At 42.4% G+C, this 72,089-nt stretch overlaps 2 long non-coding RNA genes across 2 annotated transcripts; one reads left to right on the top strand and one right to left on the bottom strand.

Annotated features, from left to right (window-relative positions):
- Positions 1 to 32,137: 32,137 nt before the first annotated feature.
- Positions 32,138 to 69,405, bottom strand: LOC120398021. Its single transcript, XR_005594139.1, has 5 exons — positions 69,348 to 69,405; positions 54,810 to 55,019; positions 36,101 to 36,232; positions 33,751 to 33,935; positions 32,138 to 32,298 (listed from the first exon to the last, which is right to left on the bottom strand). It is a non-coding gene; the product is annotated as an uncharacterized LOC120398021 (long non-coding RNA).
- Positions 56,108 to 71,833, top strand: LOC120398022. Its single transcript, XR_005594140.1, has 3 exons — positions 56,108 to 56,594; positions 57,910 to 57,960; positions 71,668 to 71,833. It is a non-coding gene; the product is annotated as an uncharacterized LOC120398022 (long non-coding RNA).
- The last annotated feature ends 256 nt before the right edge of the window (positions 71,834 to 72,089 follow it).

Below are 72,089 nucleotides of genomic sequence, written 5' to 3'. Positions count from 1 at the left end.
CTGCTGAGTTTAGTTCCTTAAGTCTAGAGAATCCAAGACTGTGGACCCACTTGAGCAGTAGCCTGAGGAACTTCCTTGTATTGCATGGGCCACAGCAAGTGAAAAACTTCATGTTCCCCAAAGACAATGAAAACAGAAGTTTCCATCCAACACATTACTGACGTGAAATCCCCAATGGTGACAAAGTGGAAAGGTCATGGCTTATGCACTCAAAAACCCAGAATGCTGTGTACTTCTTTTTGTTGCAAACTCTTCCAGTCTAATGTTTCAGCCACATTGGGTTCTACAGGAACAAAGGACTGGAAAAATCTGGCTAGAAATCTGTCATGCCATGAGAAGGCAGCAAATCACCAGAGAGCATTCCATAGGTGGAAAGAGCTTGAGATGAGACTAAGGTTAAAGGTCACCATAGATGATCAGCATCAAGAGAAGATTGCATCAGCATCTGTTTACTAGCAAAATGTTCTGAAAAGACTCATTGCCATTGTGAGAATGCTTGCCACCCAAAACCTAGCACTGCGTGGCACTTCAGATCAGCAGTATGTGCCAAACAATGGAAACTTCCTTAAAATTGTGGAGATGATGGCTGAGTTTGATGCCGTACTCCAGGAGCATCTAGGAAGAGTCACCACCCAAGAAATGTGCACACACCACGACCTTGGAAAAACAATTCAAAATGAGATCATACAGTTACTGGCAACAAAAGTCAAACAGAAAATTGTGGGAGATCTGAAGTCAGCAAAATATTACTCTGTTATTCTGGACTGCACACCTGACATCAGCCATACGGAACAAATGACTTTAATGGTGCGTTTTATAACAACAACAGAACCTAGTGAAAATGTCCCTGCAATGGTGACTGTCAGAGAGCATTTTCTAGAATGTATTGACATTGATGATGCTACAGGAACTGGTATGACAAATGTGCTTCTTAAAAAGCTGGAAGATACGGGAATTGCGATAGCTGACATGAGAAGTCAGGGCTACAATAATGGTGCCAAAATGAGAGGAAAGAACAGAGGAGTGCAAACGTGGATCCGAGACTTAAACCATCGATCTTTTTTTGTTCCATGCAGTTCTCATTCATTGAACCTGGTGGTCAGTGATGCAGCATCAGCTTCTAGCAAGGCTGCTGAATTTTTTAATGTCATTCAAAGCATCTATGTATTTTTCTCTGCATCAACTCATCGATGGCAAATTTTGAAGCAACATCTGGGAACATCCTCTCTGACACTGAAACCATTGAGTGCCACACGATGGGAAAGTCAAGTGGAGGCGATAAAGCCTATCAAACACCATATTGGGAAGATAGATGATGCCATAGTTGCCATTATGGAGGATAATGCTATGACAGGAACTGTTTGTGGGAGAACAGCGGCAGAGGGAAATGGAATCACCAGAAACATACATAACTTTAAATTTCTGTGTGGCTTAGTGTTGTGGCATGACGTACTGTTTGAAATAAATGTTGTAAGCAAGAGACTCCAAAGTGTTGACCTTGATATATCTGGAGCAATGGAACAACTGGACAAAGCAAAGTCATACTTACAGTCTTACCAGTCAGATGAGAGATTTCAAAACGTTCTGAAGAGTGCACAGAAGTTGGCAGAGGAACTTCACACTGAAGCTATTTTCCCACCCATTCAAGAATACAAGAGTCACCGAAGAAGAAGACATTTTGATTACGAGGCACGGGATAATCCCATAAGAGACCCCAAACAACAATTCAAAGTTGAATTCTTTAACCAGGTGCTAGATTGTGCAATACAGTCAGTTGAAGAACGTTTCATGCAGCTTAAGGAACACAGCAGTATATTTGGGATGTTGTATGATATTCCCAAACTCCTCATTATACCTGAAGAAGACCTACACCAGTGCCCTGCATTGACACATGATGACAGTGCGACACATGATGACATGCGCGATATTGATGTGAGTGATTTAGGTGATGGACTGAAAGACCTTTCAAGATACATTTCAGCAGGATCAACTCCAAAGGCTATTCTGGAATATATGTGCATGAAAAAGATGACCACCTTCTTTCCAAATGCTTTTGCTGCTCTGCGCATACTTCTAATGCTTCCTGTAACAGTTGCCAGTGGAGAACGCAGCTTCTCCAAGCTGAAGTTAATAAAAACACATCTACACTCCACAGTGACACAGGAGAAGCTGGTCGGCCTTGCAACCATCTCAATAGAGCTGGCCCAGACTGTGGACCTTCAGCAGGAAGCAGTTCAAATCTTTGCAACCAAGAAGGCACAGAAAGCACCACTTTGATTATTCAAACAGATATAAATGCCAGTGTTTACTATGCAGACAAGAAAAGTGACATTTGTTGTTCAGGTGTTTGAAAGTTAAGTGTTACTTAAAAAAATTTGAACAAGGCATTTTAAGTTGTTAGTTCTCCTTTATTGGGGTAGGTAGCAGAGCAGTACCATGAGAGGAGTAGAACAGGAAGAAGGCAGAATTGAGACCTTTCAAAGTTTTGGCCCAAGCAAAGGGAAATGGGGGCATCTCAGGTGCCAAAATGTTGTGGGCTGGCCCTGGTAGGGAGACTGTATCAGAAGCAGGGCTTCTGGACAGTGGCAGAATCAGGACTCCTGGGTCTGAACCAAATTGGATATATTTGCTGCTGGTGGATTTTACTGATTACAGTTCAGTACTAGGAAGGTATTTGGACACTACAGCAAAGAGAACTACGTAAGTACTTAGATCAGTTAATACCAGTTTGTTACTTATTGTACATAGGGGGTTAGTGATTAGGGATCTTAAACAACATGTTATATTTACTTTATTTTACAATAGAGCATTTCAGTTCCCCTTTAAGCAAATCTTAGACAAGTGATTTTACCAGCCCTCCTTCTGTACACATCTGACTAGATGTATGTTTGTGTGAATCTGCATGGAACGCAGATGACTCATTTTTCAGGGTCCTCCAGATTAGCTTTGATAATAGCATATAAATACAGGTGTGCGACAAATGAAGAGGACTAAGGAGGTCAAAAATAAGTACTTTTGATTGGCATGTGCTTGCATTTGTGTATCCCAATCTGGATGCAGAATGGGATGAGCGTATATCATCACATGGAATTCACTGAGAGAGATTCTGTCACAGTCACAGAGCTAGCTGCACCTCTGTCACCTTCCTGGCATTTCCCACACCCCTTCAGGTGTCAGGCCTCTTGTGCCTTTTTCTCTCCTGGGGTAGAATTCCACTATTTTCCTACTCTTAGGCTGGGCCTGGGTCTACAGTACTTTGTGCTTACCCAGCAGGTGTGATTGTGTTTAGCACAGCATGGGCGCTGACTTTCAGCTTTCCATAGGAGTTCCCCACCTACACTCCACCCCTTCTCCCAAGGTCCCACCCTCACTTCACCTCTTCCTGCTCCCGCTCCTCCTTTCACTTCCTGCTTGTTTTTCCTTATAGCCCCCTATTAAACTAAACCAATATATTCATACAGTATTCATAAATTATTGCAGAGCTTCTCCAGTTCCCTCACGGTCTCAGCTAGAACATTCATGTGTACCTGGCAAGTTTTATTCAAACAAACATGGAATGGCATCTACAAAAATGAAGAAAGAGTTAGAAAGGAAGTGAAAGCAACCCACGGAAATTGAGTGTAGAAGTATTGAAAACTGAAAGTGAGGGCTAGAGCCTGAGTTTAGTTGTACTCACTGAAGTAAGTGGGGTTACTCTAGCTTAATACAGATATATCAGAGAGCAGAATCTCAGCTACACTTTGTTTTTAATAGGAACTTCCATTAATTAAAGAATAAAGTTTTATTCATAACACTGTCTTACATGAAGGCTTCTGAGTATTAGAGAAAAGCCTGAATTGAAAAAAATGGATCCAGAGTTGAACTCCCAAAATTTAGGATGGTTTATAATCCTGGGGTTTATTTTAGCACCTTTCAGAAATAGGGGACCTACAAAATTCAGACCAGGAGCTGGCTTTAAATGTTAAAATCTGGTGATATTTAGATCTGGGTTTTTGGTCAGGCCCATTACTAATGAACAAACAAACAAGTGTAATGAATAATAAAAGCATAATGAATATCATGTCAGAAAAGTAGCACAAGGCCCCAACCAAACAGATTCTGGAACTGCTGCAACAAATCACCATCACTTGAAACTCCTGTTGTGTTGGTTAGTTACCTTTGGTATCCAGTATTCCTGATTCTTATGATTTTTATGATCCTTTGGATGAAAGTTGGTGTTTTTCTTACAGACCCAAATCCTGGAGGCAAGCGATTATGTGAGAATCTCAGGGTACTTTTTTTTTAATAATGAAAGTTTTCAGACTTTGAGTTTGGAAAAAGGCTTAAAACATGACTTAAGTGCACTCTAAAGGTGCAGATGTCAAAACAAACCAAAAGAATAGGGGAAGGAAGGAGCCTGCTGGCCAGGCTGTCAGTGAGCTGAGTGCCCTGACCAGGGGCTGGTTCTTCACCCAGTGCTGGGAGCAGGATGCACCTGGACAGCGGGGAGGGATATGGAGGAGCAGCGGGGGTGAGCGGGGTGGGGGCAGCACAAAGAGGCAAAGCAGGGAGAGGACAGTGAGATGGGGAGCACGTAAAGGGCCAATGGGTGGCAGGAGAGGTGACACATAACCAGCCGCTGCCTGGCACCTGCCCAAACTCACCAGCCACCGCAGCTCACAGTGCTCAACCAATGCTGTCTGGAAATGGGACAGGGGGCCGAGAGCCGGCATGCAGTGGGGGCTGCACAGACAGACCACCGGGGGAACGACTGACCCCGTGCACTCCATCTTTGTCCCGCCACCACCCCTTGCAAACCCAAACCCATCAACGGCCACTGGACCCCCCACTCACCACTGGTGGGCAGGTGGCTGGCGAGCAGGGATCCAGCCAGTATCAGGAACCTCCAGTATTGATGGGGGGTGGGACACACAAAATACGGGACAATTTGCCCGTTTTTAAGAAAAAGTAGGGACACCTGCAGAAGGGCTTAAATACGGGACTGTCCCTTTAAAAATGGGAGCTCTGGTCACCCTAATAAAAATAGTTTAATGTCATATTACCAGCAGGAGCCTGAAAATTGTGCATCAGCAAACTTCAATGGCTGCAAGAAAAACTCCTGGAGATTAGAGTAAGAAAATCAGTGATAAACTAGTTGTGCCTAGAGATCCCTATTCAACAATGGTAGCCAGTATGGATATATAAAGATGACTCTGCTCAACAGAAGAGTGAATTTGACAAGGATATAGAACACACATAAACAAATATGGAACAGATAGATGCTGAATATATATCCTGGTAGAATCCTAAAAAGGATTCTCTTCAAGACTTTTACTTTGAAAATGCATGTGCAAAGGATTACTTGGAGAATGCAGCAAACGGTAGGGAAAGGTGGCTGGAAAAGAGAAAATAAAGATTAGCTTCCAAAGGAACAAAGGAGGAAAAAATTAATGGGACACCCTAGATTAAAGGGATGAAATATAACATACACTGTAAAATAACTGACACAATTAACTCCTTTGAATAGGATGATGAATAATGCAATACAGAGGTGCTGGCTTTCAAATGTGCTGGTGGGTGCTCGACCCCCCACTCCACCCCAGCCCCGCCCTCACTCCACTCCTTTCCCCAAGGCCCCACCTTCACCCTGCCTCTGCCCGCCCCATTCCACCTCCTCCCTTGAGTGCACCCTGCCTTCACTCCTCCCCCTCAGCGCCTCCTACACACCGCTAAACGGCTGATCACTGGCGCAAGGTGCTGGTGGGGAGGGAGAGGAGCTGAGCAGGGGCACTGCCAGGGGCACTGCCACCATTTTTTTTCTGTGGGCACTCCAGCCCTGAAGCACGCACAGAGTCGGTGCCTATGATGCAATAAACCTCCCGGTAGCGGGGCAGTAACACCGCTCCTGCCCTGAAGGGCTTAAAACAGCCCTGGGAGAGGGCTGTGGAAGGGGAAAACCTGGGCTGGTTGGGGAAGTAGCCACAGCTGGGCCACGCCCCAATCAGGCTGCAGCTGGCCCTTATAAGAGTCAGTCTCTCTCTGCTGGGAAGCTTAGGGTACCTAGAGTGAGGCAGCGCTGGGGAAAGGCCGGAGGAGCAGGGGAGCTCCAGGCTGGCAACTCCCCAGGCTGCAGGGCCTTGTCCAAGGCCCCATAGAGGTACTGGGTTGCAGAGAAAGGCAGCAGGTCCACAACCCCCTTGCCTGTGATGAGTGGCTTATACTGCAGTCTGCCCCAGGGAGTGGGGGCGAGTTGGTGACTGGCAGTAGCCTACGACTGAGGCAAGGTGGGGATAGCGGTGGGGGTTCCCTGGGGAGGGGAGACCCCGAGACTGAGGGGTTACTGCCAGGGGGCAGCACCCCAGATAAGGGGGCACCAGAGTCCAGGGAGGGATGTGGGAGCCCAGCAGCAGTGGGACACCGGCCTGCAGAAGGCGCTCCAAGGCTGGAAAACAAGCTAATTCCCAGGACACCAGCAGGAGGCGCCACAGGGGTGAGTCCCACATCGCTACACTCCCCCGTTAGAAATTGTATAGATTATTATTATGTATGTAGTACTATTAATTTAGACCACACAAAAGTATTGTTACAGATAAGGGATGGTCCTTTCCCCAAAGAATTTTCCCATTACGTTGTACCTGCTAAACTGTGCAAGGCACTGTACAAAACATAAAATACACTGTTCCTGCCCTGAAGAGTTTCCAGTCTAACCTTAGGTGCAAAATTTCCCTGAAGATATAATTCAAGACATAACATTAGGCACAGCATTTAGACATACTATTATAACGAGCTGGGAAGAGTAAGAAACAACGGAGGAGGAGCTGGTGTTGGGAAGGGGGAGGGTTGGGGGCCATAAAAAGGGTAAATATTGGAAGAGGGTGATGAGAAGTAGAGGTGGATAAGGGTGATGCTACAAAGTCAAAGCACATGTAACAGGGTGCTTACCCTGCTCCTGTCCTGAAGGGCTTAAAACAGCCCTGGGGGAAGGTTGTGGCTGGGAGCTACTAAGCTGGTCTGATTGGGAAGTGGCTGCAGCTGGGCCATGCCCCAATCAGGCCACAGCTGGCCTGTATAAAGAGGCTGGGAGCTAGGCGCTCAGGAGTCTCTCTCTAGCTGTAGAGGGAGAAGGGCCTGGCTGCAGGGAGCTGGACACAGGGTACCTGAGTGGAGCAGGGCTGGGGAAAGATTGAAGAGCTGGGGAGCTCCAGCCTGGAAAGCCCCAGGCTGCGGCCTAGCATTGGGCCAACAGGTATTGTGGGTTGCAGGGGGCAGCCCAGGGGTAGGCCAAGGCAGCAGGTCCAAACCCTCCTTGCCAGTGATGAGTTGGCTGATACTGCAGTCTGCCCCAGGGCATGGGGCTAGACAATGACTGGCAGTAGCCTGATACTGAGGCAAGGTGGGGATAGAGGGTGGGGGTTTCCCAGGGAGGGGAGACCCTGAGAGAAAGGGGTTACTGCCAGGGGGCAGCACCCCCATGTAAAAGGGCACTGGGTCCAGGGAGGGACACGGGGGGCCAGAGGACAGGTGGCTCACTGGCCTGCAGAGGGCGCTCCAGAGCTGACTCGAGCTAATTCCTGGAAGACACCAGCAGGAGGCTCCGCAGGGGTGAGTCCGCTCGTCTACAGCACACAAGCAAAATTTGCAGATGACACTAAACTACTCAAGATAGTTCAGTCCAAAGCACACTGTGAAGAGTTACAAAGAGATCTTACTAACATGGGTGACTGGGCAACAAAATGGCAAATGAAATTCAATGTTGATAAATGCAAAGTAATGCATATTGGAAACCATAATCCCAAGTATACATATAAAATTATAGGGTCTAAATTAGCTGTTACCGCTCAAGAAAGAAATTCTGGAGTCATTGTGGATAGTTCTCTGAAAACATCTACTCAATATGTAGCGACACTCAAAAAAAGCTAACAGAATGTTGGGAATCATTAAGAAAGGGATAGATAATAAGACAGAAAATATCATATTGCCTTTATATAAATCCATGATACACCCACATCTTGAATACTGTGTGCAGATCTGGCCACCACATCTCAAAAGAAGATATATTGGAATCGGAAAAGGTACAGAAAGGGGCAAAAATGATTAGGGGTATGGAACAGCTTCCATATGAGGAGAGATTAATAAAACTGGAACTTTTCAGCTTGGAAAACAGACGACTAAGGTGGGGGATATGATTGAGGTCTATAAAATCATGACTGGCGTGGAGAAAGTAAATAAGGAAGTGTAATTTACTCCTCATTACATGAGAACTAGGGGCCACCAAATGAAATTAATAGGCAGCAGGTTCAAAACAAACAAAAGGAAGTATTTCTTCACACAACGCACAGTCAGACTGTGAAACTCTTTGCCAGAGGATGTTGTGAAGGCCAAGACTATAACAGGGTTCAAAAAGATCTTGATAAATTCATGGAGCATAGATCCATTAATGACTATTAGCCAAGATGGGCAGGAAGGGATGGTGTCCCTAGCCTCCGTTTGCCAGCAGCTGGGAATGGGCGACAGGGGATGGATCACTTGATGATTACCTGTTCTATTCATTCCCTCTGGGACACCTGGCATTGGCCACTGTCGGAAGACAGGACACTGGGCTAGATGGACCTTTGGTCTAACCCAGCACGTCTGTTCTTATGTATGATTAACACAGCCACCTCAAACTCATGCATATAAAACCTTTAAGCGCACCACACAGACAGAGACAGACAGCGTCCTGGAAGACCCAACATTAGGAAGAAGGGGAAAATCCTCCCACACTTTAAAGAAGAGCTTTACTTTCCTTCCCCTCCTCCAGGTTGCTATTGTGCTCTTGGCAGCCGCCCATAAATAATGTGAGCCCCAGGGGAACCCTCATGGGATTCCACAACAGTTCTCTGCTTTGTCATCTTGTTAAGATAAAAGAATGAGATCCTGGAGTGAGGATAATGTGGCATTTTTCTAACAAGTAAAAGCATCTGAAAAAAAAACAACCAACGAACCAAAGGTGGGGTAACAATGTTGAGTTTCGAACCAACAATAATTCAGTTTTTGCCCAGTTGCCAAGGTCTCTCGCAGGACTGTGTTATGAAAATATTTTTGCCACAACATTAAATGGCCAGATGCATTTCCCCTGATATTTTTGCGGTTAGAATTTGGACAGTGGGTAGGTATCTGCTCAGAATCTTAGTGGGATTTTTCCTGCTTATTATATAATGGGCTCTTTCAGTGTCAGCTGTTAGGAGAAAGGTTTATGCAGTCAGATCCTTTGTCTGCCTAACTCCCATTGCAGTGCATTAGGTTTTTGCCCATCCAGTTCCCATCTGCTTATCATACTGTCGATTCTTACGTCCACAATTGCATTACCTAGCTGCTTCCAGGAGGGATTTTATCCTCTGGGATAAAATGCAGCCTCATATAGCATTGGAGGTATGCAAAGCCTACAGCTGCCAACAGTAGGAGGCTCTTGTGGCCTACATAAGCATCAGGCCGGGGTGTATTTAAAATAATAATAAAAATAAGTAAAATTAGGATTAAAAAGTGAGTTAATTGACTTTTAAAATTTAGTTCTGTGTTATTGGTTTTTTTTTATTTTCTTCCTGTTTTAGAGTCTTAATTTTTTTAATGGCAGTTTTGTGCTTGTTTCTTTAATAAGTTTCCTAATTGTTAGTAGAATTTCAGATTTCATCGATTCATCAATTATAAATCCAGAAGGGACCATTCTGATCTAGTCTGACCTCCTGTATAACACACACTCTAGCATGTCCCCAAAATAATTCCTAGAGCATATCTTATAGAAAAACATCCAATTTTGGTTTAAAAATTGTTGGTGATGGAAAATCCACCAGAACCCTTAATAAGTTGTTCCCATGGTTAACTATCCTGATGTCTTTTGGAATTTCCCCAGTATTCCAAGATTTATTAAAAATTAATGTCAGTGAGCCAGAGACTTCCTCAACTTGCATTCCAGACTCCTGAAAGAATTGGCTATCTGGGCCTGCTGATTTTAAAATGTTTTATCTCTAATAGATGCTGTTTAACATCCTCTTTGGTTACTAATGGACTGGAAAGTATTTCATCATCCTCATGTGATACACATCTATTATACTGCTCTTTTCCAAATACAGAACAGAACTATTTATTGAACACTTCTGCCATTTCTACGTTAAAATTTTTATAATCCCCATCTAGCAACTGGCCAGAGGTGCCTCAGCCAGGGCAAAGATGTAGGGCTGATGTAATAGAAAAAACATCTCTGCGAAGTTTCACACTTCAAATTGCACATCTGTACTGAAATAGAAAAGCCCAAGGCCTTATTAAAATCTTTATCATGAGAACAACACAAACTCAAAAACTAAATTGATAGCAAATAACCCAGGCTATATTTGCAACCTACACCACGTTCCCCATGCATTGAGCCAAGAATACTGAAGTGCTCCAACCAGGCTATACTGCTCCATCAGGCTTTGAAGTCAGTGGGATTTGTGCCCATAAGTCATGTAGGTGCCTAAATTTAGTCTTACTTTAGGTTCCTATTTTTGAAAATGTTGACCTATGTGTATTAAAAAATGTTCACAATAACTTTGTCACTTCAAAACAAAACTGCTTCAGTGTAAACAATGAAAAGCTATTTAGACTTTCACCACATAAATATTTTGTCTCTAAAAGAATGGTTTTTAGTGGAAAAACAACGTTAGCCCCTGATGCTATAAACATTTATGCTGCAAAAACATGCTTAACTTTAAGCACCAGTAGGCCCATTGGAATCAATTAATACAAGTAAAATTACATATCTGCTTAAATGTTTACAGGATCATGACGCTGGCTCTGTCCCTCCGAAGCTTCTGTAGGACTCTGTGCACGAGCGGGAACGGAGGGACTTCGCCGTGGGATCGACTCCGCCACCGCCGTTTGCGGTGGTGGAGTTCCGGAGTCGACGGGAGCGCGTTCGGAGTTCAATATATCGCGTCTAGATGAGATGCGATATATCGAACTCCGAGAAGTCGATCGCTACCCGCAGACCCGGGCGGGTAGTATGGACGTACCCTAAGGTGACACAAGTACTCCTGTTCTTTTTGCGGATACAGACTAACAGGGCTGCTACTCTGAAAACTGCTGAATACAAGATTTGAACAGATTGTTTAGCATAAAGTAGTTAACACGTATTTCAAGGGATCATTCAAGATTAAGTGACCTGGTAACACCCCACCAGTCATAGGAGGAAAGGAAGGGTGGGAGAAGCAGCTGGTGGGATTGTTAGTGGAGACACTGCATTTATAGCTTATTGTGAGTCTGTAACCCACTAACAACTCCCCCCTCCTCTTTCCCTCCTATGACTAGAGGAGTGTTAATGAGCCACTTCACCTTGAACCCTCCCTTGAAATATGTGTTAACTACTTATGCTAAACTATCTGTTCAACTCTTGTATTTAGCAATGACACTTTGAGGATACGTCTAAAGATGGGGCTACCCCATGCCAGCCGACTTGAGCTCACAGGGTTTTGGCTGTGGGGCAGGGTCCTAGAGCAGGGGTTCTCAAACTGGGGGTCGGGACCCCTCAGGGGGTCGCGAGGTTATTACATGGGGGATCACGAGCTGTCAGCCTCCACCCCAAACCCCGCTTTGCCTCCAGAATTTATAACGGTGTTAAATATATAAAAAATTGTTACTAATTTATTGGGGGGGGTCGGGTCATACTCAGAGGCTTGCTATGTGAAAGGGGTCACCTGTATAAAAGTTTGAGAGCCACTGTCCTAGAGCCTTGGCTCCAGCCCAAGCCTGGAAATCGACATGTCAGTGAAACAGCCTTGCAGCTCAAGCCCCGGGCCGGGAACCCAAGTCAGCTGGCATGGACTAGCCACAGGAGCCTAGTTTCAGTGTAGACATACCCTGAGTTAGTTTCCCAGACCTGAAGAAGAGCTCTGTGTAAGCTTGAAAGCTTGTCTCGCTCACCAACAGAAGTTGGTCCAATAAAAGATATTACCTCGCCCACCATGTCACCTTACCAGTAGTGACCTTTAAAAAAAAAAAAGCATGTATAATTTTGTTCATTAACAAGATTTAAAATTGCAATAGCACAAATGTTCAAATTAGGTTAACTGAGACGCAAACTGATTTTTTTTTAAATCAAGTTATTTAAATCAACTATTCAAATTGCCTTGATTGAAATCACTCCACCCTTCATCAGGTCCATCTGGTGCATTTATGTGGTCCTCTGTGCTTACTTAAATTGTGCAGCTTCCCAGCTTTCATTTAAAACCAAAGTTTCAAGCCCTCATGGTTACAAAGAAAATCTTCCAAGGGTGAACCAAATGTAAACAAATGCAGTGTTGTCCTCCAAGTCTACAGACAGCCTGACTCAATAGCTCCAAGAGGTGTGAACTCCCCTAGCCTCCACTAATTGGGGTGTAACTCTGCAGCCCGGTGGGGGGCCACTTTAAATGTCAGTGTTAACTATTTGATTGCTGATTGTATTGGCTGTAATGAGGTAGGAGGATGGCAGTGATGCCCATGCAGAGTGCAAATAGGGAGCTGCTAAAGGAAAGGAAATGCAGAAGGGAAGAAAGGAGAAGAAACACAAAGATGGGAACAGGGAGAGAAGAAGAAGGGAGGAAATAGCAGAAATAATCAAAGAAATATCGAATCATAGAAATGTAAGGCTGGAAGGGAATGGTGGTTCTAAAGAGGAACAACAGTGGATGTTTCAAAGAGGCACATAAACAACAAACTGTTTTAATAACTAAAAGTTTAGTTACTACAAAAAGGCCACATACTACCCACAATCTTTGTGCAAACCTCCCAGGGACCCCAATCAGAGGTTTGCTGTGGACTCAGAGCAGTGCAGTACGTGCTTCTACACTGGACCATTATTGAAAATGGCATTCAGCTCTCCTTCCATACAGGAGGAGTTTGATTCCCCAGGCCTAAAGAACTCCGAGAGAGCAAGAGAGAGGAAGAATCCTCAGTGGCAGTCCCTGGCTGGCTCACAAAAAATAGTGTTTTGCAGAGAGCATCCATGCCTTCCCATCATACACATGCATTGTGAGTGAAATTTACTTCTCTACAAAGGAACCACAGGAGGTTTGCTGGTGTGCTGCACAAAGGTGAATTTCACTCTGATGATATTAACAAAGCTAGTATCTTCATTTTGTCATTGGTTGATCTCCCCAGTCTGGAAATCAGGATTTTTAACACCCCTCTGTGCACTCACTCAATTTAAGACTGTGTGAACAGATTGTATTCAATGGTATGGTAGCTGTGTTAGTCCCAGGATATTAGAGAGACAAGGTGGGTGAAGTAATATTTCTGATTGGACCAAGTTCTGTTGGTCAGAAAGACAAGCATTCGAGCTTCTCTCTCACCAACAGAAGTTGGTCCAATAAAATATATTACCTCATCCATCTTGTCTCTGTGAATAGATTGGCATTTAATAATAATAATAATCAATAATAATACCTAGCTCTTCAGCTGCTGTGGTGTCAGGAGCTGGGCAGCTGGAAAGCGGTGGCTGCTGGCCAGGCGCCCAGCTCTGGGAGAGGGGTGGCTACGTGGGAGGGGGGACTTAAGACATTTTGAGGTGGTTATAGCCCCTCCTGTGCCACTCCTCTTTGTAAAATTATAATGTGGCATGAAACTGTCCTCCCCCCAGCCCCCATCCTCCCTAAATGGTGCCCCTGAGAGGCAGTAGCTGGGTTGATGGAAGAATTCATCCAATGACCTAGCCACATCTACGCTGGGGGTTAGGTCAACCTAACTAGAGTGCTCATGGGTGTACATTTTTCACACCCCTGAGCAACATAGTTAGGCCGATCTAATTTTTCCATGTAGACCAGGCCAAAGGAGGTCAGTAACATTATCTCTGTTTTACAAATGGGGATTCTGAGGCATGTCATGTTGAAGTGACTTCCCCAAGGTCAGTTCAGTGCTCTGTCTGGTATACCACACAGAAAATAATGTCTAGAGGAGAAATAGGAAATAGGTAATAGGAAACTATTGAGGGAGGGAGTTTGGGGCAGGGGGAGGGGAATAAAACCTGCTTTGACTGAGCCAGTGTTAATGTTGACCTTCTTCTCAAGACAATCAGCCTGTGAAAGAGACGGTTACTCACCGTAGTAACTGTTGTTCTTCGAGATGTGTTGCTCCTATCCATTCCAGTCAGGTGTGCGTGCCGCGCGTGCACGGCTCTTCGGAACATTTTTACCCTAGCAACTCCGGCGGGCCGGCTGGCGCCCCCTGGAGTGGCGCCGCTATGGCGCCTGTTATATACCCCAGCCGGCCCGTCCGCTCCTCAGTTCCTTCTTGCCGGCTACTCCGACAGTGGGGAAGGAGGGCGGGTCTGGAATGGATAGGAGCAACACATCTCGAAGAACAACAGTTACTACGGTGAGTAACCGTCTCTTCTTCGAGTGATTGCTCCTATGCATTCCAGTCAGGTGATTCCCAAGCCTTACCTAGGCGGTGGGGTCGGAGTGAGACGTGGCGGAGTGTAATACCGCGGAGCCGAAGGCTGCGTCGTCTCGAGACTGCTGCACCAACGCGTAGTGGGAGGCGAAGGTGTGGACAGAAGACCAGGTGCCGGTCTACAGATGTCCTGGATGGGAACATGGGCCAGGAAGGCGGCAGACGAGGCCTGTGCTCTCGTCGAGTGAGCGGTGAGGCGGCATGCAGGCACGCGAGCAAGCTCGTAGCATGTCCGGATACATGCCGTCACCCAGGAGGAAATCCTTTGTGAGGAGACCGGCTTGCCCTTCATGCGGTCGGCGACTGCGATAAACAGCTGGGTCGATCGTCGGAAGGGTTTAGTCCGCTCGGTGTAAAAGGCAAGCGCCCTGAGGACGTCCAGGGTGTGCAGCTGTTGCTCACGAAGTGAGGCATGCGGCTTCGGGAAGAAAACCGGGAGGAAAATGTCCTGGTTGAGGTGGAAGGCCGACACCACCTTAGGGAGGAAGGCCGGATGTGGTCAAAACTGCACCTTGTCTTGATGGAAGACGGTGTATGGTGGACCAACCGTTAGAGCACGGAGCTCAGAGACTCGTCTCGCTGATGTAATTGCGACGAGGAAGGCTGTCTTCCAGGAGAGGTAGAGCAGAGAGCACGTGGCCAGAGGCTCAAAGGGCGGACCCATAAGCTTGGCCAGGACGAGGTTCAAATCCCAGGCCGGGGCAGGACGCCGCACTGGCGGGTACAAGCGGTCCAGGCCTTTAAGGAAGCGGGAAACCATCTGGTTGGAGAAGATGGACCGACTGTCCACAGATAGACGAAAGGCGGACACTGCTGCCAGGTGTACCCTCAGGGAGGAGACCGCAAGACCTTGCTCCTTAAGGTACCAGAGGTAGTCCAGGATGGTAGGGACAGGGACTACGAATGGATTGAGTCCTCGTTGGTCACACCAGAGCGCAATCGCTTCCATTTTGCAAGGTAGGTGGAGCGAGTGGAAGGCTTTCTGCTCTCTAGCAGGACGTGCTGTACTGCCGCCGAACAGCCCCGCTCTGCGTGGGTCAACCACGCAGGTACCAGGCGGTAAGATGGAGGGACTGCAGGTTCGGATGGCGGAGTCTGCCGAAGTCCTGTGTGATGAGGTCCGGCCATAACGGAAGGGGGATGGGATCCCGAACGGAGAGCTCGAGCAGCAGGGTGTACCAATGCTGCCTCGGCCAGGCCGGAGCCACGAGTATGACGCTGGTTCTGTCCCTCCGAAGCTTCTGTAGTACTCTGTGCACGAACGGGAACGGAGGGAAGGCGTAGAGGAGGCGATCCGTCCAGGGGTAAAGGAAGGTGTCCGACAGGGAGCCTGGCGAGCGACCCTGGTACGAGCAAAACAGGTGGCACTTCCTGTTCTCCCTGGAGGCGAATAGGTCTATCTGGGGAAACCCCCACCTCCGGAAGATTGTGTGGACGACATCCGGACGGAGGGACCACTCGTGGGAGAGGAACGACCTGCTGAGATGGTCGGCCAGCGTGTTCTGCACTCCCGGAAGAAAGGATGCTTCTAGGTGAATCGAGTGGGTCACGCAGAAGTCCCACAGGAGCATCGCTTCCTTGCAGAGGAGGGTGGAGCGGGCCCCGCCCTGCTTGTTCACGTAGAACATTGCCGTTGTGTTGTCCGTGAACACTGTCACGCAGCGGCCTTGCAGGCGGGTGTGGAAGGTGTGGCACGCCAAACGGATTGCTCGCAGCTCGCGGACATTGATGTGGATAGCGAGCTCTTGGGGTGACCAAAGGCCTTGAGTGTGAAGGTCGCTGAGGTGAGCTCCCCAACTGAGCGCTGAGGCATCCATGGTCAGAGTGGCGGATGGGCGAGGAGGGTGGAACGGGACTCCCGCACACACGACCTCCGGGTCGAGCCACCAGCGGAGGGACTCGAGGGTCGGCTTGGTGACCGTGACCACCATGTCGATGGGATCTCGATGCGGCCGGTACACCGACGCGAGCCAAGACTGGAACGGGCGGAGGTGGAGCCGCGCGTACACGGTGACATACGTGCATGATGCCATGTGGCCCAGGAGGCGGAGGCAGGAGCGCACCGTCGTGGTCGGGAAGGTGACGAGGTCCCGGATGATGGAGACCATCGTCTGGTGCCGAGATTGCGGTAGGCAGGCTCGAGTCGAGGACCGCTCCAATGAACTCCACCCGCTGTGATGGAATCAAGGTGGACTTCTCGGCATTGATGAGAAGACCGAGTCGCTGAAAGAGGGACAGGATTTCTGTCATCTGGCCCATTACCAGCTGTCGAGACTGTCCGCGAACCAGCCAGTCGTCGAGATACGGGTAGACATGTATATGACGACGGCGGAGGGCTGCGGCAACCACTGCCATGCATTTGGTAAACACCCTCGGTGCGGTGGAGAGCCCGAATGGTAACACGGCGAACTGGTAGTGGGCGTTGTTGACCTCAAAACGGAGGTAACGTCGATGAGGAGGGTAGATCGCGACATGGAAGTAGGCGTCCTTCATGTCGAGGGCAGCAAACCAGTCTCCCGGATCCAGAGAGGGAATGATGGTCCCCAGGGTGACCATGCGAAACTTGGGCTTGAGCAGGTATTTGTTCAGCTCGCGAAGGTCCAGGATAGGACGTAGCCCTCCTTTCGCTTTGGGGATGAGAAAGTATCGTGAATAGAATCCCCTGCCCCGCCTGTCTTGAGGCACTGCCTCTATGGCACCCACGCACAACAGAGTCTGGACCTCTTGTAAGAGGAATTGCTCGTGAGAGGGGTCCCTGAAGAGGGACAGGGAGGGTGGGTGGGAAGGTGGGGGGCGAAACAAATTGGAGGCGGTATCCCGACTGGACGGTTTGAAGCACCCAGTTGTCCGTTGTTATTTGGGACCACGCCGAAAAGAAATGGGAGAGGCGGTTGTAAAAGAGATGGGCAGGATCCGGTAGGGAGAGTAATGGGCCGTCCTTGGGCGTCCCATCAAAAGGCCTGCTTGGAGCCTTGCGGGGCCTTAGAAGGGGCCTGGGTCTGGTTGCGCCTGTTTCCGGATGGACGACGGCGATTTTGGCCCGGTTGCCTGCTGTTGTAAGGGCGATACCGCTGCTGAGAGAAAGGCCGTGAGGGTTGCTGCCGGAAGGACCTGCACTGCGGTGCCGGTGTGTGCATGCCGAGGGTGCGGATGGCAATGCGACCGTCCTTCAGGGTCTGGATCCTGGAATCAGTTTTCTTGGAGAAAAGACCCTGGGTGTCAAAGGGCAGGTCCTGCAATGTATATTGCACCTCCGGTGGCAGGGTGGAGGACTGCAGCCAGGAGATGCGCCGCATCGTCACCCCTGAGGCCAAGGTCCGAGCTCCCGAGTCCGCGGAGTCAAGGGCGGCCTGGATGGAGGACCTGGAAGATTTCTTCCCCTCCTCCAACAACGCCGAGAACTCCTGGCGGGAGGCTGTTGGCAGGAGCTCTGTAAATTTTGCCAGGGACGCCATGATGTCATACACGTACCTGGCGAGGAGGACCATCTGGTTGGCAATGCGAAGTTGCAGGCCGCCGGCCGAGTAGACCTTGCGGCCCAACAGGTCCATTCGCCGCGCGTCCTTTGACTTTGGCGCAGGGGCAGGTTGACCATGCCTCTCCCTGTCGTTGACCGACTGAACGACCAATGAGTCCGGGGTTGGGTGAGTATACAGATACTCGTAGCCCGTGGGGGGGACTGAGTACTTGCGCTCAACGCCACGGGCCGTAGGAGGGATGGACGCAGGCGTCTGCCAGAGTGTGGTGGCGTTCTTTTGTATCGTCCGAATGAACGGTAATGCCACACGCACTGGAGCCTCCGCTCCAATGACATTTGTTATGGGGTCCTCGTCCTCCTGGACCTCTGCCACGGGGAGACCTATGGCCGTCGCCACGTGGTGAAGCAGATCTTGGTGTGCCCTTAGGTCTATCGGAGGAGGATCCTTGGCAGATGCTCCGGCCACCGCCTCGTCCGGTGACGACGACGAGGACAAGCCCTGGATGACCGCCTCCGTTGATGGACCTGCTGACTGCTCGTCGGCTGGGTCGGGCTGCGTGTGCCTCTGGGGGTCAGGCGGTATGGAAACCGAGCCCGGTGGTGAAGGGGGCAGTCGACTGACGGTCGCCTCTGGTACCCTGCGCTCGGAGGCAGGGGCTCTTGGAGGGAACGGCACCCCCTGAGTCTCACACTGGGCCCAGGGAACCCAGAAGCCCCACTGCTGTGCCCCCTGAAGTTGGCCTTGTGGGGTAGGTGGCAGGTGCCCGTTACTGTCCGCCCCGGAAGCGACCGACGCGGGGTGGGATGGCCATGGGGGTGCCGAGGCGCTGACGGATTGCGCCGTCGAATGAGTCAGTCTGGCCCCGGACGGTGCCGAGGATCGGTGCCGGTCTTCACGGTACCGGGATGGTGAGCGAGACCAACGACCGCCGCGGTGCTGGGAGCTCGACCGGTGCCGGGAGCTCGACCGGGATCCGGACCTGCGGTGCCGGGAGCGGCTACGCGAGTCACGGTGCCGGGAACGGTGCCAGGAAGCAGACCTCCGTCGGTGCCGACGCGAAGGCGATTGGGACCTGGAGCGACGCCGGGAGTGCGACCGGTACCGCGATGTCGAACAGTACCGGGACTGCGACCGGCATCGAGACGGTGACCGGTACCGCGATGGCGAGCGGTGCCGAGATCTCGAGTGACGGGACGGTGACCTGCGGCGGGACCGGGAACGTGACCGGGACCGGGAGCGTCGTCCGTGCCGTCTGTCCGGAGAGGGCGGCCGGATCATCATGGCCGGCTTTCCCGTCGATACGACAGCCTGCACCAGCGGTGCCGGGGGCCGGAGGCTCGGTGCCTCTGTGAGCTCTATGAGCTCGCGCGCCGTGGAGAAAGTCTCCGGCATCGATGGCAGCTGGAGCTCAATCGCGGTCGGTGCCGGGGAGCATGGCGGTGCCGGACTCGACGGCCCTTGCGGCGCCGGAGTCAATGGCCCGGTGCACGTCCTGTGCACGGCCACAGCGGGGACCGCAGGTGGCGCAATTGTCTTGGCTGCTGTGCCCTCAGCGTGGGACTTGGCATCCGCCTTCGCCGGCTTGCGCCTCTTTGATGGTGACAGAGAGCAGTGCCGGGTCTTCGGCGCCGCTGGCTGAGGTCGCGGAGCCTCGGTGCCGGAGCGGCTTGGGGCCGCCGGTGCGCTCTGCACCAATGAAGTCCTCGGTGCCGGCGCGGACGGTGCCGGGGGCCGGAGCGACGCCTCCATTAGGAGCTGCTTTAACCTAATGTCCCGCTCCTTACGCATCCAGGGTTTAAAGGTGGAACAGATAGTACACTTATCTGTCCTGTGACCCTCTCCGAGGCAATGGAGGCAGGAGTCATGCGGATCCCCGACCGGCATAGGCCGCTGGCAAGATGCGCAGGGCTTAAAGCCCGGTGCCTTGGGTATGAGCCCGCACCGGGGGAGGAAAGGGAGGGGAAACCCCCCTTAACCTTATCCTAAAACCTAACTAACTAACTAACAGAAACTATCTATACTAAGTACTAAACGAACTATATACACGAAAAAGTAGCGAGAGCTAGGGTTGTGGAGGACAGAGAGCACTCCACAGTTCCAACTGGCCGTCACGGGCGGTAAGAAGGAACTGAGGAGCGGACGGGTCGGCTGGGGTATATAACAGGTGCCATAGCGGCGCCACTCCAGGGGGCGCCAGCCGGCCCGCCGGAGTTGCTAGGGTAAAAATGTTCCGAAGAGCCGTGCATGCGCGGCGCGCACACCTGATTGGAATGCATAGGAGCAATCACTCGAAGAAGAAGCATAGTTGTCAAGGCTATAGGAAAAGCTTTGATAGAAAATCACTTGAAGTGAGGGGAGGGGATTGAAAATATGGGCTTCAAGAGACCCACTGTAGCAGGGCCGGCTTTAGGAAGTGCGGGCCCCAATTTGAACAGTTTCGACGGCGCCCCAGCAGGGATGACTATATATTTAAAAAAAAAAATGTAAAAAACACATGGGGCTTGTACTCACCAAGCAGTGCTCCGAGTCTTTGGCGGCACTTCGGTGGCGGGTCCTTCACTTGCTCCAGGTCTTCGGTGGCACTGAAGGACCCGCCACTGAAGTGCCGCTGAAGACCCAGAGCAAGCGAAGGACCCACCGCCGAAGTGTCGGTGAAGACCCGGAGTGCCGCCAGGTGAGTAAAAATTAAAAAGGCGCCTCTAGCCAGGGAAGAGATTCTCACTGGGCGCGGGGCCCTGTTAGGTGTGGGGCCCGATTCGGGGGAATTGGTGGAATTGGCCTAAAGCCGGCCCTGCACTGTAGGCACCTACCATCAAAGAAATATTTGAGGGTGATAAAAAGCAAGAGTGGAACAGGCAAACAGAAAATGAATACCCCTAGGGACTCTGCCCTGGTGGTTGTCTGATATGTTAATAAACTAGAATATCAGCATAATGTATCCAAAGCAAAGCTGTCCTAAATTCAGCTCTCCTGAATGGCCTTAACAGATTTCAGGGAGACGAATGTCATACTTAGGGTATGTCTTCACTAGCAAAGTTGGTGGGCTGTGTAGTTGCAGGACCAGCACTGGGAGAGAGCTCTCCCAGTGCTGTAGAAAAACCACTCCCATGAGGGGAGTAGCTACTAGTGCTACACTGTCACTTTACAGTGCTGAAACTTGCAGCACTCAGGGGAGTGTTTTTTCACTCTCTTGAGCGAGAAAGTTGCAGCGCTGTAAAGTGGCAGTGCAAACAAGGCCTTAGTCATCTATAGGGTGACCAGATGTCCCGTTTTTATAGGGACAATTCTGATATTTGGGGCTTTATCTTATATGGGCATCTATTACCCCCCACCCTCTGTCCCAATTTTCACACTTGCTATCTAGTCACCCTAGTCATCTGTAATTTATTATTAGGCCTTGGGAAAACATTATCTGGACAGAATCTTTGACTACATCTGGTGAATGATCTCTCTGTCTTTCCCTGCCCCCAGTAGCAATTAATCCCTTCAGATGCCTTTGTATACATACCTCAGAAAGACAATGACCATATTTTATGGTCATAATGGTGTGAATACACTGGTGCACCAATGCCATGCTGAAGTAAATAGTAGGTACTGGGTTCACAGATATACTGGACAGGGAGACATAGCCCACACTGAGGTAAGGTAATTTTTTTTTTCTTGAACGCATTTTGAGTGACCTTTCATGGATGCATGTTCATTTTGGGGGATCAGGGGTTAACAAAAAACAAAAACCCAACATCATTCAACTTAGTGTCTAAACGGAAGAGGAGTCATCGGAAAATGTGGGAACACAAAAGCAGTCGGCATTTAAGATGATCAAAATGGTGAAAATAGAATTAACTTTGCGCAGAGATATTGCTGTACTCGTGTTTTAGTCATTACTTTCTCCTGTGATCATCCAACCTTATGCTTTCAGTACATCAGCGTTTCTCAAACTGGGGTCTATGGACCCCTGTGGGTCCCCAAGAGAATGCCAGGGGGTCTGCAGACCCCGCTGATCAACTCCTCCCTCTCCCTCCCTCAACTCCTCCGCCTCCCTCTATCTCCCGGATGCTACTGAAGCCAAACCGGGAGATTTTACGTGCCAAAAGTCCGGTGGTGCAGCAGGGCTAAGGCAGGCTCTCTTCCTGCCCTGACTTCATGCAACTCCCGGGGCACGTCCCTGCGGCCCCTGGGGGAGTGGGGTCTCCGTGCACTGCCCTCGCCCTGAGCGCAGACTCTGCAATTCCTATTGGCTGCAGTTCCGGCCAATGGGAGCTGCGGAGGCAGTGCCTATGGGCAGGGGCAGTGCGCAGAAACCCCCTTGCGCCCCCTGCCTAGGAGCTGCTGCCAGAGAGATGTGCCAGTCACTTTTGGGAGTCTCCCGAGGTAAGCATTGCCCGGCCGGAGCCCACACCCCTCACCCCATCCCACACCCCAACCCCCTGCCCCAGCTCCTCCTGCACCCAAACTCCCTCCCAGAGCCTGCACCCTACACCCCTCCTGCACCCGTGACCTAGCCCAGAGCCCACACCCGCATCCAAACAGCTTCCCAGAGCCTGCACCCCTCCTGTACCCCAACCCCCTGCCCCAGCCTGGTGAAAGTGAGTGAGAGTGGGGGAGAGTGAGCAATGGAGGGAGGGGGGATGGAGTGAGTGGGGGGGCAGGAAGAGGTGGGGTGGGGGCTTGGCGGAAAGGATGGAGTGGGGCAGGGCTTGGGGCTGAGCGAAAGGGTGGTTGGGGGGGTCCCCACAATTTTTTAAATCTAAATGGGGGGTTGCTAAAGTTTGAGAACCGCTGATATACATCACATCATTGAAAATGCCAAATATTGAAGCAAAAGACTAGTCAAGTGAAGCAGTGGGAGTGGAGAAAGAACAAAGAAATCTGTAACTGACTGTGATCAATTAATTATAAATTCCACTGCAATCGGACCAGCCAGAAGACAGAATGGTCACACTAAGTATATATATTCCTGAAATTGTTACACTTTTCAGCTTATGGTAGTTTTTCAAACAGCCAATTTAGATAATAATATCTTTATATCATTCATTTAAAATGTAATGTAACAAATATTTAAAATGTAAATGCATTTATTTTCATGTGAATTCCTAGGTTTGAGATAACTGGCTCTGCTGCATTATGGGTAAGTGATATGCAAATTAGCACAGCACTCTACAAATGTAAGATTGCAAAAGATGGGCTCAAATTCATGCCTTTACACCTTTAAATTCAGTGAAGCAACCTAATTTCAATTATAGAGACACTAAAAGGTTATTAATTGCTCCCAGAGTGTCTGAAAAATATAGAGTTTTACCTAAGAAATGAAAAGTTTAGATCAATCATATATGGATTAACACAGCCGAAAGTTTGCACTTCTGCATTCAGCAGACAGCCAGGGTCATACACACATTGTGCATCTTATAACACAGCAAATTCCTTTGTTTATACAGAGCAGGAAAGGCGTAGGGGAAGCTTTTCACCAGGAATTGCTTACTGCTATACAACTCGGGTGACCAGACAGCATGTGTGAAAAATCGGGACAGGAGGTGGGGAGGTAATAGGAGCCTGTATAAGAAAAAGACCCAAAAATCGGGACCGTCCCTATAAAATCGGGACATCTGGTAACCCTATATACAACTGATCAGCATGTGAACTGAGGAGGAGGGGAGAAGGATAATAATGTCTGGCTCCGACGGAATTCATCCCCACTCTGGCTATTGGAAAGCCATTCCTGCCAGGCATAATTTCAATCTCTGGCTAATAAAGATGCTTCAACGCAGCAGTTTTAAAATTTATTTATTTTGCTACTGGAGTGAGCTAAATTGCATCAAAAATCATATTCAAAGAGTTCTTTTAAAGGAGGACACCCTCAAGTATATTGCCTAAGGGACATGATAACAGTTTTCAATAGGGTGACCAGACAGCAAGTGTGAAAAATTGGAACCGGGGGTGGGGGTGTGTGTAATAGGAGCCTATATAAGAAAAGACTCAAAAATCAGGACTGTCCCTATAAAATTGGGATCTCTGGTCACCCTAGTTTTCAAGTACATAAAAGATTGGTACAAGGAGGAGAGAGAAAAATTATTCTCTTTAACCTCTGAGGACAGGACAAGAAGGAATGGGTTTAAATTGCAGCAAGGGTGGTTTAGGTTGGACATTAGGAAAAACTTCCTAACTGTCAGGTTATAATTGCCTAGGGAGGTTGTGGAATCTCTCTTATCGCAGATTTTTAAGAGCATGTTAGACAAACACCTGCTAGGAATGGTCTAGATAATACTTAGGGTATGTCTACACTGACACTTCATTGGCAAAACTTTTGTTGTTCAGGGGTGTTAAAAAAAACACACCCACACCCCGAACAACAAAAGTTTTGCCACCGAAAAGCACTGGTGTGAACAGTGCTTTGTCGGCAGTAGTGGTCTCCTGCTGACAAAGCCGCTGCCGCTCATGGGGGGTGGAAATTTTTTGTCAGCAGGAGGGAGTGGCACAGCTGTAGCAGCACAGCCATGTTGCTAAAAGCCTCGTAGTGTAGCCATCGTCTTAGTCCTGCCTTGAGTGCTGGGGACTGGACTAGATCAGTGCTTCTCAAAGTGGTGGTCCGTGGACCAGTGCCGGTCCGCGAGCCATCGGCTGCCGGTCCGCGGCGAGTTCCCTCATAAGAGCGTCAAATAGGATAATAATATGGCACCAGTCCCTGGCACATTGGAAAAAAAAATTGCCGGTCCTCCACATCAGATAGCTTGAGAAGCAGTGGACTAGATGACCTCTCAAGGTCTCTTCCAGTCTTATGATTCTATGTTTAGTCCCTCAGCTGTTGGATGTTATTCAGTTTGAACCCTCTTGCTATGGTGCAAATCCTTCCATTTGTCATTCTCCCAGTGCTTCCAGAAAATGCAACTCTGGCAGTTAGTGGTAGGTGAATTTTGACAGGCTCTGCTAAACCCCAAAGTATCTTAATTCGTTATTAAATGAAACTTTCTTTTAGTTGCAAGCTCAAATCAAAACAAAGCCGTTTGGTTTTATGCAAACCCTTTAAAAAAAAAAGAGCTCAGTTACATGAGAGACTCTTCACAGAATTCAGTGGAGTTATTTTGGATTTACACCAGTGTAACTGAGATCAGAATTTAACCCAAAAATATTTGAAATATTTCTTTAAGCACCTTACAAGACACTCTGCCCCTTGGACTCCTCATCTCTTCTTGATGCTGGAATAGGTTCATATCGGCTCATATAAACCTGCCTTTTTCACTTGAAAAGAATACAAACAAAAATATATTTGAGAGGAAAAAGCTGTGCAGCTTGTGTACAGACTCATCTAGTTAAACCCCTCTCCCTTTCAGGTGCTTGTTTCAGCATCCAATCCTTGAAAGATGCTAAGTGCCCCCAACTCTCCTCAAAGTCAGCTAGGATTGAGAGTTCTCAGCATCTTGCAAGATTGGGCACTCAACCAGTAGACTCTCTAGATCCATGTTTCCCAAACTTGGGATGCCGCTTTGTAGGGAAACCCCCTGGCAGGCCAGGCTGGTTTGTTTACCGGCCGCATCCGCAGGTCCAGCCGATCGCAGCTCCCACTGGCCACGGTTCACTGCTCCAGGCCAATGGGAGCTGCTGGAAGCGGTGCGGGCCGAGGGACATACTGGCTGCCGCTTCCAGCAGCTCCCATTGGCCTGGAGCGGCGAACCATGGCCAGTGGGAGCTGCGATCGGCTGGACCTGCGGATGCGGAAGGTAAACATACCGGCCCGGCCCATCAGGGGCTTTCCCTACACAAGCAGCGTCCCAAGTTTGGGAAACACTGCTCTAGAGCAACACCCGGTCCCTAAAGCAAAATGCTCTGACAGCTCAATTTTCCTCTTTTGCTCACCCCAAAATTGTTCCCTGTTTTCTCTCCTACTTCATTACATCCCCACCGACCTTTGTTTGTTGTCATTAATCCTTACATTATCTGCCCACCGTAGATTGCAAACATTTTAGGGAGGAGACATTGTCCTCTTACGTGGCATGAGCCAATTTCAGCCCTGAAGAAAGCAAATTTGACCTCAGTGGGTTGTATTTGGATCTAATATTTCCAAGGTCTGTGGTGTAAAACACCAGGCATACCTATGGTGCTAGCCCAAATAAATAAATTCACAAATTAAGTTCTTGTACTATCAAGCCAAATAGGCTCAGAACTAGAACTGGCTGAAAAATTTCCAATGGAGCAATCTTCCATCAGAAAATGCCATTGTCTTAAAATCCAAATTGTCTGTGGGACTGTATTGATTTTGACCAATTTTTCTCTTGGAAAAGAAAATTGAAATGCAGTGTTTCAACTCTTTCAACTTTATAAGAATAAAACATTTTGATTTTTCATTTTGAAATTAATTCATATTGTGAAGTTTATTTTATATGGTGAATTATTTTATTTAAAAAGTAAAAATGTAACAAAATATTTGTATTTGATTAAATAGAATGTTTCGATTGACCCAAAACAATTTTTTTGCCAAAAATTTCATTTAATGGAAAATTTCAAAATCAGAACAAAACAAATGTTGAAATTGCAGAATTTCCACTTCCTGCACAGCTGTACTTGGAAATAGTCTCTCTCCCTCCCTCCACTCTTGGTATCTGTAAAGCCCTTTAAAGAGCTTGTAGCGTGAGCCTTCCTTCTCGTCCTTCCACCCTATAACCTCAACTTTCTATCCAATCCAGTCCTGAATCTGCCAGTCCTTCTAGCCACCATCTTTCTGCTGAGCTAGGCCATTCCAGATAATGGCAACACAATGGGTTTTTTTGCTTTGAGGAAGAGGCAACCCAAAAAGCAAATTAGATTAAGGGTGGCCTTGATATAGAAAACCATTAGGCTTTTGTTATACCAATATAATAAAAACCAGCAGGATCTTATTAAGAGGGATAAGGCAAAGATGCCACATTTATTGTAAATGCCATAACAAAACAAAAGACAGCAAAAGACAAAAGCAAACAATGTTGTTTTACTACTTATTTTTATCACTACTTATTCCTTACACACACACACACACACACACACACTCATTCAGGTTCTGTATAGATGTTATAGTTACCAGCCTAGTCATGCCAAGTTACTGGCCAGGTATCTTGGTCATGAGGATGGAGCCGAGTCTGTGTCAGATGCATCTGATGCTCCTGGAGGCTGGCAGCAGAACCATAGACTCAAAGTCCTCAGTCTTTAGAGTCCAGTTTTATAGGAATTTATTCCTATGTCAGTTAATGAGAGTTGCTTCATTTTGCTGTTGCTAAACCAATCAGCAGGTGGCTGGCTCCATGTTGTCAGATGCTTGTTTTTCCTTCCTTTGAGGGGGTGGGGGTCATCTGGTTGATCCCACTTGACACCTTCTTCAGCCGACACTGAATTTTTCAGGCTGGTAACACCCTAACCATTCATTCACATACATTCTCTATCTTAATCACATTTAGTTCACTGTCTCTTTACCTTTTGGGGTGTTACCAATTTATGTGAGACTCCCTGTCTTTTAACAAGCAAAGATAAAGTGGGAGATGAAAAGTTACAGAGGGTGGGGGTCTCTATCTATACACTATAACAGCTACTGTTTTGGCTTACTTAGAGTTAATTAATGTTTAGCAAGTTTTATACAAAGTATTTCTTTGAGCTTAACAAGTTTTATACCAAGTATCTCTTTGAGCAGGCTTCACACAGACACAGCTGGTGGCTTGCAGGTTAGAGGCTAAATGTTGGGAATCACAAATTTACTTCTAACATAAACCTTAAGTTATAAAGTATCAATTAACAATAAATCAATAAATCATTTCTCATATAAACCATGTTTAATATAAACCTTCTTTAATATCCCTACACTTTGTGGAAGGCGACTGTGCTGTTTCTCTTGGGGAGCAAGTCTGCTACCTTCATATGACCCCCCGCCACCCCTGCATGAGCAGCGAAAAGCAAACCAAAAATACACAAAATGCAAAATCGGTGCTAGTTATGATTCTTATGCTAGATCAGTGTTTCTCAACCTTTTTGATACCAGGGACCACAGACCGGTTGTTGGGAAACACTGTGCTAGATGATGCTATAGGTATTTTTCCAACAGTCCAAGTATTAGTAGTAGTAGTAGTTGTAAATGCATTTCTCAAAGCACTTATCACCATAGCACTGACTCATTAATGGTCATGCAGCATACTTCAGAATGTCACAGATTTAGAAGGTGATCAGATACCATGATGATGAGATTAGAGATGAAGATATTGCATTTTCCAGGGGAAGTGGAGTTTGGAAAGAAAAATGCCCATAGTGTGAAAGTCCTACAGCCATTGTATGGACCAGCTAAAAGTTCCCAGTCACTGGCAATGGGGAGTCATGAACTCTCTTGCCATAGCTACAGCAAGGTGGGTTGAGGGAAATCCTATAGCTGAATGCCTAGGGCACTTTCATTGTGCACAATAGTGGCAGAGACATTGGAAGTACTATCCTCCCCGAGCCTGGCACAAGGGGCATCTTATTGGATTTGAAAACTACACAGCAATACTAAATTCAGCCAAGTTTGTGCATTCACAATGAAAAGCAAACTTTTAGAGGACAAAATTAAGTGGGCCTTGGTGATAATGCTCTTTCCCTCTCCATCCTCCCCCAGCTGCAGTTGTAAATACAGGTTCTCATATCCAAAACACAAAGCAAGTCCTGTTTAAATAGTCAATATTCTGTTCCCTGCAGCCAAAAGCCAGTCAAAAGTTACCACTTTTAGCTGATTGCCAGCTTAAAATAAAAGTTTAATTAAACTTTCAGTTTATGTCTGTCTGTATTTAATTAAACCATTGCCCAATATTTGTAAAGCCCAACCATTGTTTTGCTTATGAATAAATGCTGACATTAAGGAAGAAAGAAAATGCAATGCTGAACATTTATCTAAGAAACTCATTTGGATCCTAAGGACAAATGGTAATTTTATTTTTTTCAGTGTTTTGTATACAGATGGAAGCAAAAAGTAAGGAATTACTTTGTAGACTGCTTAGCTTTTACATGATCATATGTGTTTCATGAGCCAGCATTTTCATGGTCTCAAACAAGAGAAGAACAGGAGTACTTGTGGCACCTTAGAGACTAACAAATTTATTTCAGCATGAGCTTTCGTGAGCTACAGCTCACTTCTTCGGATGCATAGAATGGAACACATCCGAAGAAGTGAGTTGTAGCTCATGAAAGCTCATGCTGAAATAAATTTATTAGTCTCTAAGGTGCCACAAGTACTCCTGTTCTTTTTGCAGATACAGACTAACATGGCTGCTACTCTGAAATCAAAGAGAGCTATTCAGCACTGGTATCTTAAGATCACAATTCAGTGTCTGAATCTGTTTGGAAAAGAGGGAAAAACAAGATCTTCCAGAGGGAACATCAATTCATCTACATATTTGCCTAGTTTTACGACACTAAAAGCACTAGCGAAGTCAGTACAAACTAAATTTTCACACGACTTGTTTACACTGTTTTATGTCTGATTTTGTAAGCAAGTAGTTTTAAAATGAGGTGAAATTTGAGGGTACATGACAAATCAGACTCCTGAAAGGGGTACAGTAGTTTGGAAAGTTTGAGAACCACTGCTATACATTACGGTTGATTTCAGAGTCTGTAGGGTGTCAGCAGTGATGTTAAATTTCCTAGCTTGCAATAAGTCTCTCTGGTTCATCCCAAATATTGGGGTCCTCGGTCCATTGTTCAAAGCACAGAGTTAGAGTAGAAGATGTATATCATTTAGCTCGGCAGCATTTTCAAGGAAAATGTAATACAGCCTGAGGCTTTATTATCTGTTCCACAGAGCCTAATCTGAGGTGGATTTACCCTTTGAAGATAATGGAAATAGGTCCTAAAAGAACTGATTTCTACAAGCCCAATTTAAGGTTAAAATTGGCTTCTGTTATAACTCCATTCTTGCAAACCATTACTCACCCGAGTAGCCCCATTCACTTCAAACAATATTAACTCTCTCTGATACTACCCACATACTGTATATTTAGGTTTGCATTTAGTGATCTTACTAGTAATCAAAATATTTGATGTGCATTGTGGGTGAGCTAATGTTGCTATGGAGACCTTTTCATTTCCTGGATTTTATTAGTAAAATTATTGTTGCTTTCACACAGTTACTTGCATTTAATGACTACAGACTTTGCACCAGGAAAAAGGTGGGAGAGATTCTAGAATATATCCCCAGTCGTTTGCTACGTAAACCCCATCACATAATTTTTATTTCAGTATTATAGACATTCAATGGCAGTAACCAATGACAACAGTAGACTCACTTCTTAACTTCAATGTTATGCTTCCAAAAATGGAGTGTGGGGTGTGTAGCACAGCTCACCTTTGGTGGCCAAATCAAAATTCTGCCAATTTAAAGATTAAAGGGCCAAGTCTCTTTCCACAGCGTTAGGCTAGAAAAAAAGTACTGGTAAATTAAAAATCCAAACCATTATTTGAGAGAATTAATGTCTCCATGGGAATAAATATCACATCAGTGGTTGCCAGTCCTACTAAACAGTAATGTAACTCATATTTTGGAAGGTACTTTTGGTCACTAAGGTTCCCATTCAAAGATTTGAGAAGTAAAATTTACTGAACATTCGTTAATCTAGTTAAAGAAAATACAGCAAGGCTGGAGCCAATCAGTGACCATTCCAAATGAGCTCATCTCTCAGTCAGATTCCAGTGGCTGGAGAGAAGGGCATGAGGTCAGTATCTATTTTCTCCCCTACCTTATATTTCCTAATATCAACACACAAATTATTTTTGTTAGTGTTGTTTCTAAAGTGTCCTGGGCTTATGTATTACAAAGAGTCTCAATCACTGCCAAAAGACAGCATTAAAACATAATGTCTGGCAGTTGCTTTTAAAATTCAAATTTCTTCCTTATGGATAAGCTTCCAGTTAAAAAATCACACACCAGCATGTATCAGGATGGGACTCACTTTCTGTAAAATGGCTGGGTATTTTTTCCACCATAGTAACTTGGCAAAACCTCTCATTCATGGACTGGCTCAAGAGCTGCCCTCTGAAGACATAAAGGGTCTAAGTTTATATTACCCATAGTGTGTTTGCTATGCTGCTTGTGCTTTCGTCCTATGAACTTTAATCCCAATAACTGCATAATGTGCTAGACATGTGAAAAATTAAGTGCAGAAGGAGGGAATACAAGCAGCAGAACAGCTGCATTAATTAATGGACCCAGACCTACTCTAGGATTTTGCTGGATGTCTGAACATGAGGTCATAAATAGCAGCTTTTTCAAGAGACTGAAGGTTGGTCAGGTGTGGTCTCATCACATGGTTAGGCGGAAAGTCCTTGGTTTTTCTTCTGAGAGAAAGTCTATACATTGGTATTTGTGTAATTGGAAATTTGAATAGAAATATTGTATTATTACCTTTTAGACTTTTAATGATGAGTTTAAGGTTTACAAAGGTGTGGCTAATTTATAGATATATATATATAGATATATATATATATATATATATATATAGATATATAGATATATATATATATATATATATTATAAAGCCCCCCATTACCTCCCTTTGTGATTTAAAGTATGCACATACTTTATCTGGGAGGCTGAGGCATATGAATAGTACAATTTACTAAGATTAGCAAATCTAGCTAGCTGCACTGCCCAAAGCAACAGACCATGATGTGAATATTTAAATACTTTTGATTTCCATTTTCACAGTATTAGCATATAATCACAGACTAAAGTCATTTTTTTTTCTTCCTGTCCAGCCAACCTTAGGAAATATTTTTCTGAAAATTAAATTCTAACAACAAAACAAGAAAACTCTTTCTATATATCTTGGCCTGACAGCTGTGACTGCTCGCATTTACAAAACTTTGATTTCAGCAGAAATAGTCTGAAAGAGCCTAACAATAAATCTACCACTATCCCCCTCCCCACTGCATCTTTCTAATTTGACATGTTCTTGCAGAACTAGATTAGTGTTAACTTTCCCTAATTTATGAGCTGTCATTATGTTTTTCGTTGACATTTTTCATTCCCTATTTTTTTTCACCCCTTCTTTTTCATTCACACAATGGACATCTTTAAGACTGCTAGTAATTCCCAAAGCTAATGCTTCACTAACTATAATACATTAGAAATATTTTTTTCCGTCTTCCAAAATGTATAGCCTAATGAATGAAGTGCATTATATACACCATGGCACTATGGATTTGCAACAGCTATGCAAAACAAGGAATGTACTAATTTCTTTTTTTAAACGAAATCCAATTTATTGTCTCATTCTGGAACCTATGGATGATTACACATTAATATAGCTGTGCCGTATATCGGCTGTTGTATATCAGTTCAGTTTGCCATCAGGAACATCTCTTTTGATCTGTTCATGTCAGGTCTGATCAGGGAGTAGAATTTCATCATGGTGAGGCCAAGGTTCTGAATATAAAAATATATATGAAGGCCATGAGTATTAGCAGGAACATAAACTAAAAATACATCTCTTCTGATTAATAATGATTTAGGGCCACTCCTGAGAAGTGCTGAACATTTCCTACTGATTCTAATGGGTATTACATGTGCTTTGTAACACCAGGACTTGACCTTTAGTTTGTCTTTTTTTTTTTTTTTTTAAATTACATACTCTGAGCAAGGGACTTAGGCTTCGTATAGATCTTAACATGAAAGTGCTGTGTGATGGAAAGACTGTTCATGAAACTGAAGTTGAAGTCTTCTTGGATAATGGCCTCTGCATTCCTCCACAAAGATATCAGGGTATATATCTGGTTCAGTTTGAAAGTCAAAACATTTTCATAGGACAAGGAAATAATTTTTTTTTCTTTCATGGGTCATGCTCATCTTTTGATGAGAGAAAATTATTTTCAAACAAGAAAGGGAATTCTCGCAAGCTGCGGCTGATGCGCCAGACAATGACACCAAAATACGTGGGAAAGCCTCCTTTAATTCTTTGGCAGCACCTAGAACTTCTTCAAGTTCTTTGCAATTCCTCTTATATTTCAGTGGCTTACATATAGCCATTTCAACTTTCACCTTCTCAATATCTAATCCAAGCAAATCAGTCAAAGCACACCGTGATTCCAATGTCAAGAAGTCTGGAGAACTGGTGGAATAGATTGCTGACAAGCTTTTGAATAACTTGGAGTTCTCAGAAAATCTCCTTTGCAATGCACCACTGGTTGCAATACACCACCCTTTGGAATCCTGGTAAGTGCTCAGTGACTATGGAATCAATCGAACTCCTTTAACAAAGTGCATTTAGTTCATTTTGAAGATAATTGTTCACAGGAGCAAAAACTTTCAAAATCATTCTCATAACCATCGGCATAGAGCATCTGCACTAGCCGTGGTAAAGCGGCGCAGCTGCATTGGTACAGCTGTAGTGCTGTAGCAATTCTAGTGTAGACTAGCCCTTAGTTTTCCATTACTAAGGTTTCCTTTTCAGTTTCAAATTGTTTCAGTATTTTCCCATTAACTTTAAGGGTTCACCATTGTCTTTTCCTGTTTGTACACTGCTAGGACTTGGAGCTAGTCTTATCTGAATTAGAGAGGTGGCTCCTTCGTGTCTGATTGTTTCACCTCATTGTAGTGACATGGAGCTGAATGTTGCAGCACAAATTATGAGCAGAGTTTTATATACACAAATACATAAATTCATAACCACAGTTTGTATACATGTCTCATAATAACCATCTGATTCAGAACATTACAAGCTTTTATAAGAAACCTTACTTGCCATATATTTATACACAATAATATTGTGTGCAATCAGTTGGTTCAATTGCATATTCTATACTGTTCAGATTCCCTGTTTTCCCTTTGGGGTGTCTGCACCCTAATTGTCATAAATGTAGAAATAGCATCAAAAATTACCTGTAGCTTCTCCTTTCCTTGGTTCAGCCCAATCAGCCATTACATTCAAGTGTACTAAGCAGTTTTCATGTTCGATTAAACCTTTGCCTTGAGAGAGTGCATTTTTCTAATTGCAAAATCCAGATTTGATTAAAAAATAAAATAGCAGTTCCCATTCCACCCGCATTGCCTGGGCGTGCATACATCTGACAAGGAAAACAAAAGACCTTATCAGTTTTAACAGAGATGGTATTCACAGCCCTGTTGCCAGTCAGTCAATCTAGGAGTTCCCCCTTTACTTTGCAGTAATGTCACAGTGTGACAAAGTGGGATTTTTTCATAATATTTTATATGAATATTGTGGTGTGCCCCAGTTTCCCCTATGAGCTGCCTGGTTAACTAGGTGGGAAAGGGGAAGGCTGTCTGCTTTTTTCAGAGACCCAGTGATACGGGTGTGACAGACACCTGATTGTCTGGGGCCTGGACCCATGCCCATGGAGCAGAGGTTCTCAACCTTTTTCTTTCTGAGGCCCTCCCAACATGCTATAAAAACTCCATGACCCACCTGTGCCGCAATAACTGGTTTCCTGCATATAAAAGCCAGATTTGGCATTAGGGAGTAGCAAGCTGGCAATTGCCAGGGGCCCCCACAAAGCTACATTGCTCAGGCTTCAGCTTCAGCCCCGTCTGGCGGGGCTTAGGGACCTGGGCTTCAGCCCCATGCGGTGGGGCGTCGGCTTTCTGCTCTGGGCCCCAGCGAGTCTGCTCTGGGCCCCCCTGAAACCTGCTCAAGGTCCCCTAGAAGGCCCCGGACCCCTGGTTCAGAACCACTGCTGTGGAGGAGCCCAGAAAACAATAGGACATTTGGTACCTAGCAACTAATGACCATATATGACAGTGAGGCAGGTTCTAGTCTGCATATTCCCTCCCTTCCACCAAAAAGTAAGAGTTCAGTTTCAATTTTCTAAAAAAATGAATATAGTTTTTTCCCTGTAAGGTATATATTTATTTCCATAGCCCAAGCTGATGAAGTTCCTGGAAAATTATAGTGTTTTTTTAAGATGACAATAAAATTCCTCTGTCTATGTAGTCTACCTATCATTTTAAACTAGTGAAAACCTCTAATGTAGATCCACTTTAAACTGGGTTAAACTTTGCTTATATCAATTTAACTTAATTCGGAAAAGGTATAAACTGGCTTAAGTGTGTGCACATTAAGCATTTGCACCAATTTAACTAGATGGATTTTAAATGGATTTTAGTTAACACAGTGCAACTTTCTAGTATAGACAAAGCCATGTTATAGAGAGCAGCCTGAACCTATACTGGGATCCCACTAAAAACAATCATATATGTCAGGTTTATCTTGTGAAAGCCCCTAGGCAACAAAATTGCTCCCAAATTGTGGTGTATTTCACAACTATGAGATTCTGCTGTCTTCAGCTGCTTGTGCTCTTACCCGTTTCACTGCTTTTCCAAGAACAATTGTAAAATATCCAATGACAACTAACTACTGAGCATTTTCTTTGGTGTGTTTCATTCCTTTTTTTTAATGAGGAGGAATCAAGTCAGTTGCCAGCTGTCAGTAGGCATTCAGTTACTACTGTGATTCGTGCCAGAGAAATGCCAGTTAACTAATTAATTAAATCTGCACAGACTGTTTTTCTGAAAATGTTTACAGCCAAATATTCAACAGTGTATGCTGCTGAACTGTTGGTGTTCTTTAATGTTCAGAGACCTGTCTTTATGTCCTATCAAAAGACTGGACTTCTGGAGGGCCACAAAATACTCTAGCGCAGTGATTCTCAGGCTTGAATCTTTGGGAAATCAATGGTTAGCAGAGCCCTTTATGTGTATCTGAAGAATGAAACCGTTTGAAAACCAAGGTGGCTGCGGTGCTGAGAAGGGAAATGGTCCACTAGGGATACACAAGTGTTGATCAACCTTGGTAAAGTCCAAACAGTGGTCCAGTCTAGGCCAACACGTGAGAGTAGACAGTTCCTAAAGGAAGCTGCAAAAATCTCTGTAGTATGCAAAAATGAAATAACCTGTCCCTAAAGGAAGCTTTTTCCTAAACCTCTTCAGTTACTGGTTGACTTATACCCTGAAAAAAGTATCCTATGTGGATCAGCCATATACATGTTATATCCCTTTTTATGAAGCTCTTGGCCTCCATAACATGTTGTGGAATGATTTCCACAGGTTAGTTGTGCATTGTGTGTATGTGGGAGGGGGAAATAAATATTTCCTTTGTGAGTTTTAAATTTGTTGCATTTCAGTTTAATTGGATCTCCTCTTGTTCTTTTATTATGATAAAGGTTAAGCAGATATCCTGCTTTACTTTCCCCATGTCATTCAATATTTTACATACCTTTCTCACATCTGTTTACTGATCTCATCTCTTCACTGAACAGTCCATCTTTTCAATTTCTCTTCAGATGGATGTCTTTCCATGCTTTTAAACATTTTCATCCCGTCCTCACCCCTCTTTTTTAAAATTTTCCTGTTTTTGAAATTGAAACACCAGAACTGAGCACCGTCTTCCAAGTGAGGGAGTACCAGGGATTTGTACTTAGAAAGTGCCCTGAAAGTTTTATAATGTCAATCCCATTCCTTACACTTCCTAAAATTTTATCTGCTTTCTTGGCCCATTGAGCAGATGTTTTCATAAAGCTATCCACAAAATTGCATTGCTCTTTTCCCTAAGTGGTTACAGGTAATTTTGAACCCAGCAATGTTTAAATTATTCCTTCCAGTTTGCATTTGTCAACCATCTATTCATCTGCCAATCCTCAGACCAGTTAGAACATCTTATTACCATGTAGTCAACATAATGATCAAACTGAAGAATTGGCGCTCTAGAGGATCATGGCATGGTAGCAGAATGACTTGATAACCCTTTAGGAGGCCAAGATCATCTATCAATGGGCTATACATCCATTCTACATCTGCATGATGTGCTGAATTTAAGAAACTAAAGATCTTTATGTCAAATGTTCTAAGACTTGTGTCTCACCATACTATAACCTCATTACACTCTCCCTCTGCCGCAGTAGGTGAGCATTTCACAGCAACTCAACAAAAACACAATCCAGAAATAAAATACTCTCAGAAAGATGTGAAAATGTTTTTGGGATTTTTGTTTACACAGGGTTAAACTGTCATGGCACTACATTGGCTGCACAGGGGACAAGGGGAATAAGCCCTCCCATCTTACCTGCTTAGTCTTGATTCTAGCCATGGTGGGTAGAGGAACATCTGTCTACTCACCTGACACTACCTGCTGCAAGCAAGGGACAGTTTAAGTGTTTTTTAAAAAGTCAGGTTTGGCTGGCACAAATTGTTCTTTAATTTATATGATTTATTTGTATTACTGCAGTGTCTTGAAGTCCTAGCTATGGACCAGGGCCCTGTTGTGATAGGCACTGTACAAGTACAGAACAGAGAAATAGTTCTGACTTCGGTGAGCCTACAAAGTAACCCATATTGTAACTCATCTTTACAAACCCATATTGTTCATGGCCTCCCATGTTTACACAAACATCCTTTTTCAGCACTGGTTATGTTTTACCAGAGACTGATGGACTTATCAGATGTTTCTATGATTGCAAAGATTGGCCTAGCCTGCTGCATCTTCATCTCTCTTTCCTTCTCTTCCCCAAAGTCTGGTGCCATATTTGCTTTTTTTCTATTGCTTTGATTCCTCCCTAGTTCTCCATGGCTTCTTAAAAGTAAATGCAACTAGTTCACTAAGTCAACCTAAGTCTCTTAAGATCGTGTAACGCATATCATCCAAGCCGTATAATACATATTAATGCAATTTTTCCTACTATTCCCTCTTACTTGCTTTTTAGTAAAAACAATTAACCATAACCCTTCATGAAAAAAGAATAAGATCAGGAAAATTGTATTTGACAGAAAATGGTAGAATACTTGTGAATGTACATTTTTGTACAAGGGCTGCTATCAGCCGATCTTCCACTTAAATTATTAAAAACGTAACTACCTATAATGTGGTTGGGTGGAGGCAGGCAAAAAAGAGTCTTTGCATTTTATTATGCTTAAGGCTGTAAGAAAATTGTGGGCGGTGACTTTTTTGTGGAAACTGCAACTTTTAACACACACTGCAACTTGTTATAGTTGCCGCAAAATAGAATGGCATTGTGACCCCGTGTGCCAGGTCTCCGTGCTACTCACTCACAGGGTCACAATGCCACTCAAATTTGGCCCCTCACCAAAACAGCAACTTTGACAAACTATGGCCACAACTTTTGAAACAAAAAGTTACAACTTCCTTAATAGCCTTAGTTATGTTGTATTCCCAATTCTTAGACACTATCAGGCATTCATTTACTTCAGTGGGACTATTCCTGTGAAGGAAGTGCAGCATGTGCATGAGTCTTTGTGGATCTGGGCCTTAAACTAAAGCCACTTCACTCCTCACTGAAATACAGCTGCTTCTGCAGTGAAACTTGGCAACAGCTTAATAGCATATAACAATGCCACATAGTTTAGCACAGGACTACTGTATCTGTTTGAAAATGCCAAGGGAAATTGAGTAAGTAGGATGTAATTATCTAGGTTAGAATTTGGCCAAGTTTATCATCCCAATTTTCATGAAGTCTTCTTTGTGACCTGAACTGGTCAGGACCTTAGTTTTATGTCTCCTCCAAAAGATGAAAGTTTTGCAGCTCAGTGGCCACCTAAAAGCCATGTGGAGGGCAATGATTCAATGCTGGTCCACAGGGGAAAGTGCCAACTACCGCATCACAGATAACCATCCTGTAGTAGCTAGAGTCAGCATTCCATGATCCAGTCTAAAGTGAGCTCTGACAGGCTCCCAGCACAGAGTATGACTGCAGACTATTAGAGGTAGCCTATAGTGCACGTAGTCTTCCTTTTTTTCCCCTTTAGACTGAAAAAAGACCAGTCAAAGCTAGCAGTGGGGTGGAATATAGAAAGGTTAGTTAAACTAACAGTAATAATTTCTGATAACCCACTACCATCGGACCAGCCAAGAGAAAAAGTTTTCTCAGGTTCTATATAAATCTCTGAAAACAGTATATTATATCACTTAGCATGATTTCTTTTACTAGCAATAGCAAAGCAAATTATCATTGCATATCATGAATTTTGTGTCACAAACAGCAACCAACATTCATGACATCATCTGCCTCCATTTCTTTGAAAATTTAGAAGACAATGAGATCTTAGATGGCAACAAATGTGCATGATGGGAAATCTAAGCAAATTACTAAGCAGTAATCGCTCTCTAGTCCCTTGTATTAAAATATTGTTTCAGTTGATAGACAACATAGACAGCTGTTTTTTAAAGTGACTTAACAAAATTATAGTGTATCTGATGTTGCAGAAACAAATTTTTTTTTTTTGGAGGAGCTGCCTTTTTCCCCATCGCTCCTGGCTATAATTTTGAAAATTTCTTCTTTGAGAAAATGCAGCAGATGGCAGTAATGTACAAAGAAAACGCGATCTGTTGCTTATCTCAGGATTACTGCAAGCATATAGACTTTATCACTCCTCACACAGAGCCGGTGAAGTCTCCATTTTATTGTCTAGATTTTGATCTGTTTCAGTATATTGTCAGCAAGTGTCTTAAGTTGAGAAACAGAGAGATTCAAAGCCACATACCACTACCCTAGCCCAAAAGAACATATTTTAGATGCTATCACAATTTCTGATTTTTAAAGAAATAGCTACTTATTGTTAAGACACACCTATTCAGAATAAGAATGTCATTTTGATTTTATTTTAGGCACTTCCTACAATACATGCAGCAGAGATAAGGGATTCAGTGAAATATTTCCAATTTCCAATTTCATTTTTTTTTGACAGTTCAGTTGTATCATGGATTCATAGATACTATAGCAACAGTTATTAGAAACAGTTAAAAAAAATACCTGGCCCACTTTCTGTCATTATACCTTTTCATAGCAAACATGTAACTAAGGCCTTATCTACACCGGAATTTGAGCCACTGTTGTAGCTCCACAAGTGCAAACCTCTAGTGTTCACATGATTTCTACCTCTGCACATCATACTGAACCCGTCTGAACCACGTTTATACTAGAGGTTTGCACAGGTACAGCTATATTGGTGGCTGGAATCCCACTGGAGACAAACCCACAATTGTCAAATGCAAGGGTTCAAACATCATGAGTCAGGCCCCCCAAAATCAAGGGATTTCAAAAAATAAAAAAAATGTGGGTTCTTTTATGTGCCTTCTGGTTTTTAAGTCTTTTGGATCCATGTTTTAAGTATTTTTCTTTCAAGTTAAGAGGGCAACAAATTGAGATTCTCCTGTGATCACATCTCAAATTACTTTCTTGTATGATTTTGGCTAAGGAATGGAGAACTAGAAAAGTCGGGCATCTCTTCAGTTTTACCTGAGACTCCAGTTGTAAGAATTCCTTTGGGCTACTGTATTTGTCAAGAATACCATCAATGAACCAGTATTTGATAAAAACTAATTAACTACACAGGACTGAAGAAAATACTAGATCATTTCTATCTCTAACAGTAATTCCTTCAAGCGTCTTTGAGCTATATTAAAAGAAATGGTAGCATTTTCCATCTAACCATACCCACTCCAAAACTACCTAACAGGCTAACATTCACTTATAAAATGGGAAAGGGTAACATTCATTTTTTAAATTACAGCTACATTTTTCATAAAATCACTGTGTCAATCACTCCCATTCCAAACAAACAAATCACCTGTCCTCGTGGTATAAGTAATACAAAAGACTAGGCAACATCAGTGGTGGTTGGAATGTGCAAATGGACAGACCCTAGTCTCTACCATAGCTAAGATTTCTCAATGAAGATTCCACAACTAGCAGACTAACAAGATAATGAGGTGAACTATTAAGGGGAAAATCTTTGTTAAAGTGGATTTGAAGCTTTATGTACAAATCAGCAACTTAAAGTCAGATACTTTTGCAATATATATACTAATTTAGCAAGAATGTTGTAATGTTTGCCCCAGGGTGCAGCAGTTGCCATTAATACCTTGTAGATGAGCCAGAGCTTAACATATCTGCTTCAACACATCCCAGTGAAAACAATGCTTGAGTATTTTCTTCTGTTTGGCATTAGTTCAGAGTCAACCTTCTCCTTTTAATAATGGAAAGGATTGGTTTGTTTTAAATGACACCCATGTTTCACATATTGACTTCGCTCACACAGAAAGAGAGAAAGAAAGAAAACTCTTAAAAAAAAATAGCTAGTCAATGGTAGTGGTGGGAGGGAAAGCATGACACAGTGATAACCCACCAGTAGCGGACCAACTATATTTTCACTTGATTTAATCTCTATATATGACACTCACTTTGATGCTATTTTATGGTTAGGGGTTATTTTGCAATGCTATTCCCAGTCACAAAAGAAAATACAACTGTGATTTCCATCAGCAATGTAATGGAAAAAAAGGCATACTACTGCCTCTAAAATTATATTAGTTGAAATGATATAAAGTACCTAGCATATTTTGAGCTTTATTTATCTACTAGTGCATTATGGGCAATGAATATTTAAATATGAAAGCAAAACCAGCTAAGAGTTTCACAACAATGAAGACTTTGGACAGTAGCTGTTCAGTCGTTCTAAGGATGAAGTTATGCCAGAGAGACTACTATATGAGCCATACCAATTCAGAGAAGGTAACAAAGATGAAATACTCCAGCTTAGTTTCCTTTAAATATAAGTGAGTATATTGTATTTTGAATACGAAACTACAAAAAAAATTACTCCCCCCATTTTTGCCTAAACCTTGAAGAACATAGAGGGTGATCTCTTACTGCCTGCAGACTTCTGGAAAGCTTAAAGCATAAGACACAACAGCGTGTGTTAAGAAAAGATCTTCATTCTTATTATTGTACATCATGGCTTTTTATATTTAAGTCAGAGCTGTAACATTATTTTAATATCTTTTTATGATCTATCTCCTACTTATTTACAAATAATTTATTACACAATGTTTTCTAAAAAGCCAAACACATTAAAGAGAGGTTTAAATCAAAACCTAGGTTTCCAAATATCCCCAGCTTTTTAATATTTGAAATTCAGATGTGGATCTCCAGTTGGCAACTTAAGCCCATCTCTAAATATGGTAAAACAGAGATGGTCTGACCCTAGTAAGTTTCATGCTGAAGCCAGCTCTTTGGGTCAAGCTTTTTCCTGTGGGGAGCAAGGTATAACTCAATTTCCCCTGTCATTGCAGGCAGGGGCGGCTCCAGGCACCAGCACGCCAAGCGCGTGCCGGGGGTGGCAAGCCACGGAGGGCGCTCTGTCGGTCGCCGCAAGGGCGGCAGGCAGGTTGCCTTCGGCGGCATGCCTGCTGAGGGTCCGCTGGTCACATGGCTTTGGCGGACCTCCCACAGGCGGGCCGCCGAATCCGCGGGACCTGGGACCTCCCACAGGCAAGCCGCCAAAGACAGCCTGTGTGCCGTGCTTGGGGCGGCAAAATACCTAGAGCCACCCCTGAATGCAGGGTGACACTGCAAGAGGAGTGATTAAAAAGAAATGGTTAATCACGTAATGGAAGAAAATTAGGAAAGGAGACACACAGGAAAAGTAGCAAAAGGGTAAGATAACAGGTGAAGGGAGGGGAGTGTAGAAGAGTCATGAGGGATACAAATGCAGAAAAGGAAGAAAAGATAACAGATTTATGAATGGTGACCTTAGCTTTGGTACTGTGTATTTCTAGTTACACATTTTTCAAGTAGATTTATAAAATGAAATTTGATAGGGAGTGGGGAAAAGTTACCAAAAAATGTAACTTTGGGATGTTCACTGGATTACAATGCAATAAAGTCATTAGTTTGCTTTGTGGAGTCAAAGAGTATAGATACAGTATATATGCATCATACATTAGATATTGTTACACTATGTTAGTACTGTATACTAATGTAATATACAGCATCTACTTGATATGATAGTACACAATATAAGTACATTAATTAGTATTGAAAGTCAAGGCTGAGCCTCAATAGATCAGTATGGAACCTTAGTACTTCTCAGGATAGAGAACACATCACTTAAAAGCTTGGGCACTTTTACTTTTGACAGTTGAGTTTCTATATAGATATTAATTGCAGCTCTGTAATTAATTCCCGTGAAATCAACAGGAACTAGGAGTACACAGGGTTTGGGATTTTCTATGTAGAGGCCACCAGAGACTTGGGTGAGCATGGGCTCTTTTAGTCTTCTGTTCCCCTGAACTTATGCCAGGTGGACTTTCTTAACCCCTTTAAGACAATGACTCTGGTTGGCAAGGCTTTCCCTCACTTTGTGATTTTGGATGGCCTTTATACAATTCCTTCCTCCATAGCAATCTCCTATGCAAAGTACAATGGTACTCCACCCACCACCACCAGGAGAAAGAAAATGCTGCAAGCTACACCCCAAATTTCTCTCCATTCAAACTGAGTAAAGTATCTCAGTCCATCTCTGAAGCTACCTTGTTACCAGCTAGCAATGCAATCTGTGATCTGACAATGAAGCTGGAGTCTTTCTGCCTCAGACACCATCACTAGTATTAAAGATTCCACAATTAGAATTTAGGTGACAATTCTGTTGATGACTCACAAGCCTGAATAGAAATTAACTGGACTGGATCTGCAGTGCCAACAGGAGTAAGAATTTGTTTGAGTCAGCAAAGCAAGTGGGTGAGAGTCAGAGATAGAGCAGATGTGTTGTGTAGGAAGGTAACGTTTTTATAAACACACGTAAAATAGTATCTATTTATAATATAAAACTTTCATTAATAATACAAGTATTTTAAATTTAGGTGTTTTGTGACATTATGATTTTTCAAAACAAAATCCCATGTCTTCAAATCAGTGCATTTACCTAACATTTTTGCCTGTTTTATGGGAATTCAGAATATAAAATAACATTGACATAAATTTAACCCGGTATTTTATGTTTATTTGTCCTTGTTTTATTATTCCTATTGTATAACTTTCACTGACTTCCTGCACTCATTTAAAATACTACATAATCCAGAAAGAATACCCTGTAAAACACCACTCTACCTTTCTGTAGATGACAGTAGCAGGAAACTGACAAGGCCCAACCAACTAATATGAAATGAGTGATTTTTTCTGAAGTTTAATTATGTTCTGATTTTGATCAGAAGAAATTAGATATTTCCTGCCCGCAATAAGAATAATTGAGCAACCGAGAAGTGAAGTATAGACAGCTGTGCACATTTAGTTTTTTACCTTGGTCTCTGTGGGACAGACATATGGAGGACATTTTTTTTGGAGGAGTTTCTTTTTTCCCCATCGCTCCTGGCTATAATTTTGAAAATTTCTTCTTTGAGAAAATGCAGCAGATGGCAGTAATGTACAAAGAAAACGCGATCTGTTGCTTATCTCAGGATTACTGCAAGCATATAGACTTTATCACTCCTCACACACAGCTGGTGAAGTCTCCATTTTATTGTCTAGATTTTGATCTGTTTCAGTATATTGTCAGCAAGTGTCTTAAGTTGAGAAACAGAGAGATTCAAAGCCACATCCCTCTACCTAGTCCAAAAGAACATATTTTAGATGCTATCACAATTTCTGATTTTTAAAGAAATAGCTACTTATTGTTAAGACACACCTATTCAGAATAAGAATGTCATTTTGATTTTATTTTAGGCACTTCCTACAATACATGCAGCAGAGATAAGGGATTCAGTGAAATATTTCCAATTTCCAATTTCATTTTTTTTTGACAGTTCAGTTGTATCATGGATTCATGGATACTATAGCAACAGTTATTAGAAACAGTTAAAAAAAATACCTGGCCCACTTTCTGTCATTATACCTTTTCATAGCAAACATGTAACTAAGGCCTTATCTACACCGGAATTTGAGCCACTGTTGTAGCTCCACAAGTGCAAACCTCTAGTGTTCACATGATTTCTACCTCTGCACATCATACTGAACCGGTCTGAACCACGTTTATACTACGGGTTTGCACAGGTACAGCTATATTGGTGGCTGGAATCCCACTGGAGACAAACCCACAATTGTCAAATGCAAGGGTTCAAACATCATGAGTCAGGCCCCCCAAAATCAAGGGATTTCAAAAAATAAAAAAAATGTGGGTTCTTTTATGTGCCTTCTGGTTTTTAAGTCTTTTGGATCCATGTTTTAAGTATTTTTCTTTCAAGTTAAGAGGGCTACAAATTGAGATTCTCCTGTGATCACATCTCAAATTACTTTCTTGTATGATTTTGGCTAAGGAATGGAGAACTAGAAAAGTCGGGCCTCTCTTCAGTTTTACCTGAGACTCCAGTTGTAAGAATTCCTTTGGGCTACTGTATTTGTCAAGAATACCATCAATGAACCAGTATTTGATAAAAACTAATTAACTACACAGGACTGAAGAAAATACTAGATCATTTCTATCTCTAACAGTAATTCCTTCAAGTGTCTTTGAGCTATATTAAAAGAGATAGTAGCATTTTCCATCTAATCATACCCACTCCAAAACTACCTAACAGGCTAACATTCACTTATAAATGGGAAAGGGTAACATTTATTTTTTAAATTACAGCTACATTTTTCATAAAATCACTGTGTCAATCACTCCCATTCCAAACAAACAAATCACCTGTCCTCGTGGTATAAGTAATACAAAAGACTAGGCAACATCAGTGGTGGTTGAACGTGCAAATGGACAGACCCTAGTCTCTACCATAGCTAAGATTTCTCAATGAAGAGCCCACAACTAGCAGACTAACAAGATAATGAGGTGAACTATTAAGGGGAAAATCTTTGTTAAAGTGGATTTGAAGCTGTATGTATGAATCAGTAACTTAAAGTCAGACAATTTTGCCATATATATATACTAATATATATACTTATTTAGCAAGAATGTTGTAATGTTTGCCCCAGGGTGCAGCAGTTGCCATTAATACCTTGTAGATGAGCCAGAGCTTAACATATCTGCTTCAACACATTCCAGTGAAAACAATGCTTGAGTATTTTCTTCTGTTTGGCATTAGTTCAGAGTCAACCTTCTCCTTTTAATAATGGAAAGGATTGGTTTGTTTTAAATGACACCCATGTTTCACATATTGACTTCGCTCACACAGAAAGAGAGAAAGAAAGAAAACTCTTAAAAAAAAAGATAGCTAGTCAATGGTAGTGGTGGGAGGGAAAGCATGACACAGTGATAACCCACCAGTAGCGGACCAACTATATTTCTACTTGATTTAATCTCTATATATGACACTCACTTTGATGCTATTTTATGGTTAGGGGTTATTTTGCAATGCTATTCCCAGTCACAAAAGAAAATACAACTGTGATTTCCATCAGCAATGTAATGGAAAAAAGGGCATACTACTGCCTCTAAAATTATATTAGTTGATATGATATAAAGTACCTAGCATATTTTGAGCTTTATTTATCTACTAGTGCATTATGGGCAATGAATATTTAAATATGAAAGCAAAACCAGCTAAAAGTTTCACAACAATGAAGACTTTGGACAGTAGCTGTTCAGTCGTTCTAAGGATGAAGTTATGCCAGAGAGACTACTATATGAGCCATACCAATTCAGAGAAGGTAACAAAGATGAAATACTCCAGCTTAGTTTCCTTTAAATATAAGTGAGTATATTGTATTTTGAATACGAAACTACAGAAAAATTACTCCCCCCATTTTTGCCTAAACCTTTAAGAACATAGAGGGTGATCTCTTACTGCCTGCAGACTTCTGGAAAGCATAAAGCATAAGACACAACAGCGTATGTTAAGAAAATATCTTAATTCTTATTATTGAACATCATGGCTTTTTATATTTAAGTTAGAGCCGTAACATTATTTTAATATCTTTTTATGATCTATCTCCTACTTATTTACAAATAATTTATTACACAATGTTTTCTAAAAAGCCAAACACATTAGAGAGAGGTTTAAACAAAAACCTAGGTTCCAAATAGCCCAAGTTTTTAATATTTTAATTTCAGATGTGGATCTCTAGCTGGCAACGTAAGCCCATCTCTAAATATGGTAAAATAGAGATGGTCTGACCCTAGTAAGTTTCATGCTGAAGCCAGCTCTTTGGGTCAAGCTTTTGTGTATGGGGAACAAGGTATAACTCAATTTCCCCTGTTATTGCAGGCGTGACACTGCAAGAGGAGTGATTAAAAAGAAATGGTGAATCATGTAGTGGAAGAAAATTAGGAAAGGAGACACACAGGAAAAGTAGCAAAAGGGTAAGATAACAGCAAGTGAAGGGAGGTGAAGGGAGGGGAGGTGTAGAAGAGTCATGAGGGATACAAATGCAGAAAAGGAAGAAAAGATAACAGATTTATGAATGGTGACCTTAGCTTTGGTACTGTGTATTTCTAGTTACACATCTTTCAAGTAGATTTATAAAATGAAATTTGATAGGGAGTGGGGAAAAGTTACCAAAAAATGTAACTTTGGGATGCTCACTGGATTACAATGCAATAAAGTCATTAGTTTGTTTTGTGGAGTCAAAGAGTATAGATACAGTATATATGCATCATACATTAAGTATAGTTACAGTATGTTAGTACTGTATACTAATGTAGTATACAACATCTACTTTAAATGATAGTACACTATATAAATACATTAATTAGTACTGAAAGTCAAGTCTGAGCCTCAATAGATCAGTATGGAACCTTAATACTTCTCAGGATAGAGAACACATCACTTAAAAGCTTGGGCACTTTTACTTTAGACAGTTGAGTTTCTATATAGATATTAATTGCAGCTCTGTAATTAATTCCCGTGAAATCAACAGGAACTAGGGGTACACAGGGTTTGGGATTTTCTATGTAGAGGCCACCAGAGACTTGGGTGAGCATGGGCTCTTTTAGTCTTCTGTTCCCCTGAACTTATGCCAGGTGGACTTTCTTAACCCCTTTAAGACAATGACTCTGGTTGGCAAGGCTTTCCCTCACTTTGTGATTTTGGATGGCCTTTATACAATTCCTTCCTCCATAGCAATCTCCTATGCAAAGTACAATGGTACTCCACCCACCACCACCAGGAGAAAGAAAATGCTGCAAGCTACACCCCAAATTTCTCTCCATTCAAACTGAGTAAAGTATCTCAGTCCATCTCTGAAGCTACCTTGTTACCAGCTAGCAATGCAATCTGTGATCTGACAATGAAGCTGGAGTCTTTCTACCTCAGACACCATCACTAGTATTAAAGATTCCACAATTAGAATTTAGGTGACAATTCTGTTGATGACTCACAAGCATGAATAGAAATTAACTGGACTGGATCTGCAGTGCCAACAGGAGTAAGAATTTGTTTGAGTCAGCAAAGCAAGTTGGTGAGAGTCAGAGATAGAGCAGATGTGTTGTGTAGGAAGGTAACGTTTTTATAAACACACGTAAAATAGTCTCTATTTATAATATAAAACTTTCATTAATAATACAAGTATTTTAAATTTAGGTGTTTTGTGACATTATGATTTTTCAAAACAAAATCCCATGTCTTCAAATCAGTGCATTTACCTAACATTTTTGCCTGTTTTATGGGAATTCAGAATATAAAATAACATTGACATAAATTTAACCCAGTATTTTATGTTTATTTGTCCTTGTTTTATTATTCCTATTTCATAACTTTCCATTGACTTCCTGCACTCATTTAAAATACTACATAATCCAGAAAGAATACCCTGTAAAAACACCACTCTACCTTCCTGTAGATGACAATAGCAGGGAACTGACAAGGCCCAACCAACTAATATGAAATGAGTGATTTTTTCTGAAGTTTAATTATGTTCTGATTTTGATCAGAAGAAATTAGATATTTTCTGCCCGCAATAAGAATAATTGAGCAACCGAGAAGTGAAGTATAGACGGCTGTGCACATTTAGTTTTTTACTTTGGTCTCTGTGGGACAGACATATGGAATTGCTTTTAAGTAATATAAAGGAATCATAATAGGATAATAATACTTCTTACTTATATAGCGAGGCATCATACAAGGGTCTCCAAGTGCTTTAAAAAGGCATATAAGTATAATTAGCCTCCATAAACAGAGAAACTGAGGCATAAGAGGGGTGGGGTGAGTTGGTTCCATTATCACACAGGAAAGCGAAGAACAACACCCAGGTCTTCTGAGTCCCAGTCACTTGCCCTATTGTGTCATCAAGGATTAAAAGTATTAAGGGAGGACTGGAATTGAACAGTGGACCTCTCACTTCCATGAATTGGTTTGAATGCAGCTTGGCAGTAACTGAAAGTTGTTATTGATTTTATGGTTGATCACTGATGTATGAAAAATGGCTCGATGGTCTCTATTAAACTCATTATAGGCAGAGATATACATCAGAAAAGAAATAAAAAAGACCACCACGCTGTGCACCCACCTTGGCCCTCTCAGCAAGTGAAGGGAGGCCAAAGATTGAATCAGTATAAAGATTAAATTAGCTTCAAAGCCCATAGAAAAGCCCCTCCCTGACTGAGGCACATTGGTGAAGCAAGGACAGAGGCATCTATGCTGTATTTGTTCTGTGGATGGAAAACTTCACCCTCCAGCATCTTTCAAGTGCACTTAAAAAATAACACAAACAAAATCTGAGCTTTTCAACCCCCAAACTACAGCAGTTCATTTCTTAATCTCTATTCACACAGGATGAAATTCTCCTCAAATGGCTGCACAAGATCCTGTGCATCACTTAAGCCCTTAACTTGAGCTTTAATGGTCCCTAGGGCTTGTGGGGGCTCTCTGCACGAGGGTGAATTTCACCCTTAAAATATGCAGAAGTCCTCTCCGATTTTCAGTGGGCCATATTTACTGGCCATGTAAGCCAACCCAAGTCCATTTCTGTCAATAAAAGGATTACAATATATTTGTCCTATACTAAATTAGAAGTCAGGCTGATTATGTAGTTAAGTATTCTTATGTTTAAGTAATTTTACATACAAGAGACCTGTTTCAATGATTAGTTAAACAAATACATTATCATCTGCCTGACTTGTGAGTATAAGGATAAAAATATTTTAATTCTTGAAATATTTAAAATAAAAAATCAATACCATACAGCTGTGAATGCAACATTTTGTGCTCTGCTTTGTTGTGGTTTTGTCTGTTTCTAGTCACTTTCACAATGCAGGCTATGTTTACACTGGCAATTATAGACAGAACTTTTGTCTTTCAGAGGTGTTAAAAAACAAACAAAAAACCCTCTGAAAGACAAAAGTTTTGCTGCAACAAGCACTGGTGTGAACAGCGCGTTGTCGGCAGGTGAGCCAACAAACAGCCGCTACACTGCACGACTTTTAGAGGCACAGCTGTAGCAACACAGCCCTGTCACTAAAAGCTGTGTAGTGTAGACATGCTTACAGAGTGGATGATTTCACATTCCAGGGGACATAAGGGTTAGGGATGGGGTAGAGGGGGTTACATTTTCATTAGTTTTATATAGGGAAGTAGGCTTTCTTAGCAAAGAAAGATTAAGGCCTGATTGAATGCATCAGCCAATCCTGGCCCTGTGCTCTGAAGTGAGTGATAAAACTCCAGATGCCACAAACACACACACACGTATATATTTTGTTCTATTTTTAAGTGCTGTATTTAAATGGTTTTCTGAATCAGGGTCTATAGCAGTGGTGGGCAACCTGCGGCCTGCCAGTGGTCAATGTAAACAAACTGACTCATGGCCCGCCAGTGGTCAATGTAAACAAATCTGTGGCCCGCCAGTGGATTACCTTGATGGGCCGCAGGTTGCCCACCACTGGTCTATAGTATTAAGATATGATAGTGTGTCTTTTTTATATAATTTGGCTTAAAATAAATAGAAATTGCATCCACACACAAATCTAGTCTTACAAAACTTCTTGTTCTGTAGTATTTAGTACTAAACAATTTAGGGCCAGCAGAGAAGAGAAGATTTCAACCAGTTTAAATAACATCTGAATCTGGCCTTCAAAGCTTAAATACATAACTATTATACTCCTGGACCATGTGAGAGCCACTATAAAAGTATGTGAAGGTAACTGGAAGGGTTTGACTTAAGTCCACAAGAACAAGGGAAACTATATTCAGAAGGGCACCATAAATCTGTTTAATCCTAAAATTATATCTACCACCCTATGCTTGTTCTAGACAGCATTTCAGCATAAATTGATGTAATTTAATGCAACTTTGTTTTACAATAGTATCAGGGGCGGCTCTAGACATTTCGCCGCCCTAAGCACGGTGGCACGCCGCGGGGGGCGCTCTGCCAATCACCGGTCCCGCAGCTTCGGTGGACCTCCCTCAGGCATGCCTGCGGAGGGTCCACTGATCCCGTGGCTCCACCGAAGCCACGAGACCAGCGGACCCTCCGCAGGCACGCCTGCGGGAGGTCCACTGGAGCCTTGCCTGCCGCCCTCCCGGCGACCGGCAGAGTGCCCCCGCGGCATGCCGCCCCAAGCACGTGCTTGGCGTGCTGGGGCCTGGAGCCGCCCCTGAATAGTATACATATATATTTTTAAATCATCCCAAAAATTAATTGATAGCAGCTGTAACCCTAACTCTTCCAAGCCATTACGATCTAATATGTATTTAATTACATTTTTTTAGAGGTGTAGAGAATATTTGGTAATAAAGTAATTGGTATTTATTCTTTGATGGCTGTTACAGACAACTATGTAAGCACATAATTGTGAACTTGTTGAAGTACATTATTTACTTGCTAGCCCAGAACAATAGTTCCTAAGTATCTTCACGAAGATCCCTAGGCAACTTTGAAAGGGTAATATTTTTTCTTGCATGATTGAAACAGCTCTGACTATGGATTAATCTATCTGTGAGTAGAACTTTTTTTAAAAATCTGTTACATATAAAACAAAATCAGAGAGAAACAGCTGACAACCAAGGACAATGAACCAAATCAAATAAGTACCTCAATAAACGATATCAGTAATTTTGAGCCTTTACTTGCAACCCTGACTCACATGAGTATTCTGATTGAAACTGGATTTCTCATTTGAGTAAGGATTGGTGAATCTGGCCCCTTGTGAGTGTACCATTCCATACATAGGTGGTGACTCTGTGAGTGCTCCAAGGCTGGAGCAGCGACAGACAAAAAATAGAGGGTTTTCAGCACCCACCAGCCACAACTGTTCCGTGGCAGCCGATGATCAGCTGCTTGGTGGTTCAGGAAAGGGCTTGGGGGAGGGCAGAGAGCAGCGAGCAGTGGGCAGATGGGGGCCTCAGAGAGGAGCCACAGCAGAGGGAGGAAGAGGCATAGTGAGGGCAAGGCCTGGGGAAAAGGGGTGGAGTGGGGGTAGAGTACCCCCCAGGGAAAAATAAATGTCAGCACCTATAATTCCTTATCGTCTGGTAAAAACATGCATTTCAAAATCAGTAGTGAACAGTTTAAGATCATATTGGTAGCTTAATTTTTATTTATTTTTCATGAGAATTATATTCCCCCTCCTCCCTTGGTGACAAAACGTGTGTATGAATGTGCATGGGAATGGTGACTCTGGTAAGAAGTGATTAAGGTACACAAGTGCACTTGCTAAACCACAAATTATTTTAAGTAAACCTTCTGTATCTATTTATAAATGTTATATAACACTTATTTTCTTTGTTTAATTGGAAGATCTCCTTGGGAACAGTTCGAACATCTAATGCGAATATAGCTAGATAAACCTTTATAGAGACACTTTATTTAGCCAATAAACCATATGAGTGCTTGGATAACTTGAAATTTAATGGTCATATAGTGTAAAATGCCTACAAAGTATCAAGAAATGTGTTTTTATAGCGTGTCTGGTGAGTTTGCTGTTTTTTAAATCTTACACCTCAGTTGATTTCTTTCATCCAAAAAACTTTTTAAAAGTAACTAATCCATAATATTGTTTGGAAAAAATTATTGAAAAATGTAAACAGTTATTGAATTAAGGAATATATAAATGATGTGGCAAATCCTGAGAGATGATGACTTCAAATACAGATGCAGAGGCGCAGTGCCTCTCAGGATTTGTCTCAGTGTCATTACCTTATCAATGTACTTTTTTGTACCCCTATAATTCAAATTAAATTGCTCTTCTAAGATGAGACCTTGTATGTCAAGTTTCAGCCCTGAGCAAATTTTATGGATGGGTTACACTTGATAAAAAGGACTGATGATGGAAATGTAGACTTCAGTGTCATGAAATAGGTACCTTTGGAATATGTTACAGAGTACGAGCAGATGAAGCTATAGAGGTGTTGGTTCTAATGTATAACAAAATTCTCAAAGGTATTGAGGCACGTAATTCCCATTGATTTAATAGGAGTTGGGTGTCTCTACAGCGGTGTGTCCCAAGTTTGGAAAACACTGCTCTACAGCTTTGAAGATCTGGACCAAAATGTCCAGTTTTGTAATCACTATGCACAGGAAACTCCCACTGAATTCAATGCACCTAGAAAAACAAATGCAACATCTGTTTCACGAACCCAGATTCCTCCCTCTGAACTGCTGAGTAGGAAGGAACCCAGAATGTACAGCTCTTCTAGGCAACTGTCACAACCTACATGTCATCACACCATACCTCTCAAATGTCTTTCATTTCAAGAGACATCACTCATTGGTAACAAAACCAGCTCCATATCACATATATTTGGTGTTCCTTCACTTTTATTCCTGAAAATTATGTATGTCAGAAGGAAAAAATCATGTAACTAAGGTTACAGAAAGAGTCACTTATTAGGGAGGGAATCACGTTATTTTCCCTGCATTGACTAAAGATTTGCATTTTCACCATTCTGGATCTTTGCAATATGTTGCATCTCGCACTTGGGCACTGGCAGGTTGAGAGGTAGGATCACAACTGAGTCCTGGTTTACACTTAAAATTTTGATCTAGTTATGTCACTCAGGAGTGTGAAAAAATCACACCCTTGAGAGCTGTAATTAAGCTGACCTAACTCTTAGGTCAACGGACGAACCTAGCTACTGCCTCTTGAAGAGGTGGATTACCTTCATCAACAGAAAAACCCTTTACATCAAAATAGGAAGCATCTATGCTATAGAGCTACAGCGACATAGCTGCAGGCATGCCCTGACATTAAAAGAACTCAAACTCACAAAAATACAGATTTAGTTCAAGAGACTACTGTGACACCCTGGCACCCCAATATTCACCACTGTCATGTAATTAGGATATGTTTTGTACAAAGTAGGCCTTGTGAGGGATCATTCTAAAAATCTTGATCTGCTAGACAGTAATATCTCATTGTATTGTATGTGCTATCATCATATGTGAAGTTATAAAGTTTGACTATGCATGTGTTACTGAAACACGTTGTGAGGTTGAAAACACCCGCAAGCAGCTTTTCAGGTACAACAGTAAATAGGCCAAATAATGTTAACGGCTGATTGAGGAAATGCACACAAGCACAAGGATTACCCCAGGAACTGTGTACAATAGAAACCTCTCAGAGATAGCAGTACAGAGCAAAAGAGCTTTCCAGCAAGTGGGAAGAATATATAAAAGGGGGACAATGACATCATGATGGTACCTCACTTTCCCTACAACAGCACACCTGGAAACACCTGAGGTGCAAGGACTAAATTGTGGGATGTGAAGGCCCCAGGCTAGAAGGACTTTTAGCTTGTGTATGAAAACCTGGAAAAGCCAAGGCAGCTTGTGTCTTAAGAATCTGCCAGCCTGTTTATCACTCAGGGTGACAATTTGCTAATTCATATGCTACATATTTAGTGTGTTATGCTCAGTTTGCAGTTTTGTTTATTTACTAAGGTAATCTGCCTTGATCTGTTTGCTATCACTTCTAATCACTTCAAATCTATCTTTTGTAGTTAACAAACTTGTTTTGCTTTGTCTAAAACCAGTGTGTGTGGAAATTATAACTTGGGGCAGAAAGCTGTTGCATATCTCTCTCCACAGTGAGGTGAATTTCATGAGCTTACGCTATAGAGTTCTCTGTGAAGCGCAAAATGGTACAATTTTAGGTTTACACTCCAGAGGCGGGTGCGTGCCTTAGCAACTGGGAGGTGCCTTAGCTGAGCCTTCCCATGCACAGCTGATCTCAGCATCTGTGTGTGAAGCTGCAGTTGGGTGTGTCCCTACCTGTATGCTGGTGAAATAAGAAGCTTGGAGAGTGTGGCAATTTATCACAGCGCCACAGTGTGAAAGGGGAGCCCAGGGTGGTAGGTCAGACGGGCTCAGTGGTATCCCAGTTCCAAGTGGCACCCTGGGGGGAATCCATCACAACTACAACAGGGCCATTTTTAGTGGGTTCAGATTCCTCAGTTGTTTTCACAGCCTGCTATGTAGTCCCTGTTGAAAGTTTTAAAGAAAAAAGAAATATTTAAATTATACTTGCTTTTCACAGGCAAAAAAAAAAAAAAAGAACAACCCCGAACAAAACAAAACCAATTCATTTCAGGTGGCAGCTTACAGAACAGATCTCCACCTGTCCTTATCTTCTTTCACTTTCACAAACAGAATTTTAAATTACTAGGTAACAGGAAAAGAAACCTAGACACCTAATATTTTAAACTTCTAAGGGTCTGTGATCTTGCAAACCCTTACTATGACACACTATGCCTAATAGTTAGGGTTTACATGATTGAGCCTAATACAGTATATTAGTTGAATATGCGTCTGTATTATCTCAATCATACCTAATTATTCTTGTTCACATTAATAAACTATAACTGTTGTAATTCTATTTTTTATTCTTATTATTCTGGTAACAATTATCCATGTGTGGGTGTTTTCTCAATTTACCACAGGCAGTTTCTTATATTGTGCTCATCAGCATGTTATCCGAGAACCTTCCAGGATCAGGAAATTTAATAAAGGGGCTAAAGGTTGATCACCATCCCCCTCTGATCCCCTCTTCTCCAAGGAAAATTGTATTGATAGTGTGGGTATAGATTTTGTTTGTATTTCTTTAATAAATTAATGTGTTATGTATTTTTTTCCCCTTAGGGAAAATGAGATTGAAAAAAATGCACCCAGCTTTTGAATTGGTTGTGGTAGTTGCTGTGGGAGATGATTCCAGTTTATTCCTGAGCCATCCCCTAAGAAAGCCTTATCGCCATACAAACTTTGCCTTTTAGGTAGATTTCTGAGAGAAGAACCAGTGAGAAGTGTGGTCCCAGAGGGTGATCATGGCAGAGTTTATGCTCCCTGATTGGATGACTGAATCATTTTAAACAAGAAGATGACATATAAATAGTGATTAATGAGCTTCTGGCACAAATTTTCAGCTGAGTAATCAGGGAAACTTTTAAGATTTGCAAACATTTTCACAAATATCTATTGGCTATGAACAATGAATTATAAGCCCACAGATAACAGCTAACCAAATTCACCACTTATTTTCACAAATCACTTTTTTCATTATTCAACAGGCCCTAAGGATACATCTACAACGTTTAAGACCTGGAATTAATTTGAAGTATAATGATTCTATGGGCACATGTATTATTGAAGTGTCAGTTAAAAGCTGTCACTGAGCTTAAGGACTGCTGTAGCACCTGAAATGATCAGAATCAATTTTTGATCTTAGGTATAATAGTAACCACCGAACTCAGTGGATGTGATCCTCAGGTGAGCGGGACCAGGAAATACAGTTGAGTAATTTACCAGCACTTCTTATTCTTACACATTTATCATAATACGATATTTTCATGCAGTCTAATGTACTATCCTGTCTTGAATGCAAAATATTTCCCCATGATAAAAAACATTTTATTTAGGTGAGGGTCCTTTGATTATTACTTACTGGATCAAATGTATTCAGTCCTATTTATATACCAGGCACAGTATAAGATCTCAGGGACCAAATTCTACCTTGGTGTAACTACACTGGCTTCAAAAGAGTTGGCACCACTTAAATCAAAGGTAAATATGGCCTTAAAACTTTTATTTGTATCTTTCCTTATATGCAAACTTGTTCAGACTATAGCATGTGAAATGCTAGTAAATATGTAATGAAGAACTGAATGTTAATTAAGTCAGATATTTTAGTAACTTGTAGAAATATATCAATATAGCAACTATCAGTACTTAATGACAGAGGCACAGGGAATTCTCTTTAGATTAATAACTTCCTGGGAATTGTTAATTTGGGATTATTAACCAATGTCAGATACATTTGGAACAAATCCCACAGATTCTAGTAGGTCTGGAATTCACTAATGCAGGATGTCAACAGCCAGGAAATGCAAATATTAAGTCTCTACAATAACCTTAACTTGGCTACATTGTACATCTGGTATGTTTTATGGTACACATTGAGCCACACAAATATAGTAAGTGATTTATTGAGTTTTAGCTTACTGTTATGCAGAGTTCTAATTCTAGTTCTCATAATAAGAGCATAATAAGAGCATCTCAGTAAGTTTGTGAGAAATGCTAAAATATTGTTTTAAAAATTGAGGCACACCTGGAATTTTAAATGAATTTGAAAGATTGGCACCTAACAAGAAAAACAGGACTAGAAAAGACTGCCTCTGTGCAATGTGGTAGAGTTGACCCAGGAACATTAATGTAACAGGGTGCTGGCAAGGAGAAACAAGCCAGGCTCCTGTTAGCCCTGTTCCAGAGGAAGAAAGGTATTAGTTGGGCTGGCTGAGGGGCCATGCCCTAATTACCAGAGTGGATCCACCTGCAGGCCTGGGTAGCCAGCCTGCTCTATAAAGCTGGCTAAGAGACAGGAAGCAGGGGAGACAGGAAAGGGAGGAGTGTAGGCCCTAGATCCCAGCTGGCTGGGAAGTTAGTAGTCTCCCAGAGTGTTGGTCTCCGTAAATACCTGTAAATAATAGGTGGTGGGAACGGACACAAACAATAAAAGGACACGGGTGCTGCACTTCAGTTGGTCTCTGACTGCATTTGTGGAGGGGCCAGGAGCAGGCACTGCTACAAATAACTTTTGCATTTCCTGACTAACTTTGCATGAATGTAGGATTTTGCTTGTTTATTTTTGGATATAATTTCCCAGTGTGTTTTAAAAAAAGAGAAAAGCAAAGTCCTCAGTTTACCAAGTATAATTAAGTTAATTTTGTGCTTTTTATGTGGTATCCTCCACATGCTGGTTTGGGTACATAGGGATAATTGTATAGTCTTCCTCTGTGGCTTATGAGGTATCTGTGAGCTGCAACAGTCCTTGACGTGTAACATGAGTTTCAAGTTTAATAAAGTCTTTATTTACCTTCAGATATGCCTCCATGTGGTTTCTCAGCAAAACACAGCACAGCACACAGGAAAGGTAATCAATTCACAGTGCCAAAAATGTGTTCTATTCATCCATAGCATAAACAGCATCAATACAAGACTCCTCTATACTGAATATTGCCACACCAATGTTTCAACTGAGTTTTAGAGATGCCACCTTTATGGTGAGAAAGTAAGGCTATGTCTACACTGCAATTGAACGAAAAAAGTTTTGTCTGTCACAGGTGTTAAACACCCCCTCGCCAAAAGACAAAAGTTTTGCAGCAACAAGTTCCAGCGTGAACACCGTGTTGTCGGCAGGAGAGCACTCCTGCCGGCAATGCGAACACCACTCGTGGGAGGTAGAAGTTTTTTGTTGGCAGGAGAGCCGACAAACAGCGGCTACACTGCGTGACTTTTAGCGGCACGGCTGTGGCAACACAGCCATGTCACTAAAAACTGTGTAGTGTAGACATAGCCTAAGTCTCTGGGACCTTTCGGCCTCTCCTCTGGGAATGTCAAAAAGAGTGCTAGCTTATTGCAACTGAGGTAGTATTGGCCTGATATCATATAGGACAATGGACAGCTGTCAAATGCTAGCACGTCTTCCTTATTATCAACCCTGTCTGCATTCACACCAATGAACAGCAAGTGAATAACCCACTACCAACCCCCTAAACAATCTAGTCCCCAAGACACAGAAATATTCATAGATTCTCTTATCATATAAATTCAGCTGTGAGGGAAAACTCAGATAGAAAATTAATTCATATTGACTTTTATGAATTGTTCAGATTTGTACTTATTTTTGTATATTAGAAATGAGTCTATTTCAAATTGACTGCAATGTGGTGGGGCCCACACTGGATGCATGTAAGCAAGTTACCCCATTATATATTTCTAGCGTCACTTACAGCCAGATCTGCAAGAATTACACAAATACAAACATTTGCTTGCTATGTAGTTTTACTGACATGGCAGAGTGCCCTTTGTTATCTGAAAAGCTATTTTAGTTGATCCAGCTGTGGGCAGGGTTACTCTCTCCACATATTTGACCACCCAGGACAAAAATGGCATGCTTTAACCCCAACTGTGTTCTCTGTCACTCTATTCCAACATGTCATTCAAGCTTTCAGATACAGAATGGTCTTGCTAGTCATGTCATTATTTTACATGTAATAACAATTACAATTTATTGTGACAGCAGATATCTCTCAAATAATGATATCTTGCAATTCTAAGGATCTCTAAGCACTTTACAAATATTCATTATGCCTAACTTTGTATCTGTAAATATGATCATTTAAAAAATGGGGAAATTGAGGCACAGAGAAGTGTAGTTGCCAGATGTCACATAGCAAGTCAGAAGAAGATGTAGATCTTTACCCCCAGTCCAGTTCTCTAATCACTCCAGGATCTCAACACTCCAGGATGTCAACAACTGTTCGTAAACCATAGAACTAGATTCAAGTAGACTAGGGAATAGTTAGAATGAAGGAATTAATTATTTTAAAAAAAACAGGTTAAATATCATGTAAATGCTGTTCTGTCTTCGCTATCAAATAATAGGGTTTTAGAATTGTTGTTGGGAGCCTCCCCTCTGAGAAGAATGTTGATGATTCTTCAACCATTAAGAGTTAATAAGATGGCCAATGCTCTAACAAGTAAATATGCATCCTATCTAACAGTAAGACACATATTTTTATAGATGAGATAATAGCAAACACATACTTCTTTACTTAGGAGATAAATGTGAGAACGTTCCCTGTAGTTTACCAATCAATATAACACAGAGACCAATAATCCCTACTTCTCTAATATCAGTGGAAATACATTTTTAAGTGGAAAATCCTCAAACTGAACTTTATTTATCTATGGTACCTGTCATTTTCCCCCTTTTATACATTAGTAAAATCTCATCCTGGGTTTACCAGTAGGTAGAAAACGAAAATATATTAATCAGAAGAGATGAGAGCACAAGCCATGAAATTTTAATTCAGAACTAATCCTACACATACACTAAGGATGAATTTTGCCTATACAGTCAGATAGCCCTTTCAGTTGCACATATACCTAAGAAGATTCAAAAGAGTTCCTCCCTCCAAAGTTAGCAACATAGATTAAAGCATCCAAAATCAAGACCAAATCCAATTGGAAAAATGGTAGCATATCAAAAACATCAGCTTTTTGCTAAATCACTTTTTGTTTACCAAGTCCTGTCCCTTTTCTGGCGATCTGCCATCCCAAACCTGGAGGACATGCAAAGTTGAAGATCCTTGCTTTTCTGAGAATGGCAAAATGTTGTCAGATCATAAGATGCAGGGGGAAAAAACACTGCCAGCTGCTCAATTTACTGAAAAATTCTGAGATAGATCAGAGGAAAGATTTTGGCTTAGGATCAGAAAAATGTTGTACTGGATGGAGTATTTAGCTTAAAAGAAGAAAAATTGAAATGAAGCAGAGGTAAAATATTTAACATACATATGTTTGCCATAACGTCAGTCTAGAATAAGGAGTACTTGTGGCATCTTAGAGACTAACACATTTATTTGGGCATAAGCTTTCGTGGGCTAAAACCCTCAAAAGCTTATGCTCAAATAAATGTGTTAGTCTCTAAGGTGCCACAAGTACTCCTTGTTCTTTTTGCTGCTACAGACCAACATGGCTACCACTCTGAAATCTAGAATAGTTTACAATAATAAAAAGCTCTCCTTAGAGCAGGTCTAGACATCATGGTAGTTAAAAAGCTGGTGGGCACCAATGCCTTGTCTATACTAGTGTTTCCAATATTGCTGCCATGGCAACAACAGTGGGAATTTTTTTCAGAAAAAGGATAAGTGCAGACCAGGCCAATGGGATAAAAATGAAGTATGTCCCATAGTGAGGAAAACCAGAGAGGTATAGTGTCACAGTTCCCAAGGTCACTGCACTTTTGACCCCTTTGTGGCCTCTCTCACAATTCAGGTCAACTGCACCTTTATTCTCCCTTTGTGGTCTAGCTTCTGGCTCCCCAGCTGTTGCCTCTCCTGGGTCTCTCTCCCATCTGATTTGGGTATTTCCAGGCTGAACAGTTGCCTGACTGTATTGTGACCTCTCCTGCAAAAGACAGGCCTGCTTCACATCTTTCCTCAGAGATGATACACAATGTAATTGCCACACTTAAGTTACCACACCGCCCTTAATAAACAATCACATTTATTCCTAAAGTGAATGCATTACAGATAAAACATATTAAAAACAATAAAAGAACTGACACATATTCCTAAAAATGTAAATTTAATTCAATAAGGTTTGTCCAGGATATTGCAGGACATTCCCAAATCTGTCTTTGAGGACATCCCTAACAGGTCTCAGACCTCTAGCCATCACCTTTCTCGGGGCAGGAACCCACATTTTTTTCCCTCCAGCCAGGGGATTTAGGCTGCAATTTCCTCCTGCATATCATTGTGATAATCTTTAGCAAGTCTAAGTTTCATTCAGTATTTGCTTCCCTGTTACCTTCGAGGAGCTATAAGAAGATTTACCAGTAACCAGCCAGCCTTCATAAAGCAAAGTATTTATTTACAACAAAATTATTACAGAAAACACATTTATTGAAAAGTGGAAAGTTTACATGCACCCATCTTCCACATGGAGACCCTGGTAGATTTCAAAGTGCTTCAAACCCTTTCATCAGGGTCTATCCTGGTTAAAGTCTCACATCAGTTCTTGGATCTAGTGAGAGTGACCCCTTCTCCACATGGAGGTTGCCCACTTTACACAATTCATAGTTCTTTGTTTGCTGGACCTCTTGACTTGATCAAAAGAAGTATCTGCAATTTCCCCCGGGGGTGGTAGATCGCACATTTCAGAGTTATATGAATGTATCTAACTGCCGACTTAGGCCCAGCATCTTACATGTTTCAGCTTTGTTTCCAAACTATATACCAACATTAGCCATATTTTACATATTACAATATTCCAAATACTTGCACTTCAGTTTAATCAAATGATGGAAGGACTATACAAATGTATGGATTATTCAATACTGATCCCCATGCATTCATACACATGTAATAGTACAGTCATTCACTCATGGATAGAAATGATCACAGAAGCAAATGATATGCTGAATCATTTACATAATTAGTCAATCGCTGATTCATTCATTCTTTTGAATCTGTCATTTGTTCTTAGAGGCTTAGAATCTGATCTCACTTTCACCTGTAAGAAGTAGGAGTAACTCCAATTAAGTGAATGGAGTCACACAGCTTTAGAGCAGCAGAATCAAGTCCTCAGTCTCTTAGGCCTTGGCTACACTTGCGAGGTACAGCGCAATAAAGCAGCCCCGGGCACCGTAGCTCACTCCCCATCCACACTGGCAAGGCACGTAGAGGGCTCTGACTCTGCAGCTACAGCGCTGCTGGTACTCCACCTCAGTGAGTGGAATGTTTGCTGTGCCCCCGCTGGAGCCAGTGTGAACAAGGAGTTGCGTTACTATGCTGCAATCAGCCTCCAGAAACGTCCCATAATCTCCTTAAGTCAAGTGGCCACTGTTGTAATTGTTGCCGGCTGCTTATCAGTTCCAAGAAAAAGCAAACATTTACTGTTTGCTTTGAGTGAGTGGTGGGGACGGGCGGGGGGGTTCCTGAACTTACAAGACAGCATGCTGACACACTCTCAGCACCTCAAAACCCCACTCTCTCTCCCCCCACATACATACAACATACACCCTGTCACACTTCACCCCACCCCCTACCCCCATTTGAAAAGCACATTGCAGTCACTTGCATGCTGGGATAGCTTCCCATAATGCACTGCTCCCAATGCTGCTGCAAGTGCCATAAATGCAGCCATGCCAGTGCACTTGAATCTGTCAGTGTGGACAGACTGCAGCGCTTTCCTTACTGCGCTCTACAAAGGCAGGTTTAACTCACAGCACTCTACATCTGTAGGTTTAAGAATGCTTGATAGAGATCTTGTAGGTGTTTATCTCTGTCTGAGGGATTGGAGCAAATACGGTTGTATCTTAGAGCTTGGCTGTAGACAATGGATCGTGTGGTGTGTCCGGGATGGAAGCTGAAGGCATGTAAGTAAGTATAGCGGTGAGCTTTACTTTTTTAAGTAAAGTTTTAAGCATTCTTAAACCTACAATACCCACCTGCTGAAGTGAAAAAACAGATTGACAGAACCAGAAGAGTACCCAGAAGCCACCTACTACAGGACAGGCCTAAAAAAGAAAATAACAGAACACCACTAGCCATCACCTACAGCCCCCAACTAAAACCTCTCCAGCGCATCATCAAAGATTTACAACCTATCCTTAGAGATGATCCCTCACTCTCACAGATCTTGGGAGACAAGCCAGTCCTCGCTTATAGACAGCCTCCCAACCTGAAGCAAATACTCACCAGCAACCGCACACCATACAACATAAACACTAACCCAGGAACCTATCCTTGCAACAAAGCCCGATGCCAGCTCTGTCCACATATCCATTCAAGTGACACCATCATAGGACCTAATCACATCAGACACGCCATCAGGGGCTCGTACACCTGCACATCTACTAACGTGATATATGCCATCATGTGCCAGCAATGCCCCTCTACCATGTACATTGGCCAAACCGGACAGTCTCTACGCAAAAGAATAAATGGACACAAATCTGACATCAGGAATCATAACATTCAAAAACCAGTGGGAGAACACTTCAACCTCTCTAACCACTCAGTGACAGACTTGAAGGTGGCAATTTTGCAACAAAAAAACTTCAAAAACAGACTCCAAAGAGAAACTGCTGAACTTGAATTAATATGCAAACTAGATACAATTAACTGTGGCCTAAACAAAGACTGGGAATGGTTGGGTCATTACACCAATTGAATCTATTTCCCTATGTTAAGTTCTCCTCACACCTTCTGTGGGCCATCTTAATTATCACTTCAAAAAGTTTTTTCCTCCTGCTAACGATAGCTCATCTCAATTGATTAGACTCTGCCTGTTGGTATGCATACTTCCACCTTTTCATGTTCTCTGTATGTATAAATATCCCTTGTCTGTGTGTTCCATTCTATGCATCCGAAGAAGTGAGCTGTAGCTCACGAAAGCTCATGCTTAAATAAATTTGTTAGTCTTTAAGGTGCCACAAGTACTCCTGTTTTTTTTGTTAAAAAATAGAATACCAATTTAAATGTATTAAATATTTTGTATGTTTTTCTTCAATTTCATAGATATTGTATTCTGTGTTGTAATTGAAATCAATGTGTATATTATTTTTATTACAAATATTTGCACTGTCAAAATGATAAATAAAAGAAAAAGTATATTTCAATTCACCTTATAAAAGTACTGTAGTGCAATCTCTTTGTCGTGAAAGTGCAACGGAGTGTTGTTCTTTTAAGACTTCTGAAAGCATGCTCCACACCTCGTCCCACTCAGATTTTGGAAGGCACTTCAGATTCTTAAACCTTGGGTCGAGTGCTGTAGCTACAGTATCTTTAGAAATCTCACATTGGTACCTTCTTTGCATTTTGTCAAATCTTCTGTGGAAGTTTTCTTAAAATGAACAACATGTGCTGGGTCATCATTAGAGACTGCTATTACATGAAATATATGGCAGAATGTGGGTAAACAGCAGGGGACATACAATTCTCCGCCAAGGAGTTCAATCAGAAATTTAATTAATGCATTATTTTTTTAACGAGCATCATCAGCATGGAAGCATGTCCTATGGAATGGTGGCAGAAGCATGAAGCAGCATACAAATGTTTAGCATATCTGGCACATAAATACCTTGCAATGCCAGCTACAAAAGTTCCATGCAAGAGGTAGGACTGGGTGGACTTGTAGGCTCTGAAGCTTTACATTGTTTTGGTTTTGTGTGCAATTATGTAACCAAATTTTTTTTTTTAAATTGACATTTGTAAGTTGCATTTTCACAGCAAAGAGATTTCAATACAGTACTTATATGAGATGAATTGAAATATACTATTTCTTTTGTTTATCATTTTTACAGTGCAAATATTTGTAATACAAATAATATACATTTTGATTTCAATTACAACACAGAATACAAAATATATGAAAATGTAGACAAACATCCAATATATTTAATACATTTCAATTGGTATTCAATTGTTTAACAGTGCGATTAAAATGGCAAGTAATTACAATAAATGTTTTTAATCGAGATTAATTTTTTTAGTTTTTGAGTTAACTGCAATTAATCGACAGCCCTAGTTTTGGAAGAATACAATCATCTTTTTTTTCCCCAACTTGACCCTGCTTTTATCAAGGATATTTCTTAAAGTATATGAGATTATGTTCTTTAGAGTATGCTATATTGTCCTCAGAAACACTTAACAGGGAATTAAATCCATTTTTAAAATGTGGAGATTCTTGAATAGCACCAGAGACTGCAAGTCACATTTTTCAGTTTCATCAAATTTGTGCTGTCAAGCAATATTCACATTATTAGCTTTATGTGTGCCCTAGATTTTGAGTCTGTGAGTACATATATATGGAAATAAGTGACCATGATTACATATTTTAAGCACTATTTAGGTCAATGTAACTACTAAAACTTCTTAAATTGTCCAGCCTATTCTAGGCTTTAAACATACCTTTACAGAAAAAAAGGGAGAGACTAGAAATAAATAACAAAAGGGGGGGCAGGGAAGGAAGGTTGAGGCGGGGAACAAGATGCTAAGAGTGGAGCATTGTGTAGGGAAAATTCACAAAAAGGTGGGTGTAGTGACTGGACATGGGGAGAATGCATAGAGGAGTGAGATATTGGACAGAGAAGGGAGGTTTCATACAAGCACTCTGTGATAAAGTCTTTATCTTTAAATGCATTGTTAAACTTTACTAGTTAAAGAGACATTCTGCAATCAGATAAGACTGAAAAATTTGCCTTCTACTAGTGAATTTTTTAATCCTGGCCCCCTGGCTCCTAACTGAAAGAGTAATTTGACCCTTGTCACCATAGCCCAGCCCTCTTTATCTAGATTTGGTTCCTCCAGGCTGAAGGGAGGCCAACAATCAAAGATCTGAGGAAACAACCATTTGCATTCTTGAAGGTTGCACATCCTTTTCAATGAATGGAACATCCAACTTCACTAGATAGGCACATTTGTTGAATATTTCTGCTAGTAAGGAACAATTACTGACATTTAAATGCTTATCCTTAAACTTTCATGTTAATAAATCACTGAACTATTGGGGGCAATTCACAAAATACACTGGTTCAGTCTGTGTCTTCAAATTGCAGGTATGTGTGACAAGGAGATGAGATGAAGGCTAGTTTTCAAAAGAATGGGTTATTTTTGTTCTACAAATTCAGGAATCCATGAGACTGCAAAATAAACAGCAAAAGATCTTTTCAAAACAAAACTATGCATACTTTAAAAAGCTTACTTAAAACACTTTAGAAAGTTACCTGAATCCAGCTTTTAAAGTCAAAAATCATTTCCTAATTAAAATCGGTGGGAGTCAATTTCTTCCTTTCACAGCTGACTTCACACCTTGAAATGCATGACCCTACCCAGTAAGCTTTATCTCTTATAAATTAACAATGTTAATTTGAAAGGGAATTCAGTTCCATTGTTTTTGTTACAAGTTGAAGTGATTTTTACATCAGAAGCAAAAATAATGGAGTTTTCTTTCAAATCCCATAATTTTAAATAAAAAATCTATTATCCTCTATTTGCTGCAGCGCCTTAATTTTAGAGTGAATTTCTGTGTATTGCTCTCAGTTCCACCTTTGCTGTGCAACCCTTTTCCTCCAACAGAAGGTTTTGTAGTTAAATTTTCTCTGAACTCTCTGCACAAGAGCCTAGAGGTGAACTGGTCCAGGATACTGAAAGCATCTTGGCCTGTCTGCTAATTTCTCTGTATAAAATATGTTATATGCATATATTATGAGACGAGTAATCATTTAGAGGCCCGATAGCTTGTATAGCACTAGGGGATGAACCTAATCCCATTGGAAAACTGAGAACCAGCTGCTTGTGATGTCAGCTACAGCATGAGACTCACACAGGCCCTCAAATTGCATGGACAGGAGGGAATTCTGATGTAACACCCTGTAGTGCATTAGCTATGTAATCATTGTATCTTTTATTTTCTTCCTCTGTGTACTGCACCCTTAAATCTCTGAGTATTCTGGAGTTCACCCACACAAACAGTGTGTCTATGCTTGATTTTTTAGTTGTGTTTTACTTTCCCAGTATGATGATCAATTCAGTGAACACACACTGTGCCGTCTCATGGAGACTTTAGTTGTCTTAGTTTTAAATTCTCTTAATCTAAACTAAATGTCATTGTGCCTAAAATTATGTTTGTACTTTGTTTCTGGAAAAAACATAACTGTACAATTATGATTATTAAATTAACTTCTAAAGAAAAAAATACAGTCTGTGAAAATATAGAAGATAAAGAATTAACTTTTGAAACTATGTATAAGGTTGCATTTCCTTTAGGGAAAATAATACCAAGTAATATTTGAATGGAAAAACATTTGAAACAGAAACATTATTTTGTAAAGGAAAATTGATTTTGAAATTTATAATTTTTTAAAAACTTTCACCTATTAAAAGTATATTACTAAATTGATTACCAAAGTTAGTGCACTTAATGAAATAAAGATTATTTTTAAATGATTTGAAGATTATAAAAACAGTTAGAGGTTGGGGTTGTGTGGGAGGGGAAAGAATGGATACTGCCTTTCACCTTGTAAACATGATAGTGGTGGATTGGATTAAGATAATGCTATTATTGGTTTAGGCCCCCGTCCTGCCATCAGTTCTACACAGACAAACACAACCGTGAGTGCAGAGTCACAGTGAATTCATGTGGATTTGATTGCCAGATTTGGGGAAATCTTATTGCTCAAATTGTCATTGATGGTTTATTGATTTAATAGAATTACAAAACACCAGTTTCTGAAAAAGTGACCAATAACTTCACAGGGAAGATTCACTTTTGCAGCCTGAGATGTAAATTGACATGTTTAAAGTCCAGCATATCAGAAAATGTGTAGAGCAGTACTATGAACTAAATGATTGGTGTATCTGGGACACACCCGCCAGTACAGATACACAGAGCAGCTTATTTAGATTGCTACACCCATAGGCTGCCTACTGTACAAAATAATGTCATTATTATGAATGCCTGAGAGAGGTTGGATGCATATAAAAAGTGGTAATGATGATAAATACAAAGTGGACCTGATCCTACTCCAATTGAACTAATGGGAACTTTGCAATCAACTTCAATAGGAGAACTGGACGTAGTGTGTTTCAAGTGGACTAGGTTGCACCTTGTTATAGACCCACCCAGTGGTGAGCTGCAGCCAGTTCGCACCGGTTCGCGCGAACCGATTGTTAAATTTAGAAACCCTTTTAGAACCGGTTGTAAAGGGCTTTTAAATTTAACAAAGGCTCCAGCAGCTCCCTGCCCTGCCCTGTCCTGCCCCCAGTCCTAGCTCACCTGGCTCCAGCTTTGCCTCCTCCTCTGAAGGCTCCCACTCTGGGCTTCCCGCCAATCAGCTGTTAGCGCGGGAAGCCTGGGAGGGCTGAGAAGGAAGCAGCAGCTTCCTGCAGGTAAGCTGGGTGCGGGGGACACAAGGAGGGCTCTAGGCGCCGCGTGTCCCCGGCCAGGCGGCGCGGCTCTGGGCCAGCCCCCGGCTCTGAGCCCGGCCGGGCGGGTGGCGCGGCTCCAGGCCGGCCCCCGGCTCTGAGCCCGGCCGGCTGGGCGGCGCGGCTCCGGGCCGGCCCCCGGCTCTGAGCCCGGCCAGGCGGGCGGCGCGGCTCCACGCCGGCCCCCGGCTCCGCGCCGGTCCCCGACTCCGGCCGGGCGGCGCGTCTCCGCGCCGGACCCCGACTCCAGCCGGGCGGTGAGGCTCTGGGCTGGATCCTGACTCCGGCCGGGCGGTGAGGCTCCAGGCCGGACCCAGACGCCGACCTGCAGCCCAGTGCCCCTGGCTCCCAGCCCCGACTCTGGGTGGCACGGCCCCCATCTCCAGGCAGCACGGTAAGGGGGACAGGGAGCAGGGAGAGGGTGTTGGATAGAGGGCGGGGGGTGGATTAGGGTCGGGACTGGGGGTGGTCAGAGGGCAGGGAACAGGGGAATTGAATGGGGGCACGGGTCCTGCGGGGGCAGTCAGGAAGGACCAGGGGTTGGATGGGGCAGTGGGAGGCAGTCAGGGGCAGGGGTTCCAGGGGCAGTCGGGAAAGAGAGAAGGGGTGGTAGGATGGGGCGGGGGTCCCGGGGGACCATCAGGAATAAGAGGAGGGGTTGGTGGGGTGGCAGGGGGCAGTTAAGGGACAGGGAAGGGGGTGGATAGGGCAGGGGTCCTGGGGGGCGGGGCAGGAGTCCCGGGCGGTGTGGGGGGGTCACCCTCGTGGGGTGAGGAGGAGGGAACCGGTTGTTAATATTTTGGCAGCTCATCACTGGACCCACCAGAAAAAGAAAATAAACTCAGCTTTGGTCTTTAGTCACAGCTGGGTCTCAAAGCAGTCAGCAGGGTCTGTGACATAATCCACAAGGCAGTGACTTAAACAATGTGTGTTTCCTCATCAGAGCAATAGCATGAGGTATGAACTCCTGCTGTCAGTCATCACATCAGGGGTGGAGCTAGCCTACATTGCTCCTTGCTAGCCTGAAAGGAAGCACTACATGGAGTCCATTCAGACAGTGTTCTAGCCCTGCCCCAACAAACCATGGCTCTTTCAAGCTAAGGCTGTTCCCCCAGACAGAGATATTACCTAAGCCCCTCTGTGCAGAGATCAGTAGTGAAATTATTAGGTGAATAATTACAAACATACTGCTGTAGAGAACAATCTACATGTTTTAAAATTTTTGATTTACTTTGACATTACAGTATTTCTTTGTGAAAGTACCTCCAGATGTTAATATCGCTTTACAAAATTGTACTCCTCTACACTCAGGTGTGTGCAACTTAACAAAAAAAAAAAAGTGAAGACATGGTATTTGTATGCTCCTCTGTAAATGATCACAAATAATTTTTTGTGGTTGTTTTCAAAACAGTTGGCTTTTATGGCCATATGCATTGGTGAGAAGTCTCTCTTATTCCTCATGTCTAATCAACAACATTCAGCAGTAATATTTTATTCACATATACAAATATAAACAGAGATGTTTCATTGGTGTTTTTGGACCCAATCCTGATAGTATTGAAGCCATTTTGAATTTTGTCATTGATGTCAAGGGGAACAGGATCAGGCCCTTTAATACTCAATATTTTATATAAAATTGATTATGTGATTGATAGAAAAAAGAAAAAAATGTTTTAAACAATTCCAGAAGGCTGCCATATCCCATTCTGATTTTCTCCAGATTCTGATTTTATTGACATTGTCATTTAATTTATAAATGTCTTTGAACTTAAACATTTTTCAACATGTACTACTTTTACATAGTTTTATCTTGATAGAGTTTTTAAAAACTAAAATTCAAAGAATCACTCCTCAAAATATCAAAGTTCAAATTCTTGTCAGACATTTCCTTAGTAATTGTTACATTGTGAGTGTCTTGTAGACGTTTTCTTTTTTGTGAAGTAGGTTCTTAGCTAAACAGATATTCATCCACCATGAAAATAAGTTAGAAACAAAAAAGCCACTTGGGTGGCTCTGCTGAGTGCAGAACAAACAGCTGCCAACATTCTGCTGGCTGTTTGAAACTGACTGGGAGGGTGATCAGAAAGTCTGCTTCAAAAGAATTATTTTCCAATATAATTTAACATTTTAAGACTTTAGAACTGAATTCAAATGGAAAGATTCTTTTATTCAAAACCAGAAACAAATAACTCCTCCCCCCACCCCCCAAAAGCCAGGTCTTTCAAAGTGTTTGGTAATATTTAATTTCCTAATCAGCACTAGTTGCTTTCAAAAAGTAATGGGCACACAAATCATTCCATTCAAGTGCAGATAGAAAAGTGGAATGACATCTGTGCTGAGATTTGGTCCAATTCATAGTACGTATACTGTAATATTAATGTACTGAATCATGTGACTAAGCCAATTACAATCCATTATTTTAAAGCTTATTCAATAATGACGACTTATACTTCCTAACTGAAAACAAAACTAAAGTGATAATGAAATAAAATTCTGACAATCAAAATAAAGTATACATTCTAAACAGTAAAGGAATGTGGTAGCCATCTTGAATTTGGCAGCCATCTTGGGGTAGTTTAAATAACTTCATATCCAGGAATAATAAATAAATCACATTTTACAAATGTGAAAGTTTTGGTGGTTTTAAACCTGAACAACAACTTTTGAAATTGTCAGTCATTTCAGGAATTCAAAGAAGGATAGGGCAATCTATCACTGACATGTTACTATGAGAAGAAATTAGTTCAAATATTGTTGAACTCTATGCTTGCAAAAAAAAGTTGTTAAAATTAAAGTAAACTACTAGTATAAACCTACTTACAAGATAAAGACAGAATATAAAATCAGTGTTGCCAACTCTTGTGATTTTATTGAATGTCTCATGCTGTTTGGTATTTTTCTTAAAGGCCCAACTGCTGGCTGGAATTATGTGATTGCATAATAAACTCAACTTTTTTTTTAAAAGTATGTTTCTAGCCCTCATGGTTATAGAAAATAAAATTTGAAGCAGCCATAAGGCAAATAAAAAGCACCTAAAATGTAGAATTTAAAAGAAAAGCATGATTTTAAACCACGCTTGTGCTTTTGAGGGCTTGACTCATGATTTATTAATTATTATATTATATTATATTTATTTATTATAGTGGCACCTAGGAGCCCTAGACATGGACCATGGATCCCATTATGCTAGCCACTGTACAAACAGAACAAAAAGACAGTCTTTGCCCCAAAGAGTCTACAATCTAAGTATAAGACAAGAGACAACTGGTGGATACAGACAGACAGACAAACAATGGAGCACAAGAAAACAATGACACAGTGCTGGTCAGTATGATAGGTTGTGATCTCAGCACACCATCTGCTTAATTCTTATCTCTTAAAGGAGTTTTAAGAAGGGATTTATAACTTCATAGATTGCAAGGCCAGAAGGGACCTCTGATCTACAGGCCATAGAACTTCCCCAAAATAATTCCTAGAGCAGAGATGAAACAAACTTTTTGGGCCGAGGGCCACATCTGGGTGGGAAAATAATATGCAGGGCTGGGACAGGGGGTTGGGGTGTGGG

Source organism: Mauremys reevesii, linkage group 2, assembly GCF_016161935.1.
Source record: "Mauremys reevesii isolate NIE-2019 linkage group 2, ASM1616193v1, whole genome shotgun sequence".
Classification (NCBI taxonomy): Eukaryota; Metazoa; Chordata; order Testudines; family Geoemydidae; genus Mauremys; species Mauremys reevesii.
Note: the sequence above shows the minus strand (reverse complement) of the source record. Positions and strands in the feature narration are given on the sequence as shown.